This window comes from Pituophis catenifer, unplaced genomic scaffold (assembly GCF_029215685.1).
Source record: "Pituophis catenifer annectens isolate HBS135680 unplaced genomic scaffold, rPitCat1.0.hap2 SCAF_14, whole genome shotgun sequence".
NCBI lineage: Eukaryota > Metazoa > Chordata > Lepidosauria > Squamata > Colubridae > Pituophis > Pituophis catenifer.
The window spans coordinates 16,042,150-16,107,365 of NW_027256894.1; the positions used below are offsets into that span (position 1 = coordinate 16,042,150).

The following is a 65,216-nucleotide window of genomic DNA, read 5'->3' on the forward strand; positions in this document are numbered from 1 at the left end:
GGAGACTCATTTCTATCACATTTCATTGGGGAAAAAACCAGCAGACACTTGGCAAACGGTGCCTGCAGCTCCTAACTATTGGATTTCCACAGCTCCCTTCTTAAACTATGGCTACAGACCACAATTGCTTGATCCAGACAGCACATTAAAAATCAATCTCAAACCAATTACAGGTAGTCCTCAATTTATAACCAAGATTGAGGCCAGGATTTTTCTGTCGCAAATCCAAGATGGTTAAGTGACTCGCCCTTGATTTTACGAGGTTTTTTTTTTTTGGCCAGGGTTCAGCAAACTGCTGCAGTTATTAAGTGAATCAACTGGTTGTTAAACAAATCCAGCTTCACCCCCATTGACTTCACTTGTTGGGAGCCAACTGACAAGCTTGCAATGGTGATCACATGACCCTGGGAAAATGCTGCAACCGTTGTAAATACAGGCCAGTTGCCAAGCACTCAAATGACGTTTGAGGACCACTTGTAATTCACTTTTTTTCCCAGTGCTGTAACGACAGTCACTAAATGAAACATTGTAAACTGAGGACTACCCGTATAACAGATTAACAGAGTCAGAAGGGACCTTGTTAGGTCATCTAGATCTAATCCAACCCCATTTGCAATGCACAACCTGATATCAGGTTATAGCAGGGGTGAAATCCAGCAGGTTCTGACAGGTTCTGGAGAACCGGTAGCGGAAATTTTGAGCAGTTCGGAGAACCGGCAAATGCCACCTCTGGCTGGTCCCAGAGTGGGGTGGGAATGGAGATTTTGCAATGTCCTTCCCCCAGGAGTGGGGAGGGAATGGGGATTTTGCAGTATCCTTCCCCTGGAGTGGGGTGGGAATGGCGATTTTGCAATATCCTTCCCCTGAAATGGGGTGGGAATGGAGATTTTGCAATATCCTTCCCCTGGAGTGGGAAGGGAATGGAGATTTTGCAATATCCTTCCCCCAGGAGTGGGGAGGGAATTTATTTATTTTTATTTATTTTTATTTTTATTTGATTTGTATGCCGTCCTTCTCCGGAGACCGGTAGTAAGAAAAAAATTGGATTTCACCACTGGATTATAGGGGAGAGTCACCTCGAGCAAACTGCCATTCCGAACAATCAAAACGTTGTAACTTCAAACGGTCGCTAAATGAGAGATTGTAAACCGTATAACATTAACAGAGCTGGAAGGGGCCCTTGTTAGGTCATCTAGTCCAACCCCCATTTGCAGGGCACCACCTGATATCAAGGTTAACAGCCGGGGGAGAGTCACCACGAGCAAAGCTGCCATTCCCAATGATCCAAACCTAACGCGTCCATCAATTCAGCGCAAGCGGATAACCCACCCTCCCTCTTTACTCCCCCAGGGATTTTTTTTTTTAAAATCAATTTTTTTTTTTAATTTTGATTTATATGCCGCCCTTCTCCGGAGACTCAAGGCAGCTTACAATGCGCTAAGCAATAGCCTTCATCCTTTTTTGTATATTTATACAAAGTCAGCTTATTGCCCCCACAAACCGGGTCCTCAATTTACCCACCTTAGAAAGGATGGAAGGCTGAGTCAACCTTGAGCCTGGCGAGATTCGAACTTACAGTCATTGCAGACAGCTGGTGTTCATCACAATGCTTTTTTAGTCTGCTGAGCCACCAGGCCCAATTTTTGCATTGGGAAGCCACTCGTCATCCCCAATTCCCTTCCCCGCCTACAGCTCCCACCCTGCACCGCTTTCCACGCGCGGCCCCCTTAACCCTTTCGCCGCCTTGCCTGCAGCGCCTTCCGAGCTTTCCGAGAGAGGGGCTGGCGCGATGTCAGAGGATCGGCGCACGTGGGAAGGGGCGGAGGAGGGAAGAGGCGGCTCTCTTCCCCCTTGAAAACGCCGGACTTCGGGGGCGGGAGGTCTCTGCCTCCTCGCCAGCTGGCCCATCCCGGAGCCCGGCCTGATCCCTTTCCCCTTTTTCGGAAAGGGAGGAAAAAGCCTTCTGCCTTTTGCAAAGGAGAGGCATTTTTTGCAAATAAATAAATAAATGAAGACGAGGCTGCCAGGCTGGCATTAAAGCGCGGAGCCGACGAAGCAGCTGGATTTCTTTTTCCTTTTTCCTTTTTTTTTTTTTTTGGTTTTTTTCCTCCACTTCTTCCACCCGGGCCTCGCTTCGAAGCCTGTGTGTGTGTGTGTGTGTGTGTGCATACATGCATTGCATTGAATTGCATGCATGCATTGCATTGCATTGCATTGCATTGCATTGCATTGCATGCATGCATAGCGATCCACGCGTGCTTGGTGGGCAAGCACTTGAACCTTGCTTGGCTTGCCCCCGAAAGGCTGGCTAAGAATGGAGCGATCCTGCAAGCAAAACCCCGGCGGCCAAGGACCCGCGTGAATGAATAATATTCCGGCATGCCTCTTCTTCGCGAGCAGCAGCACCAGCAGCAGCAACCCACACCCTCCTCTCTGGCTAATCTCCGGGCAGCCTGGCTCTGCCCCAGCGCCACTCGTCGCTTCTCGGGCGCTGGAGGAAAAGCGCAGGAATTCCTGGCCCTGCGCTTCCCCGAGGAGGAGGAGATGGGCACGGAGCTCTTTTCCCCGCGGCGGGCGCCTCCTTGTCGGCTTGCAGGTAGAGAGGAAGGGCGACGGGCTCCCCGTTTCCCCAAACCCCGTTTCCACCCCGGGAGCCCGTCGAGGGGCGTTTTCTGGAGCTCCGTCCGCGCCCAGTTGACTTGTTCTTGGGCTGGGTTGACGGATGGGTGGGTGGGGGATTCATCCCACCTGCCTGGTTAGGATGCCCGGGGTTGAAAAACCCCCAAGGTGTGATACCTGCCCCGGGTTACCCCGACATCTACTGCTTGCCTGCCTTCCAACGGCAGCGGGACAGACCGCCGCCAGCCTTATTCTGCCGCCCCCCCCACCCACCTCCAGCCACCCCTGGGCAACATCTGGTCAAACGTCGTGGCCTCTTCATTGGTGGGGGACATCGCTCAGCCTTCCCAGGTCGGTCAAAAAAAAAACGGGGAGCCAGATTGTGGGGCTGACTTTGCAAACGGCTTAGAGAAGGCGGCTGCGAAGCGGTATATAAGTCTAATTGCTCTTTATTTATGATTTATTAGTCCGATTTGTATGCCGCCCTTCTCCGTAAGACTCAGGGCGGCTTACAATGCATTATAGCAATAGCCTGCATATTTTTTATGTTTGTTTGTTTGTTTGTTTATTTATTGAATTTGTATACCGCCCTTCTCCCAAAAGGGACTCAGGGCAGTATATACCTGCTTATTAGGGCTTTCGCCCCCCCCCCCCCCGCCCCTCCTAAGCGGTGTTATTCTATACAAAGCTGGCTTATTGCCCCCACAATCCGGGTCCTCAATTTACCTACCTCAATTTACCTACCTCGAAAGGATGGAAGGCTGAGTCAACCTTGAGCCTGGTGAGATTTGAATTCGCAGTAATTGCAGGCAGCTGGCAGCTAAGTGCTAGCACTTAACAGCACTTAGTCCTCCGCACCACCGAGGCTATTGCTTGCCTGGCTTGGGTTAAGGGCTACGGAGGTGTTTTAGAGCAAGGGTCCCCAACTTTTCGGACCTCAGGGACCACTCAATTCATAATTTTAAATCCTGCGGACCACTAATATGATTTTTTTTTAAAAAAAGATAAATAGTATTTAGTGCAATATATCTTGATTTTGATTTTGATTTGATTTCAAAAAAAAATCAAGAAATAATCCTAAAATATCGTTATATAATGAAAGATATAGAATACCGAAGTAACTTTCTTTTTTTCTTAAGGCTCAAGTTGCAAGACTTGATTTAAATGTATAGTTTGTTTATGTTGTGTATTGCATGTATGTATGTTTTTGTTTATCTACCTCTAATAAACAAAATGTTTAAAAAAGTGTTTAGTGCAATATAAAAAAAAATGCAAATAATTTTTCTGCGGACCACCAAAATTTTTTCGTGGACCGCCCGTTTGGTGACCGCTGTTTTAGAGGGCTGTGGTGGAGCTCTTTGCCAAGCTTTGCCCTTGAGAGATGTAGAGAAGTGAGCGTATGGAAACGCCAAAAATGCCTTATTTGGTTTTTTTTTTTTTTGATTATTTGTTTATTTATTGGAAAAATGTATTGGCTGCTCATCTTATCACAGGATAACTCTGGGTGGTTTAGGATCTTAAAAAAAAAAAGATAAAGCAAAACCTAAAAGGCTTTTAAATGAAATCCTGTAAAGATCCCATGACTTAAGTTCCCATTAAAAGATGGGGTGGGGGGGAGGGAGGGATGAGTGGGGGGGGAGGGAAAGTGGGATCTGTTGTATGGTAAAGGTGGGTAAAACGAGGACCCAGATTGTTAGGGGGGCAAGAGGCTGACTCTGTAAACCGCTTAGAGAAAGCTGGAAAGCATTGTGAAGCGGTATATAAGTCTTAAGTGCTATTGCTAATCTACCAGCCACACAGGTATTGACTTTTCTAGATTTTGTGATGTGTCCGATTGGGAAGGAACATCCTCGCCTCGGCTTGGTGGGGGGCTGAAACTTTTCATTTGACTTCCTAACTTGCCTCTCCTTGCCTTTCCCAGTTTTAATTCCTCAATGAAACTGCTCTGGTTGGACGCTTCTGCCTAGAAGAGAAACGGTGGCTGAACCTTGCCAAGGCATGCCAGAGTTATAATTCCACCCGAGGCAGAACAGCCTGCCTCTCGGTACCAGGGCGGGCATCCAGCTGTGTTTCTAAGAACTGACAGCCTGCAATGGCCGGCCCCAGCATCTGGAACAGCCTCAAGTCGGTCCTGAGGAAGAACAATGATTCCTTGTTTCTGAACGACTGCAGTGCCTTTGATTTTTCGGACGAGATTGGGGAGGAAGACTTTCCCCGATTCAAGAAACTTCAAGTGGTGGTTTCGGAGGATGCAGCCGACACTTCTGCCAACGGGGCCTATGTGGGACCTCACTCCGATGATGAGTCCTTGCTGGACAGGGACATAGCGTTGCGAAATGCGGCGGTGGTTGGACCCCCTACGGACCCTTGCAACAATTGTACCCAGCGAAGGGAACTGTCAAAGCAGAAGAAGGTGAAGAGGCGTCTAGCTTTAGCTGCAATTCTGTACCTTCTCTTTATGACCGGCGAGCTTGTAGGTAAGAGTGCCCTGCAGACACGGGACTGGGGGGGTGGGGAGTGGGGGGGGTGAGTGGGAAGAGGAGAGGTGGTTTCGTAAGGCGGGAGTGCCGTGGAATAGCTGTTTAATTATTTTCTCAGGCAGCAGGATAAGGGCCACTGTGAAACTTGGCAAGCTGGCATTGCAACAGGACAGTAGATTTAGAGAATGTCTTAAGTAAGCAAAAACTGCCCGCAGCAGAAGAGAGGAGCAACTGTGCCAATTGTTTGATCTGCCATTGTGTGGAATAATTCAGCTGAATAATGTGACTACCCACAGTTCATAGATCTATCCGGTATAGTCCAGTACGTAGCTTGGTCTTGACGGTTTCAGAGCTTAGATAGCAATCCTAAAGGTTGTGTTCTTCTTATCTTACATTAACTGCTGATTGGTTTTTCATTTACTAACTTAACCCCAGTCAGGTGGGGTTACACAACAGAGGTTCATAAAAAAAGGAAAAAAGAAAAAAAACCCGCTGAGCCAAGTAAGCCACATTTATGGTTTAGTTCAGTACAAGAGAAAGGCAGTTGCTAATATTATATATAGTCTTCAGATAACCTAATCCTGGATCCAGGTTTCTCCCGTCTGGCCTTTCAGTAGATGGAATTACAGCCCAAAAGAGGAAGAATCGGTTGGCGCCTTTTCTGATGAGCCCTTTTTAAAAATAAGCCTTAGAAAAACAGAAGCTTGTGCTTTTAATAAAACTTGTTGGTTGAAAAAGACGCTATCAGCTCATACTGATTTTTTTTTTTTTGCTATCGTAAACAAGCAGCTGTTCTCCTAACAAAAGGGATCCAAAAGGGATGGGCGAGACCTGGATAGACCGAATTTGATTTCATTCCATCCATTTTTTTTTAAATAGAAATCATTAATAAATAGACTTTCAGACAGGTATTTCCCTTTGCTATGAAAAATTGCTTCTTGAGGTTGTAGTCTTCGTCAGCTGTATGTCCTTTGACTGTATCCCTCCAGTCACGAAAGTTGTCCACAGCAACTAAAATAGTGAACTAAAATAGACTTTTAGGCTTCTTTGTATGTTCGGTGCAGTAAAAATGGTTCAGTGCAAGAAATCAAGGATGGATTAACTGGATGGACTTTCTGAGGCCCTGCTGAGAACCATTTCGGAGTGCTCCACAACCTCCACAACGGTGTCTCCCCTTGCTTTTTTCCAGTGGTGAAATCCAATTTTTTTTTTTACTACCGGTTCTGTAGGCGTGGGCTTGGTGGGCGTGGCAGGGGAAGGATACTGCAAAATCTCCATTCCCTCCCCACTCCTGGGGGAAGGATACTGCAAAATTCCCATTCCCTCCCCTCTCCTGGGGGAAAGATATTGCAAAATCTCCATTCCCACCAGTGGTGGGTTGCCCCCAGTTCGGACTGGTAGTAAAACCGGTGGGAGGCTCCACCCACCGACCCTGATGTCATCAGGAAGCTTCTGTGCATGCAAAGCGCACGCACGCGCGGCCCCATTGCAAATTGGTAGTAAAGTAGAACCCACCCCTGATTCCCACCCCACTCTGGGGCCAGCCAGAGGTGGTATTTGCCGGTTCTCTGAACTGCTCAAAATTTCTGCTACCGGTTCTCCAGAACCTGTCAGAACCTGCTGGATTTCACCCCTGATTCTCCCCCCCCCTCCAAATCCCTGTTTGTTTTCGCTCTCTGCCTCTCCTGAGCTTCTTCTGAAGGTCTGCCACCCACGAGATGGACTCCTGTCCTTCATGGTTCATTGAAGACAGCCATGAGGCATCAAACCCGTTATTGACGGTGTGTGTGTGTGTGGGGACATTCACAAACCTCTTTTGAGCTCTTTAAGAGTTGGAGAAGCAAAGAAGTATTGGACAAAAATAAAGATATGGTTGGAAAAGATGATAAAACAACGTATTGAGTTTAAACCAGAAATATTTTTGTTGGAGATTTTGCCTGAAACAAGATAACAAAGAAAATATATATTTAATTATTCAGCAGCTGGAATTGTATTTGCACACTATTGGAAAAATGAAGAGATTCCTACTGAAGAGAAGGTGATTAGGAAAATATTAGAATGTGCAGAAATGAATAGACTAACACTAGCAATTAAGGAGAAAGAACAAAGTGATTATTATATGATGTGGAAAGCATTTTACCAATGGTTAGAGAATAAAAAAGGAAATTGGAAATAAAGAAAGAAGACAGTGAGAAGAATAGAAAATACATTAAGATAGAGATAAGAATAAAATGGCAATCGATAACATGAGGATGATGAGAATAATCATGTTTAATGTTATTATTGTATTTTTATTAGAAGATATGTTATGAAGGAAGTGAAGAGTTACACAAGGCATAATTGTTCAATGTATATAATTTGTGGAAGAATGTGGCACAGAAATAATTGTGCTTAAAGAGAGATGAAATGTTTATATTTTTTTAAAATGGAAAATAAACAAAAATCTTTAAAAAAAAAAAACAGAAAGAGAGGCAGCAGTGAGGCAGGCCTTTCTACAAATCGAATCTCAGACCTGCCAGATGGTACGAGTTGTTGTTCTTAAAATCTCTACCGCTGCGGATCAGTGTGTTTCTCTGTGCCCCAAGAATGCAAAACGCACAGTTACTTCTGCTTCTCCTTTCCCAGTTTCAGGCCTTTAATCACAGAAAGAGGATATGCCTATTAATCCTACACACCTCATCGTCATTGCATGGCTGGTGTGAGAGGTTGAGCTCGGAGGAAAATAAACCATTAAATTTATCAAAGGTTCGCTCTGTTCCACCCAAGCTTGCTTTGCTTACTTTAGAGCAATTCTTAAAATATTAAAAGCCCTGTCTCCTAACCCCCATGTCTGCCAAGTTGAGGCGGTGTCTTAAAAAGTACTATTTTAAAAAAAAATATTTTTGTAAGTTGAAACAGAAAAAAAAAAAATGGGCAAAGTTTCTTCTAAATCCTTCCTGCAAATGAAATGAGCCCAGGAATTAAAACCTGTAGCTAGAGCCATTTAATTACAGGGTATAAATCTTCTGGAAATTGCTAGTTTAAAGACCAGTTCTGAATTCTCAAATGTTTAAAGAATTGAGTCCTTTGAAGAACATTGGTGCTTTTTCAGAAATAAGTTATGAAATAAATTGAGAGTATAGTGATGGTTACCTGTGGTGATTTCCTGCTGAGGATATTAAAACGTGGTTATAACAGCCAAAAATATATTTGACTGGAGCTATTGTGATTGTTGTCCCTTCCTCACTCTCCAGTGTTAAAATATAATCTTGTCAGTGTGGCAACGATTTGTTGCACAATAGATGTTTTGGAAGATGTGGAGAGACCTGCCCCATAGAATCGCCAAGAGGTGAACACAACTGAATGGCTAACATCATCACCCATCAGATGTTTTGGGAAGCTGTGATTTTTTTTTCTAGTTTAACATTTTATTGAGTTAGAAAACATTGTAAAATACAAAATACAAAAATAAATAGGAAAGCAGTGGGGAGGAAAAGGGGACGAGAAGGGAGGAAGGATAAGAAAACAAAGAAAAAGAAACAATGACTTCCAACTCTCTCTGTTGCAGTAAAACAGGGGTCTCCAAACTTGACAACTTTAAGACTTGTGTGTGAAATCAGTAAAATAGAAAAGAAACTGAAAAGAAAGTAAATATAAATAGAAAATTGGGACTGCTCGGATACCATTTTGGAAAATATTGAATTGAAAATGAATACAATAATGGAGAGAGAATGGAAGGAGGAGTACAGGGATAGATAGGAGGGGAGAAGAGAGGAAAGAGAGAGAGGAACAGAAGAAAGGGAAAAGGAAAGGAAGAAAGGGAGGGGGAATAAGAATAGGAGAGAAGGTTAGAAGGGAGGAAGAAGGGAGGAGTGGGGGAAAGGAAGTAGAGAAGGGTAAGGAGAGGAAGAAGGAAAAAAGTAGAAGAGGCTAGAAGAAGGGAGGGAAGGGAAAAAGTGGAGGAGAAGGATTGTTGTAAAATAAGGAAGATGGAATGGTAGAAGAGCAGCCCCGAATATACTTAAATTGTTTAACGAACTAATATGAAAGTCAAAAGAGAATATGTATGATCAACAATAGATAAGAGACTGTACATTTAAGACATGTTTATAAGAAATAAAAATGAAAAACTTTTTGAAAAAAAATAACTTTTAAGACTTGTGGCCTTCAACTCCCAGAATTCCCCAGCTAGTATGGCTTGCTGGGGATTTCAGGGAGTGGAAGTCCAAAAGTCTCAAAAGTTGCCAAGTTTGGAGACCCCTGCAGTAAAATAAGGCATTAACATCAAATCACACCTTTTTGGTTTTTCATCATAATATGAACCGGCCATTTCTGTAAAGATCTATCCATCTAACTCGGTAAAACCCAAAATCAAATTTTCATTCTTTTCCACTTCAAGCACGGAAGCTGATGCAACTCCTTGATGAATATATGTGGGGTTTTTTTGGAGGGGAGTAATATGTCAATATGTCTAACATTTCTCTCCCCCTTTTAAACTTCTGCATTAAGGTGGATATGTTGCCAACAGCCTGGCTGTGATGACGGATGCACTTCACATGTTGACAGATCTCAGCAGCATTATTTTGACTCTTCTCGCTTTGTGGCTCTCTGGAAAAGCACCCACGAAAAGATTCACCTTTGGATTCCATCGATTAGGTAGGAGGCTTTTTAAATCATTCCGCTACCACTGCCTGTGCCGGTTGACAGTGAAAGTTTCTTCGGTTTATTTTCTCCCAACTGGGTGTCCTCCATCTGTATCAAGCTGCAATTCCCAATTGCCCTGTGACTGTGCCAGAGCTGACAAAAATTATGATCTTAACAAGATGCCAGGGGTAAGACAGCTGCTTAGCCTGGTAGGAAAGTGGTATATGGATAGCAATAGCACTTAGACTTGTATACCACTTTACAGTGCTTTACAACCCCTTTCTTAAGCAGTTTACAGAGTCAGCCTCTTGCCCCCAACAATTTGGGTCCTCATTTTACCCACCTCGGAAGGATGGAAGGCTGAGTCAACCTTTGAGCTTGGTGAGATTCGAACTGCCAAATTGCAGGCAGACGGCAGTCAGCAGAAGTAGCCTGCAGTACTGCACTCTAACCACTGCGCCACCGAAGCTAACAATGTTATATCTCTATAAAAATGGTAATTTGCAAGATCCCTTTTGAGCTGTTAAGGATTCGGTACAGGCAGAGACAGCTGCGGGAAAACTCACCATATTCATCCACTCGGATTTCTGTACTTTTATGCCTGATCCGTGTACTCCCTCGTAACTCTTTAGCATAAGTAAACATCTTGGGTATATCTGTTTGCAGCCCAAAGAGATTTATTGTGACATCAGTTTCTATAGGCAGATCTTTCACCATGAGATATGATTCAGTGCTAGTAGCTACTACAGTTTGGTATTCGTTTACCCAAGAACCAGCCTTGCGAGAATCAAGAGAAGTGATGTTGAAACGTTGGAGATATGCAGTACATGTAGATCCTCATAATATTTAATGGTGTTTTAGATCCTGTGCTGTGGACCATATATATATATATACTTCATTTGAAAATCGCTTTTTTTCTCTCAGTTCAGACTATATGGTTTTAGATACAGAGAGTTTCTGCTGTTTATTTTTGATTGGCCTTCCAATTCAGATCCAAATTGCATCTGATTGAAAGGAAAAATAGCCCTATGTTTGAAATGTTGGCTAAGTAATTTGCATTTGCAGTGTGGAATCATATCATAGCAATAGCAACAGCACTTAGTGTGAGGCCTGGAAGCCATCTTGGGCATTGGATTTTCAGGCCTGCCACATTTAGTGCTGTGGGAAACTGGGAGGTGGGATTGTATGGAGCTGGGGAGATATATAGTCAAAATAACATTCCTTTCTCCGGGAGTCAAGGCCACTCTGCTCTTCACCTGGATGGGTGTGACTGGGAAGCATCTCCAGTTGGGACGGTGCTTTGATTGGTCCATGTGGGTGCTGGGGCAGGGACTTGGACTTTCTTTTGGGTGGGGAAAACCTGGAAGCTTTCAGATTCGGGTTTTCCCAGATGTGCCAATATGACATCTCTAATAAAATGGAATTTTGAGGAATGATTAGCCTCGGAGTCTTATTTCACTGGAGGTGTTACTTGGGACCCTGACATTAACCTGAATCTCCTTTAAAAACTTCAACCAGCTCCCTGAACTCTGGGGTGCTGTCCGGGGTCCTGAACCCTGAATGTTGACCCGATACCAGGCAGCGCGAAGACTCAGGGAAGATGGAGGAAGACAAGGCAGCCATGAAGGGACCCACAGGGGCTGGCTCGGAGATTTATGTTGAGACTATCTACTCCCTTTTCCAAGCCGTGGTGGAAGCGGAGATGGCTGCGGAAGTGGACTGCAACACTTAGAATTATATACTGCTTCACAGTGCTTTTACAGCCCTCTCTTAAGCGGTTTGCAGAGTCAGCATATTGACTGGGTCCTCATTTTATTGTCTCAGAAGGATGAAAGGCTGTGTCAACCTTGAGCTGGTCAGGATCGAACTGCTAAGCAGTAAGCAGAGTTAGCTTGCAATACTGCATTCTAACCACTGCACCACCAGGGCTCTTGTCATCATCCCTGTCTTGACAAAAGTTCTCCTGCCTCTGATCTAGCACAAAACTAGACATCTTTTGATAAGTTCGATGTGATTGAACTAGTCACTCTTCTCCTAACACCGTGCATCTGAGATACATGTGAGGCAATTGGGGGCAGAGATAGAGAAGGCTCAATCAAAATGGTGGTGAATAAAGGGACTGTTGGAATTGCAGCCCAATCTGTTCTTCCTGCCCCAGAGGATGAATGAACAAATGGAAAGTTCTTCGATTACAGTTCGCCTGTGAAAACCTCATCAAGTCTTCACAAGAAGTTTCTAAAAATATAGTTATATTAGCTCTCGGAAGGAGAAGTCGTGACGCCAGAGAGAAAGAAGAGAAATATTTTTTTCAATTAGATGTGCTGATTCAATTTTTCCCCTTCGTGCCTCTGCTCACGTGATTCAATCCACTGTTTATATGATTCTGTTTTCTAAAGCTGTAATTAGATTTTTCAGCATCCCTTCCACCCCACCCCCAGCCCCGTTCTTTAATGTCCTATAGGAGCTTCGGTGAAGAGGTTGTAAAAAAATGCTTTCAAAAGGCTCTGACGATCCCAGCTGAGTTGCCTGATCGGCAGAGGCTTTTTTTCTTTTAAATGCCTCTGACGATCAGGCAACTCAGCTTGGATCGTCAGAGGCTTTTAAAAGAAAAAATGCCTCTGCCGATCAGGCAACTCAGCTGGGATCGTCAGAGGCATTTGAAAGCATTTTTTCTACAACCTCTGAAGCCGTTGTAGAAAAAATGCTTTTAAAAGCCTTTGACGATCCCAGCTGAGCCACATGATCATCAGAGGCTTTTCTTTTTACTTTTTAAAACATTTTTTTCGGCCGAAGAGGTTGTAGAAAAAATGCTTTTAAAAATAAAAAAAAAAGCCTCTGATGATTGTGCGGCTCAGCTGGGCATGGGGGGGGGGGCGGGGATTTTTGCTACCGGTTCTCCGAACCACCTACCTCCATCGCTACCGGATCAGGTGATCCGGTCCGAACCAGGAGCGTTTCACCCCTGAGCTGTATAGTAAAAGTCAAGCTCTGGTGTGTGAATTCACATGCCTTTGAAAATTGCTTTTAGCTCCAGTGGCTTGTGTTTCAGTCATAAGGATATTCATTGAAGAAAATTAAGAACTCTTGAAAGAAAAGTTCCCCAGCTGCCAAACTGCTGTGCTGTTTGAGATCCGGGATGACTTGCTCTTTTACAGTAAAGTACAGTATGGCTTTAATACGTGAATTGATGGAGATGTTATCCTAGTGGAGGAAAATCCCTCCACCGTAGAGTTGAAAACTTGGCAGACCGAAGTTTTGTGAAATGCAACTCTCCTAAAAACAGACGTTGTACCTGTTCTCTTAACCTTCGTTTCGATGCTTTTACTCGCTATGAAAATTGAAATTATGCTGGTTTTTTTTTACAGAGTTCTTTGGGGTCCGTAGCTGGGGCAGAACAGTAGGATGTACTTGGACTTCCTTATTCAATTGTTGGTCTTTTGCTTCTTCTCTCCCAGAGGTTTTGTCCGCCATCTTCAGTGTACTCTTGATTTACATCCTGATGGTTTTCCTCTTATACGAGGCTGTTCAGCGAACGATCCACATGGACTATGAGATTAATGGAGATGTAATGCTTATCACTGCAGCTGTGGGAGTCGCAGTAAACCTCATGTAAGTTACCGGGTTTTTTTCCCCCCTTCTATTTAAGATTGATGGTCTGTTGATCTCGATCTGGCCAGCTCCATCTGGTTCTACCCTGAATTAAGGGATTACGGGATTGTTTTTAATAAAGGGATGTCTATTGATCGTGATGGCATCTCGTAGCCGTAGGGCTGGTTAGGGTTTCGTATCCTAAATTCTGATTACAGATGAACAGAGTTGGAAGGGATCTCGTAAGTCATCTAGTCCAATCCCTTGCCCAAGCAGGAGAGCCTACATCAGTAATGGCTAACTTTTTCCGGACCGAGTGCCCAAAGCACCTGCATGCGCCCGAACCCCCAAAATGCAATGCATATGCAGGCCCCCTGCATGTACCCCACCCCCACACATGCACATACCCCCCCACATGTGTACATGGGGCCCCTGCACATGCCTCGCACATGCGTGGCAGAGACCCGAAGACCAGCTGGCTGGTGGGAGGCTCATGCGCATGCGCGATGGAGCTCAACTGGGGTGACGGCTCGCGTGCCATCAGAGAGGGCGCTGAGTACCACTTCTGGCGCGCGTGGCATAGGTTCGCCATCATGGCCCTACACTATTTCTGACAAATGGCAGTCCAGTCTCTTCTTAAAAGCTTCCAGTAATGAAGCTCTCACAACTTCCGAAGGCAACTTCTGTTCCATGGGTTGATTGTTCTCACTGTCAGAAAGTTCCTCCTCATTTCTAGGTTGAATCTCTCCTTGTTCAGTTTCCATCCATTGTTCCTTGTCTGGCCTTCAGGTGCTTTGGAAAACAGCTTGGCCCCCTTCCTCCTCTCTGTAGCAGCCCCTCAAATATTGGAAGGCTGCTATCCTGTCTCCCCTGGTCTTTCTCTTCATTAGGGTTAGGGTTAGGATGTCCTGAAGGACTTGTCATTAATTAATTAATTAATTAATTAATTATATTTCTATACCGCCTTTCTCCCATAGGACTCAAGGCGGTGTACAGTCAAGAAAAATATAGACACACAAACATCATAAAATTGCTAATTAAAATTATTACTTAGTTTGGTCAATTAAATAAAACCCAGAATTAGATAACATTTAAAAAATCATTCACATGTTCGTATGTTTAGCCCCGCCTGTTGGAACATCAGGGTCTTGAGGGCACGGCGGAAAGCACGGAGATCAGGGATATTCCGTATCTCCGGGGGCAGTTCATTCCAAAGGGTTGGAGCCCCCACAGAGAAGGCCCTCCCCCTGGGAGTCGCCAGTTGACATAATTTGACTGACGGTACCCTGAGTAGTCCCTCCCTGTGAGAACGAACTGGTCGGTGGGAGGCTATTGGTGGCAAAAGACGGTCTCGTAGGTACCCAGGTCCTAAGCCATGGAGCGCTTTAAAGGTGATGACTAACACCTTGAATCGCACCCGGAAGACCACCGGGAGCCAGTGTAGCTCGCGTAGGAGAGGTGTTACATGGGCGTAACGAGCTGCGCCCATAATCATCATAATTGCTTGGTCACTGCTATGCCATAGTAGCATAGCAGAGGTGGAAGCAGTGAGGTGGAAAAACAATAGAGCCATGTTGCAAAGCAACAGAGTTGCTTCAGAGTTTTGACTTAGAGTTGGGTTTTTTTCTGGAAGACTGACATCAGGGTTCCAAGTAACACCCACAAACGAAAGAAGACTCTGAGGCTAGAAGTTTCTCAAAGTTCCATTTTATTAGAGATGTCATATAGGCACATCTGGGAAAACCCGAATCTGAAAGCTTCCGGGTTTTCCCCACCCACAGGAAAGTCAAAGTCCCTTCCCTCTGCACCGACATGTCCATCATCACATGGTCCAATCAATGCACCGTCTCAACAGGAGATGCCTCCCAGTCACGCCACTCCAGGTGCAGGGCAGAGTTGCCTTGACTCTTGGAGAAAGGAATGTTATTTTGACTATATATCTCCCCAGTTCCATACAGTCCCCCCCTCCCAGTTTCCCACAGCACTAAGTGTGGCAGCCCTGAAGATCCAAAGAAAAAGGTAGCCTCCAGGGCTGACAGGCCGACCTCCCTCAACTGATGATCGTGTCCTGCAACGAGAGGAACATAGGGGGTTAATTCGATATTCCCTAATCACCTAACCACAGCTGTCCAATTTTGGCAATGCTGGCTTGGGAATTCTGGGTGTTGAAGTCCACAGGTTGTCAAAGGGCTTTAGTTGCCCACCCTTTCTATTGACCCTAAAATGCTTCTCAGTCACAAAGCGAACTGCGAGTAGCTATAGACAAACATAGAATAGCCTAGGCTGAATTTGTACCAGCCATAGGTTAATTGTGTGATGATGATGATGATGATGATGATGATGATGATGATGATGATGATGATGGCTTGAGAGTTCAGTGCCAACACACCTGTGATTTCTCCCTCTCTCAAGAAAAGCAGAAAGAAAGGATTTGGGGGAGCAGAAGTTTTTACCCAATGAGAGGACAAAGTTTTTGTTTTTTCTTGCTGCTTGGTTTAGATCAAAGCATACTTGAATAATGGGGCATAAGGAAGATGAGGGGATTTCTGCCCCTCTATTCTTCTTGGCAAGCAGAGAGCTGGAGTGATTTTTCTCCTTGAAGATGGGCAGGAGGCCAGGCCCAGCAGATTAGCAGGAAGAGTGAAATACAATAGCGCAAAAGTAACTCTGGAGAAACGATGTTCAGATAGATAGGTTGTCTGGCCAAGCAGCTGATCTGTAAGCGTATATACATTTACAGTGGCTTTGAAGAACAACCTTAGAAAGCACTGCTGGCTCCCATTAGTTCCCGCGAACAAGTAACTGATTATTTTTCAGACTTCTGGGCTGGAAACTAGGATCCCTTTGGATCAAAAAAACTTTTTTTTGCTTCAGGGCCTTAAAAGGTAAAGGTTCCCCTGACACATATGTGCTAGTCGTTCCCAATTCTAGGGGGCTGAAGAGCCAGCACTGTCCGATGACGTCTCCATGGTCATGTGGTCGGCATGACTAAATGCCAAAGGCTCATGGAATGCTGTTACCTTCCCACCAAAGGTGGTCCCTATTTTTCTACTTGCATTTTTTACGTGCTTTCGAACTGCTAGGTTGGCAGAAGCTGGGACAAGTAACAGGAACTCACTCCATTACGCGGCACTAGGGATTCGAACCACTGAACTGCCGACTTTTCAATCGACAAGCTCAGCGTCTTAGCCACTAAGCCACCGCGTCCTTATAGGGGCAACAAATAAGAGCCTTATAGGGGCACAAATCTCACAGCTGTCAACAAATCCAGCTTGACTCTCCTGGGGTTCAAGGAACCACTGTAGAAAGAATGGTGCTGCGTTTGTGCCTCTGTGGTTTAGAAGCTGGAGTTGTTGACCGGAAGGTTGGCAGTTCAACACCCAACATCGCATGTCAGGGTGAGCTCCCCTTCCAGCCCCAACTCCTGTCAACCTAGCAGTTTGAAAGCATGCAAATGCAAGTAGATAAATAGGTACCACTTCGGTGGGCAAGTAATAGTGTTCCGTGCAACGTTGGTATATAGCCATGCTGGCCACATGACCACAGAAGCATCTTCGGACAACGCTGGCTCCCTCGGCTAACAAACGGAAATGAACAGCACCCTCTAGAGTCAGACCCGACTGAATAGTTATCTTATGTACCGGATAGATACCTTTTACGTATCAAAATACCCCTTTGGCTTCGATTGTGATGCTGTCAGAGTGTTTACAATGTGACTACTATTTTGTGACCACCCAGGAACAAAATACAGGACACAGAGGTTTGTCTTACAAACAGTGGTTTTTATACAAGACTTCTATATACAGATATATAAGTGGTAGGCACATACCAGGCAAGCAATCATTCTTCAACTCTACACAGAGAACTACGGTGCAGATACACGAGGAGAGAGAGAGAGAGAGAGACGCCCTCTCATGGCCTCCCTTATATAGACAGCTTGTTAAAGGGCAATAACTCTGCTGATTCATTCTCAGTCTTAAAGGGGCTGGTCAGCTTTAAATCTTCATTACCCTGACAGATGCACTGCATAGCCTTACTAAAAAAAAAATAATTCTATAACCAACTTTGTTTTCCCCCGTTGGCCTTTCCAAAGTAAAGTGGCCCTTTCCCTGTCTAAAGGACCTTTCTTCTCCTCTCTTTTTCATTTCAGAATGGGATTTCTGCTGAGCCAGTCTGGTCACCTCCACTCCCATTCGCACGCACCTTCATCAGTTCCTCCATCCGGCTCTTCCGTTACAGCCCCTGGGCACTCTCACAGCCATGGCAGCTTAGCCGTGAGAGCTGCCTTCATCCACGCCCTGGGAGACTTGGTCCAAAGTATTGGCGTGCTTGTCGCTGCGTACATCATTCGATTTAAGGTGGGCAGGGTTTCTTCGCTAGACTTGTGGGGCCTCTCTTAACTGGGGTTGTTTGGCCTTGGGATGTTGTAATGGGTTTATTCCAGGGGTCAAATCCAGCAGGTTCTGACAGGTTCTGGAGAACCGGTAGCGGAAATTTTGAGTAGTTCGGAGAACTGGCAAATACCAGTGGTGAAATCCAAATTTTTCTACTACCGGTTCTGTGGGCGTAGCTTGGTGGGCGTGGCAGGGGAAGGATACTGCAAAATCTCCATTTCCACCCCACTCCTGGGGGAAAGATACTGCAAAATCTCCATTTCCACCCCACTCCTGGGGGAAGATATTGCAAAATCTCCATCCCCACCCCACTCTGGGGCCAGCCAGAGGTGGTATTTGCCACTTCTCCAAACTGTTCAAAATTTCCGGTTCTCCAGAACCTGCTGGATTTCACTTCTGCACCACTGGCTGGCCCCAGGGTGGGGTGGGAATGGAGATTTTGCAGTATCCTTCCCCCAGGAGTGGGGAGGGCATGGGGATTTTGCAGTATCCTTCCCCCAGGAGTTGGGGTGGGAGGGGATTTTGCAGTATCCTTCCCCCAGGAGTGGGGTGGAAATAGAGATTTTTGTCAGAGTGCGCACAGTGTGACTGCTAGTTTGAGACAACCCAGGAGCAAAATACAGTACACAAGAGGTTTTTCAAACAGTGGTTTATCTACAAGTTATCTACAGTATATATACATACACGTGCTAAGCAAAGCCAGGCAATCAATCAATCGATCGTCCACTATAACAGGAAGCACACCTGGAGAGAAATACACAGAGAACTACAGTGCAGATACAGGCAACGAGGAGAGTGATACACAGGGAGAGAGAGAGATGCCCCCTAATGGCCTCCCTTATATAGGCAGCTTCTTAAAGGGCAATAACCCTGCTGACTCATCCTCAGTCTTAAAGGGGCTGGTCAGCTTTAAATCATTATTACCCTGACAATTCTGCAGTATCCTTCCCCTGCCACGCCCACCAAGCCACACCACGCCCATCAAGCCACGCTCACAGAACCGGTAGTAAAAAAAATTGAATTTTTTTTTTTTTTAATTTGATTTATATGCCGCCCTTCTCCGGAGACTCAGGGTGGCTTACAATGCGTTAAGCAATAGCCTTCCTACTTTTGTATATTTATACAAAGTCAGCTTATTGCCCCCACAAACTGGGTCCTCATTTCACTTACCTTAGAAAGGATGGAAGGCTGAGTCAACCTTGAGCCTTGGAGAGATTCAAACCAGCAGTAAATTGCAGGCAGCTGTGTTAATAACAGGGTGCGTAGACCACTGTACTACCAAGGAATTCCACCATGGGTTTATTATTCATGTAAAGATATCCTACCCATAGAGAAGAATGTAGCTCGGGGTTGAAATGAGGGGTCCTTAGTGCTGTCTGAGCTTGGTTGTTTTTTTTTCCAGACGTTTCATTGCCATGCTAGATAACATCATCAGGGCTAATAGGCAGGGGCCACGACTAGAATACAAAACGAGAGCAAACCCCACTCCCTACTAGCCCTGATGATATTATCTACTTCGGCAACAGAACGTCTGCAAGAAAACAACCAAGGACTCCACATCTTACCCAGAACTTCCATTTCCCCCACCCCACCCCAAAGGTTTTGGCCTATTTAAAAAGAAATTGCACTTTTTTTAAAAAAAAAATTCTGTTGCTACTTTTTAACACTTTGCAAACCCTACTCAAACTTTACACAAAGGTTGTGTGCAGCTGCTTGAATTAACAGATTATTTTCTGAATCACCTGTAGTGGTAGTGATGGTGGGGTGGGGGAGCATGTGGGAAAAAAAAAGCGCCATACAGAGTTACCCTGTGGTTAGATGGGCGGCCAATAAAATTTTAAAATCAATCAATACAGGGCGTGGAGTTGTGCCCTTGGGCCATTTTACACCATCTATACTGAGCTTTCAAGGACTAAGGAAAACTCTTCGAAAGGCCTCCTTGTAGATAGTACTTGGTGTACAGATGTTGGAACTGAAACCTGGGTGTTACTGTGTAGTAAGACCGTACTGTGCTACTTGGCCCATTTGTAAAAACATTGAGTACAGTACAAAGGTTAACTGTATTTCAAACTGCCTATCAGTCGAAGCACTGCAGTCAAGGACGATTAATTAAGGTAGTTAAATAAATCAGTATTTTTTTGTTTAACTGAAAAGTTCAGTCCTCCTCTGTGGCTGATTCCTGTTCCCCCACAAAGGCATTTAATATCCTGCATACAAAACAGCCTTTGTTCTACAGTTGCATGTTCCTTTTCTTATCGGTCGTGGTCCAAATTATAGTTGCAATGAAGTTGCGTTAAAGAACATTATTCATGGGAAAGTTTGGGAAGACTCGGTCCTGTTGTACAATTGTAAACAAATGGAGTTGGCCGGCATCTTCTTAACAAGGAAAGTGTTAGTTATCTGTGGGAAAAAGGACATACAGATTAGCCTTCTTGCACAAAACTGGCACTTGTAAGTATAGCTCGGAAGTCAGCAACCCACAGCTCTGGAGCTGCATGTGGCTCCTTCATCCCTCTGCTGCGGCTCCTTGTCGCTCAAAATATGTGTCACAACCACCGATGTGTGACACCTGCCGGCATGCAATTTATTGAGCTTTTCGACCTCCAGTAGGCCAACAATGGATAAATAAGTTTTTTTTCATACATAACATAAAGGTAAAAAACGATATATGCAGTGCTATCTTCATTTTAGATGTCAAAAGGTTTTTGTGGCTCCCGGTGTTTTCTTGTCTGTGGGAAACAGGTCCAAATGGCTCTTTGAGTGTTTTAAGGTTGCTGACCCCTGGTATAGTTTATTGACAGAAGCGATGCTGTGCATATTATATATTGTATATTCCAGGAGTGAAATGCTACCGGTTCACCCCGGTTCGGGCAAACCGGTAGTTGGTTCATTCGAACTGGTATTTCCGACGATCAGCTGTGCCGCGTGGTTTATATTTATATTATAAATCGCGCGGAACAGCTTTTCCCCCCTCATGCTGTTCTACTTACCTAGTGAAGCCTTATTTTTCCATGCGAAGCACACGTTTGGTGCGTGCACAGCATGCTTTTGGTGTGTGCTTTGCATGTGTGCGCACAGCACGCATTTGGCACACAGCACGTATGCACAGCCAACGAACCGGTAGCAAACCGGTTCAGATTTTACCACTGGTATATTCCCCAAATATTGTATATTCCCCAAATTTACCCCCGAAATAACTGTGGGTGTTTCAACTGTTGTAAAAAACAACAACAGAGACACTCGATTTAGTGAAAACTTGAATGGACAGGGTAGGGAACGAATAACTATGGCAGTCATATTGATTTGACACCCGATTCTTACATCCATCCTTAAAATATTGACTGATGGAGTTCTTCCCACACCTCCATTTCTAAGCCTTCAAAACAGGGGTGAAATGCTCCCGGTTCGGACTGGATTGCCTGATCCGGTAGCGATGGAGGTGGGTGGTTCGGAGAACCGGTAGCAAAAATCCCAGCCCCCTCCCCCCCCATGCCCAACTGAGTCACGCAATCATCAGAGGCTTTTTTTTTTATTTTTAAAAGCATTTTTTCTACAACCTCTTTGGCTGAAAAAATGCTTTTAAAAGTAAAAAAAAAGCCTCTGATGATCGTGCAGCTCAGCTGGGCTCGTCAAAGGCTTTTAAAAGCATTTTTTCTACAACCTCTTCAGAGGGTTGTAGGGTTAGGGTTAGGGTTAGAGGTTGTAGAAAAAATGCTTTTAAAAGGCTCTGACGATCCAAGCTGAGTTGCCTAATCGGCAGAGGCTTTTTTTCTTTTAAATGCCTCTGACGATCCAAGCTTTTTAAAAGAAAAAAAGGCTCTGCCAATCAGGCAACTCAGCTGGGATCGTCAGAGCCTTTTGAAAGCATTCGCCGAAGAGGTTGTAGAAAAAAAATGGTTTTAAAAGTAAAAAAAAATAAAAATGGCCATGCCCACATTATCCCACCACCACCAATCCACGCCCACAGAACTGGTAGTAACAAATTTTAGATTTCACCACTGCTTCAAAATATTTATAACCAGGGACTTCAGTTACAAGGCTTTTTAATCTTTTTCGTTTCAGCCAGAATACAAGATTGCTGATCCTATATGTACCTACGTATTTTCAGTTCTTGTGGCTTTTACAACCTTTCGGATCATACGGGACACCGGAATAATTGTACTTGAAGGTAAGAGATGTTTAAAACGGCCGACGACTGGGAAGAGTTAGAATTGAGAGGGCTTTTAAAAAATGATACACACACACACTTAATAATTTTCATCATTAACTTTTGATGGGTTAGAAGGACACTTGCTACCAACTGGATATAGGGAATCCTCAATTGATGAACCACAGTTGAGTTCCAAATTTCTGTCGCTAAGCGAGACACTTGCTAAGTAAGCTTTGCCCTATTTTACGACCTTTCTTGCCACAGTCTGTGAGAACTTAATACTCTGAAACTGTGATCATGGCTGGCACTCAACCTAACTTTATTCGGCATCAGCAGCTTCCAGAACAAGCCTTGATGATGATGTCAGAATAACAATGCCCATCTTATGATATCATCATGCGAATGACTTGATTAGACAGCTGCGTTGTGACATTTGATACAAATATTTTAGTTTAGAATCAGAATCAGAATCGAGCTGGAAGGGACCTTGGAGGACTTCTAGTTCAGCCCCCTACCTAAGCAGGAGACCCTATATCCGTGATGGCGAACGCAGAGCCTTAATCTGTGGGCATGTAAGGGTTGCTCTAGCTCAGCTCCAGCACACATGCACGTTCCGGCCAGCTGATTTTCGGGCCTTGCAGGCCCACCGGAAGTCAGGAAACGGGCCGTTTCTGGCCTCGAGAGGGCCTCCGGGGGTTCGTGGGGAAGGCTGTTTTTGCCCTCCCCAGGCTCCAAGAAAGCCTCTCGAGCCTGGGGAGGGTGAAAAAACGGGCCTACTGGGCCCACCATGCCATCATGTGCCAAAAGCGGGGAGAGCATGGGGGGGGTCGCACGTGCATGACCCCCGCGGTCCCACCCCCTTTTGACACACGACGGCAAAAAGTTTAGCCCTCACTGCCCTATATCATTTCAGATAGATGGCTGCCCAGTCTTTTCTTAAACACCTCCAGTGATGAAGCACCTACAACTTTTGAAGGGAAGCTGTTCCACTGGCTAATTGATCTCACTGTTAGGAAGTTGTTTCTTGTCCTGCCCTCTGGTGCAGTTGTTTTTTTTTTATGTTGGACTATCAACATAGGAAAGATATTTTGATTTGTTTCATATAACATATGAAACTGGCAGTCCTTGGTGTACGATTACAATTGAGACCGTGATTTCCATTATTAAGCAAGGCTGAAACGAGTCTTTACTCCAAAACTTCGCTGTTTTGAGCAAATACTCAAAAACCACTATTGTTTTATGTTTTTATCGTTTTACAGATTGTTCATGCATGGCATATATTTTTCAATCTAAACAGAAAAAAAAAAAAATCTGTTCCTGGTTCTTTGTTTTGTTTGTAGGAGTTCCAAGACATTTAAATGTGGACCTTATTAAAGAAGAGTTGATGAAAATCGAAGACGTATTTTCAGTGGAAAACCTGTATGTCTGGTCTCTAACGTCAGGAAAAACAATTGCCATTGTCCACCTACAATTAGGTAAAATATGTTGATCCGTTGCTTCTAAAATACTTGCTTCAGGTGGTACCTAGTTATCAGATCTTATCTGTAAAGTAAAATAAGGGATATAAAGGCTTTAATCGAAAGCTCGCGATCAAAAATCACAAAACAGGCAAGGAATGGGAAGAAATAAATGAATTGATCATCCCAGGTCAAAAATTAATTTTTAAAGAAACATTTAGATTGAATTGTAGTTTTTTTGGGGGGGGCTGGGGTTTTGAGATGTAGATTTAGCAATTCATGGGTCAGAGTGACACTCATGGAGAAGATGATGTTTGCTTGTGTAGGAGGTTGTCCTGTCAATTGATCATTGATTGACAGTGATTGGGCTCTGCAGTTCTTGGTCGCTTGATGGAACTGACAGGTTGAAACGAAGTCCTCTTCTGGTAAGAAAGCAGAGCTAAAAGGAGCTTCCTTGTGAACGATCCTTCAGTTTTTGGCTTTGTGAAACTTCTTCAAGCTACTAGTTGCTACTAGATCACAACCAGCCCCATAGAGAATGCATCTATGGGAGAAATGTTTCAAGAATATTTCCATTTTTTCCCCCATCGTTCTCAAGAACAGGAGAGAGCAATTGGAGAGTAATTCTGAACTTGCAAAGCTCTTCAACTGGTTCATTAAATAGAGGAAATTTCAAGGTAGAAACTCTAAAATCAACTGCTGAGACAATCCTAGTGGACAAATCAATAAGCCGTTGGAAACTTGTTTGTGTAGTCCCAACAGATCAGCCCAGCCGGGGACTCCTCAGCTTTGCTTATAACAACAATCAATTCCCATTTAAGCTGCTTCCCCTAGTCTCTTTGTCAAGATAATGGCAGAGCTATTAAGGCATATGAGGCATGCATACATACATACCGTATTTATCGGAGTATAAGATGCTCCGGACTATAAGACACACCTACCTTTTTTGGTGAGGAAAACAAGAAAAAGAAATCTGCCTCTGCCTTTGCCTCCCAGCAATTTTGCCTAGTTGCAGCAAACAGCAAACAGCCTGCTTTACTTTCATTTTCATTTTCAGCATAGCTCGATTAGCACAAGAAAAAAAAAATCTGCTCCCAGCAATTTGCCTCCTTGCAGCAAGCAGCAGAGGCCCGCGTAGCAATAGGCAATGGCAATTCCTGCAGCCTGAAATAGCTGAGAGTCAGGAAGGCCAATGCAACAAGGACAATCAACTTGTGCTAATTAGGCTGTGCTGAAGCTGAAATGGTCTGTTTCTTCTTCCTGCTTGCTACAAGGAGGTAAATTGCTGGGAGGCAGAGGCCAAAGGGTGGGGGCCAGTGGGTGGGCAGGGCTACATTCGGTGTATAAGACGCACCCAAATTTTCACCCCCCCCTTATAAGGTGCGTCTTATACTCCAAAAAATATGGTGTGTGTGTGTGTATATATATATATATATGTATGTGTATGTATATATATATATATGTTTTCTCAGGTTTTCGCGGGTGTTTGTATGTAGGTCTTTGGTTATTCGGGTCTTCTCCCACGTAAAATTGGAAGTGTCTTGGCGACGTTTCGACGAAGTCTCATTCGTCATCTTCAGGCTGGTGTTCTCGGCTTCGTGCTTCCAGGAGCACGAAGCACTTGAAGCACGAAGCCGAGAACACCAGCCTGAAGATGACAAATGAGACTTCGTCGAAACGTCGCCAAGACACTTCCAATTTTACGTGGGAGAAGACCCGAATAACCAAAGACCTACATATATATATACCTAAATGATCTACTAATTAGATCTCCAACTAGGATCAGGACTGCATCCAGATCGTAACTCACAATACATTGCTTGTAGGGCTGGGAGTTTCTGGTTTACTGCCTTCAACAGATGCTTCTTTGGGGGTCCTGATCAGCTTAGAGAAGAAGTCATTCTTCTTGGTCATCCTTGGGGAAGCATCCTTTAAGCACGCATCGGTGCTTAAAGTCAAAATCTAGCTTTTAAAAAATAAATATGGTTGTTCATCGGGAGAGCTGCCTTCCATAGAGGCGTCGCAAGAAATTGACAAACAGTTGTCGTTATTTTGTTTTGTGGCTTTCTTGTCTTTCAGTTCCTGGCAGCTCACCCAAGTGGGAGGAGGTCCAATCCAAGGCCAGACAATTGCTGATGGCTACGTTTGGCGTCTATCAGTGCTCCATCCAGCTCCAAAGCTACAGGCGTGAGGCGAACAAGCCCTGTGCGAATTGTCAGAGTGCCTAATTTTTTTCCAACCTTCGGGAAGACTTCGCTGCCTTATCCTTTTTAATCTTGCAGCCAAAGCAATAAGCGTTAAGATAGAAACAGAACGGAGTGCTTTGACCTCCGACCTGTAACATCTGCATTAAGTGCAGTATTGGCGCGTGGGAGCTGTCGGGGTCAGCTTTGCCACGGCTCTTTTCATGAAGACAAACTTCTGATTCTTTCTATCACCGTTCATTTCTGCTCGGGTTTTTCTCGCCGATATATTTCCAAGAAGTTGTTTACACGTCCCTCGATGGTTGGGCAGGTTCCTCGCTGAGCGCAGCTTCCACATTGCCGTTTTCTTAACTGTCCTGACTTGACTCTCCGGAAGGAGCATCAGGAAATTTATCTACTTGAGTTTTCAACAGAATTTAAAAAGAAAAAAGAAAAAAAAGAAAAAAAAAAACCACAATCATGTTCAAAATTTGTAAAGTTAATGACCCCTGAATTGGTTACCTTAAGTATTTCCTCCTCCCGTTCCCCTTTTCCAGGTTTTTAATTCCTTATCTTAAAAAAAAAAAAATGCTGCAGGGATAACAGAACTTTTTTTAAAAAATAAGTTGTCTCTTAATACAAACTTGAATTGGTATTGGCTTTTATGTGTAACCAGTTTTTGGACATTTAGCTTTAAGTAGTACTTTCCGTGGTAGGAGGATTTTATCCAGGATGAATCACCACTTGTTTAACTGAAGACTTTGGGGCAGGACCCACTTGTGTTTGAAAAAAAAAAAATTGATCGACTTTCATATGCTTTGATATAGGTCCTGTATTGTAGAAGTGTATTATTTAATTTCTTCGAGTCTAAGGTGACTGATTTTGAAAGCTTTCCTACCGGTCGTCCTGAGTATCTCAAGTAACGTGTCGCCTGCTTCAACAGGCTATTTGATTAACCTGAATCTTAATTCTACTAAATAAATGTGTTGTAGAAACTTCTTTTGTGATTGATTTGCTTTGCTTGAAAGAGAAAGGGCTTTTAGAAAACTCCGGAAAACCGAAAATCAAATCAATACCGTGTTTCCCCAAAAATAAGACATCCCCTGATAATAAGCCCAATCAGGCTTTTGAGCGCATGCGCTAAAATAAGCCCTCCCCAAAAATAAGCTCTCCCTGAAAATAAGCCCTCTCTGAAAATATTTAATCACATGCGCAGCTGGTCCCCGCCATTCCCTCTGGTTAGGGTTAGGGAGACAGAGCTGGAAATCAGGTAAGATGGCAAGAGGAGCCCCGTCTTGTTCCACGCACCCCAAAATAATAAGACCTCCCCGAAAATAAGGCCAATTTTGGCCTTATTTTGGGGTTCAAAAAATATAACACAGGGTCTTATTTTCGGGGAAACATGGTAGATATAAGGGTAAATATTGATGTGAAAAAGTAAATGATTTGCAATTGGCGGGAATCTGATTTCGGTTTCATCTTGATGTATCTTTCTGATAAATGTATGGCTTTTTCTCAATGTCCCCATTTGTGCTTATAAAAGATACAATCCAACGGGAGTTTTGTTGTTGGTATAAAACCAGCCTTTGTCATCTCTGCTGCATCATTGGTACAAAACTTGTGGATGAGATGTTCTGAATCATGAGCATGAAGAAAGGAAAACTAGAATTAAGGAGAAGCTAACAATACGTGAGATCTTGTGGTCAGTTCCTAGACATATAAAACTTGGATTAAGTGTAGGACAGAGATAGACAACTTTGTTTCCCTTGTGTCTGAACACCTCATAATTTTTTTTGCAAGATCCAATCTGGTTCGGTCACTGGGACCAGAGGTTTAGTCTTCTGAGCTTTTGGACTCTTGCTGGAGCCCATCTTCAATTTGGTGAGAGAGAAGTGCCTTGAGGATGGGCTCCAGCACAAGTCCAAAAGTTCAGAAGACAAAAGCTCTGGTCCCTGTGACCAACCCAGATTGGATCCTGTAATATTAACCTGGAACCTGTATGTTTCCCTTCATTCATAAATTTCTTGTCGATGGCAGTTGGGACTGATATAATATGAAATTGAAAACATCTGGAAGGCACCTATCTTTGATGTGGGTAAATGTCATCACAAAAGATATTAAAAAGATAGATTTAAGTCACAATTTCTTTGCCTTTGTATCTCTTTATTTCTTCTAAAGAACTAGAAACTAAATTTAATATTTTGATGTTGCATAGCAAAGTCTATGGTTGAGATGGGATATTTTGGATTTTGGCTTTGAAATCTGAGGCAACCAGCCATAAAAATATGCATTTTTTTAATAGTTTGCTGGAAATGAAAAATTGAAAAAGAGGGTCTCAGTTTGAGCGTGATTGAAATAAGAATTCTGCCAGCAATTTTTTTTTTTTAATTTGATTTATATGCCGCCCTTCTCCGGAGACTCAGGGTGGCTTACAATGCGCTAATTTGAATGGATGAATTGAAATGTGGCATATCAATTGTGTAAAATCAATTGTTAAGCGACCTAGTAGTTTTTATGAACAATGTTTATCTTCTGATGAACAAAGTTCCTTTTTAGTGGACAGTTTCATAAAATTTGATAATTTTTTTTAGAATATATAACTGGAGAATAAATCATATGTTTCAGGCAAAGAGTATAATCATTTTAAGAGCATCTGGCTGATGAATTACCTACATGAAGTTGGTGTTGTACCTTGATTCAACTATCTTAAAAGTTCTCTTTTTTTGGCTTTCGGACATTGCATGAAATTGGAACTTACAATATGTCTACCCACCCCAAGACAAACTCTGTGTGTATGAAAATTACGCATCTAAACACAAATCATACATACATACATATGTGCAAAAACAAAAAGATCCTGCAGTAGCAAATGTTACGTCTAACCCAGAAACCAATGATAGAAACCTGGGTTGCTACATTGTGATGTAACACAAAGCCATATCAAACTTTCCTTTTAAACTAGTATATCTGTCTATAAAACCTTTCTGAAAGTCAGATCTTTCTACACACCCAAAGTATTTATAGTGGCATATTTCCATTAAGCTTTGGTTTACAGTGCCAATTTGTTAGAAACGGGGTTTTTGTTAGATCTGTATTGTAATTTAGAGTTTTTATACAAAAAAAAAAGCTGTAATTATATAATATACATTTGTTTAAATGAAACCAATCTGTTAACATTTCTGTGGATTTATTACGTTGGTTATTAAACTGTCCACATCCATCTCCTTCTACTATTCTTTTCTGGCATGAAAATCCTTGGCATTTGGATTTTTGACTTTCATCTGAGCTTGCTGTGGACTTTAACTGAATAGAGATAAGTACTGTATGGTGCATATAATCTGCTTAGCCAAGCTTATGTCAGCACGTACCACATTTCAGAGATAAGCAAAAAATTAAGCAATCCGGTGCCATCTCGGTGTAATTACAGAAGCTGCAGTAACCGAGTTTAGTTAATTTCTCTCCCATTTTAAAGGAAGGGGATATGCTACATTCAAAATTGCCATTTCTCTATTCCAGGGGTCTGCAACCTTAAACACTCAAAGAGCCATTTGGACCCGTTTCCCACAGAAAAGAAAACACCGGGAGCCACAAAAACCCTTCCCGTGCCTGACTATTTCCTGAGCGGCCACAAAACTAGCATATGTAGTTGAATCAAACATTCTGTTTTCTTCTGAAACTTTTCTTTTCTTGGATTTATCCATGGTTGGCCTACCGGGAGTCGAAAAGCTCAATAAATTGTGTGCCAGCGGGTGTTGCACATTGGCGGTTGTGATGCATATTTTGAGCGATGGAGCTGTAGCAGAGGGATGAAAGAGCCACATGTGGCTCCAGAGCCACGGGTTGCTGACCCCTGCGTCTATTCTGTTAGCTGATAATTTATGAGACCCAGTAGAAGGGAATAATTTTAATTTAACAGGTTAAGGTGCTGGTTTGATACGCTGTGGGAACACATGTAATTATGGTTTATTTAATAAAGGTTAACATCTGAATGCTGTGAGTGCATACAGGTGAGCCTCGACTTACAACCATTTCTTTAGTCATCCTTTGAAGTTCTAGTGGCCCTGAAAAACGTGACTTACGGCCATTTTTCACACGACTGTTTCGGCATCCCCTGCATAGTCACCTGATCAAAATTGGCAACTGACTCGTATTTATGACAGGTTGCCCTGTCCCAGGATTATGTGACCTTCTAGGCAAGCAAAGTCGACGGGGAAACCAGATTCACTTAACAACCGCGTTACTAAGTTAACAACTGCAGTGATTCACTTAACAGCAGCAAGGAAAGTCATAAAATGTTGCTCAGAGAAAAAGCAGTGACCTATATTTGCATACCCTGTTTTCCCCAAAATAAGACATCCCCTGATAATAAGCCCAATCAGGCTTTTGAGCACATGGCAATAAGGCCAAGCGCTTATTTCAGGGTTCAAAAAAAATATGAGACAGGGTCTTATTTTCGGGGAAACACGATACCTACTTGCAAAACTCACTGAGCGACTTGTCTTGCTTAGCAATGAAAATGGCTGTAAGTCGAGGACCATCTGCACAGACGTAGGAAAGAGCGTAATAATGATGAAGCTGCAATAACGGAGAGGTAAAAAACCCAACCTCTACCTGTGCCTGTTGTGGTAGGAGCTTATTTAATGGAACTGCTGATGGCAGCAAAGCAGACGTGTTTTCAAGTTAATCCTTATTGTTCGGGGAAGCTGTTTTTTTCCGTGACAGATGGGTGGCCTGCCAGGTGTATGCATGCAAATACAGGTGATTGCTTTAATTTGAGCAACAGCAATAGATTAGCAGCAGCTTCTCGATACGATTGGAGTTCCTGCATGGGCAGGAAAACAAAAGCCATCGGCCGGGCTTTTGTTTTTTCTTGAGTTTCCAAGGTGTAGCATTGAACCTTAAACCTTTGCAGGTGCTAAAGATAGAAAACATGCATAAAGGTAAAGGTTCCCCAGCACATGCGTGCTAGTCGTTTCCGGTTCTAGGGGGTAGTGCTCATCTCCGTTTCAAAGCCGAAGAGCCAGCGCTGTCCAAAGATGTCTCCGTGGTCATGTGGCCGGCATGACTAAACACGAAAGGCGCACGGAACGCTGTTCCCTTCCCACCAAAGGTGGTCCCTATTTTTCTACTTGCATTTTTTACGTGCTTTCGAACTGCTAGGTTGGCAGAAGCTGGGACAAGGAACGGGAGCTCACCCCGTTACGCGGCACTAGGGATTCGAACCGCTGAACTGCCGACCTTCTGATTGACAAGCTCAGCCACTGAGCCACCACGTCCCTAGAAAACGTAGCTTACCTGAAATGTAGAATTGCATGCGGATTCTGTGGAGAGCATAGTTTGGCAAGCCACGCTCTTCTGAACAAGCCACAATGAGTGGGGTTTAGGCATGGTGCCCAGGCATCATCTGAGTGGTGTGTTGAGTTTATTTCAAGGTGAATGTAGTAATACTGAAAGGTGTTCTTCAACAATTGACCAATGGACTTTCATGCAATAACTTGAGCTGTAATTGATGCTGGGTGCGGGATTCTGGGAGTTGACGTCCACACAGCTTAAAGTTCTCAAGGTTGAGAATCACTCTTCTAGACCAAAAACCAAACCAACCATATTATAGTTTAATGCTTCATCAAGGGTGAATGCTGGATATGGGAAGGAAGAGAGATGACTTGGACCTTTGGCCATCCAACATCCTTGGTGGCACCTTCGGGTTCCTGTAGCTTCCTTTTATGTATCTGAACATGATCCTCTCTCTTAAATTTTCTTTTCTTCAAACTAAATACCCCACATTATTTCTGCCTATCTTCATAGAACAGATGCTCATGTACTTGCAATTTTAGCAAAGTAGTGGTAGATGGAGGAACACAACATACTGAAGGCAATGATTGTTTATTGTCTGAAGCGGTGTAGGGTTTCCTGCCTAAGTAGGGAGTTGGACTAGAAGAACTCCAAGGTCCCTTCCAACTATTCTATTCTATTCTATTCTATTCTATTCTATTCTATTCTATTCTATTCTATTCTATACTATTCTATTCTATTCTATTCTATTCTATTCTATTCCTTTCCTCTTCTCTTCTCTTCTCTTCTCTTCTCTTCTCTTCTCTTCTCTTCTCTTCTCTTCTCTTCTCTTCTCTTCTCTTCTCTTCCATTCTTTCTGTTCTTTATTCTATTCTATTCTATTCTATTCTATTCTATTCTATTCTATTCTATTCTATTCTATTCTATTCTATTCTATTCTATTCTATTCTATTCCATTCCATTCCATTCTTTCTGTTCTCTCTTCTCTTCTCTTCTCTTCTCTTCTCTTCTCTTCTCTTCTCTTCTCTTCTCTTCTCTTCTCTTCTCTTCTATTTTATTCTATTCTATTCTATTCTTTGTATACATACAATAAAGACGCCTCTTTTTCCTTCAGCCTGTCCTTTGGGAGCTGATTGGGAGATCTCTAATGAATCTATTCCAATTTAGTCTTCTTTAGGAGGTTTAACTCATTAATTGGGTTTGTTATGCTAAGCCAGGATTTGTTTAAACTATAATTTATTATACTATAGTGGTTAGGTGTATAAGTAACCATGAGCTGAACTGGCTGGGTTCATATATTGTATTAATAAAAACAAATAATGTATTTTATGGCCCATAAATTTATTTATATTTGTGCAGGAGTTGGCATAAGAATGTCAAATGACTGATGTATTAAAAGACGAAATCTTAAAAAAAACTAAAACCAGAAATGTTTCCAGTGTTAGCCGCTAGATGTCCCACTAACCATTAGTATTAAAAAAAAAAAACCACAATGCTCTTCCAACAAAAAAATTCTTGCTCTTCCATTTTCAGTTCCAAGTTGATAAAAGTTCAGTTCAGGTTGAATCATATCGCATCCTGTTAGAAGGCAAGCTTCTCAACCCTGCCTTGCATGCAATAAAGATTATTCATGGACAATTGAAATAGGACTGCATTCTTAATTAAAACTTTGTGTAAAGCGTTATACAATATACACTAAGCTTTTGTATGTATTAATTATTTTGTTATCTCTTTCCCTTTCCTTTGCTATTTTTCTTTGCAAGAACGGGAAATAATACATGGCGACAGCACGATAAGCATGTTTTCAGTTAGAATAGTATCTACGCTCTGCTTTTTCTTCTAAAAGTGAACAAATAAATGTGCCATTTAAAAGAGAATAGAGATTAGGGGCTTCACGTTGGCAGCTCCTGTACGCTACAGAGATGTTCCTTGTGCCGTATTTGCAAAATCTTAAGCAAATAATAGAGTTATTATAAAATACTAATATTTCCCTTGCTTTATGTCCTTTCCATTTGCTTCAAAGAAATACAATACTCTCCAAAGTGCATTAGTGGACTAGGTAAAGAGGCTGAAAGGGGAATGAAGAGCTATACCCAGGAGTCTATTTATGAACACTTATTTAAACATATATATTTTTTTCTATCTCGCCTCCTCCTTTCCTGTGTACTCTTCTACCAGTTCATGTCGTACATCCATCTTTCTGCTACATTTGCTACCAGGTTTAATTGGATTTTTTTTTTTGTGTTGATTGACACGGGGGAAAGATCCTCTTTTTAAGAAGTCGTCTTCTAATCCAGTCAGTGGTTCTAGACAGGTTTCTAAACTGGGAAAATTATTTTGATTGTTCCGGAGTAAAAAAACTTGCACTTCTTTCTTGAAACGGATGTTTGACAACATGCTTGAGGTTTCCTTTAGCTTCCCTCCAGTATTTCCCCAATGAACACTTGCAAAAGATTGTTACCACTCTGCTAGTTCAGAAAATCCATGCATGACCTATATTTTCTCGAAATAACCTAAAGCACAACCTTTTTAAAGGAGGGAAACTTCATGGGCCATTGCCTTGCTCCGAAGTATATTTTAACATTGGAAATGATCAAGTAGATCAATATTTTTTAATCCGGGCAAGAGAACTAATCATTTAAGCAAGAGATACTTCTGTATTATGCATTTCCCTACCTACTTCTGGTTTTTGAGCAATAGAGAGAAAAAAAAAACCCCATCAAGCAAGAGAGGAAAAAAATACTGCATTGATATAGGATGCATGCAGAAGTGAAATCCAAAATTTTTCCCTACCGGTTCTGTGGGCGTGGCTTGGTGGGCGTGACAGGGGAAGGATACTGCAAAATCTCCATTCCCACCCCTCCTGGGGAAAGGATATTGCAAAATCTCCATTCCCTCCCCACTCTGGGGCCAGCCAGAGGTGGTATTTGCTGATTCTCCGAACTACTCATAATTTCTGCTACCGGTTCGCCAGAACCTGTTAGAACCTGCTGGATTTCACCCCTGGATGCATGACAAAAAACTATGCACAGGAAGGAGGGTTCCAATTCCAGAATCTTGAAAAGGCTTGATCCAGTAGATCTTAGACATTCCTTTCATTAGGTTTATTCTAAGCCTGGCTCGAGTTGGATCCATGCCCCGGTTGGCAGCCAATTTAATTCACTGTTATATCTTGACTCCAGCGGGTCTAAATTAAGTGCCGATCCACAACATTTCAAATGCGGCTGATCTGATTCCTTGGTGATCATTACCACATTAATAGATATTTTTATTTCGATCCAAAATGTAAAAGAAAGCATTACAGGCAACACAATGCCTAGGGAAACTTTAAAAGATAAAATGATGATGATTTAAGTGATTCAAAAGATAAAAAGGATGAGCAACTTTGGTCTAGTGGTTTAAGCTAGAAAGTGGGAGGCTGTGTGTTTAAGGCCTGCCTTAGCTGCAAAAGCCAATTGGGTGATTTTGAGCCAATCACCAGGAGATACTGAGGTTCTACTCCAGGGGTGGGTTCTACTTACCTTTACTACCGGTTCGCAATGGGATCGCGTGCGCAGATGGTCTATGACGACATCTGGGTGGATGGGCGGAGCCTGCCCCTGGTTTTACTACCGGTTCGCAAGAACCGGACAGAACCGGGGGCAACCCACCACTGTTCTACTCCCTCTTTAGCCATGAAAGCTAATTGGGTGACCTTGGGCCAATCAACCAAGAGATGGCGAGTTCTAGTTCTGCCAGTCATTCTCTCTCAGCCCAAGCCACCTTACAGGTGGTTGTTGTGGGGAAAATAGGAAGAAGAAAGAATATTAGAGATGTTCATTGCCTTGAGTTATTTGTGAAAACAATCAAGACAAGATATACCCAATAAATCTTGTTGTTGTTATTAGTTGCAAAGTCGTGTCTGACCCATCACGACCCATGGACAACGTTCCTCCAGGCCTTCCTGTCCTCTACCATCCCCCGGAGACCATTTCAGCTCACGCCGACTGCTTCAGTGACTCCATCCAGCCACCTCGTTCTCTGTTGTCCCTTTCTTCTTTTGCCCTCAGTCTTTCCCAGCATTAGGCTCTTATTCAGGGAGTCCTTCCTTCTCATGAGCCGAGGTGGCGCAGTGGTTAGAGTGCAGTATTGCAGCTACTTCAGCTGACTGCTAGTTCAGCAAATCAGCGGATCAAATCTCACCAGCTCAAGGTTGACTCAGCCTTCCATCCTTCCGAGGTGGGTAAAATGAGGACCCAGATTGTTGGGGGCAATATGCTATTTAGTATACTGTTTGGTGTAAGCCGCCCAGAGTCCTCGGAGAGTGGGCGGGATAGAAATATAACTAATAAAATAAATAAAGTAGGTGGCCAAAGTATTTGAGTTTCATCTTCAGAATCTGGCCTTCTAAAGATCAGTCAGTCAGGGTTGATCTCCTCTAGGACTGACCAGTTGGATTGCCTTGCATTCCAAGAGACTCGCAGGAGTCTTCTCCAGCACCAGAGTTCAAAGGCCTCAGTTCTTTGGCGCTCAGCCTTTCTTATGGTCCAACTTTCACAGCCATATTATTATTATTATATTATGATATGATATGATATGATATGATATGATATTATAACATTACATTACTATACTATACTATACTATACTATACTATACTATACTATACTATACTATACTATACTATACTATACTATACTATACTATACTATACTATACTATACGTGGAATTGGGATCGTAGAAACACCCAGGAGCATAGAAGTGTTCAGAGGCAGATGCATAAATAAATGTCTTAAACGTATTTATTCATATAATAAATCATATTAACTATGTACAACAAAGATCAAGTCTCATGAGGAACAAACATGAAAAGAGAGAGTTGGAGAGAGCAAGGTGGAAAAGGTTGGAGGGGGTTTTATACTCAGGGTAAGCCCCTCCTTTCCACATAAGTGTGGAGACACTCTCTGCCTCCACTGGTGTCTATATGACACGTGCCAATGGCTTGCAAATACTTGACACTATACTATGCTATGCTATGCTATGCTATGCTATGCTATGCTATGCTATGCTATGCTATGCTATGCTATGCTATGCTATGCTATGCTATGCTATGCTATACTATACTATACTATACTATACTATACTATACATAAATAAATCATATTAAATTTAAAAAATTGAGAAGTATGAGTTCATCCTTTGCAAGGGCTGAATGCTCCTTGAAGGAGGACGGGTACAGACATTTGCACAAACAAACACACACAAATGTTCTTATTTTTAAACACCGCACAAATGCAAGAACCGTAGCTTCCTTCCTGAAAGCTCTCAGCTCATTTCCTTGCTTCAAGGTCAAGAAGTTAAGCAACCTCGAGTTTTACCATCCTGTAAAGGCCCAAGGCGGTTACAAGAACTGCGTACCTTATATAGGCAAACTGAATTGCCCAATCTGCGTAAAGGGGGTTGGCTGTTGAGAGAAAGGGACGGATGGAGAGATTTTTTTCCCTTTGCCCTGGGTGGACCAAGTATTTTGTGGACATTTATGAATGATGTTGACTCGATGAACAGCTCTAGCTGGGTGTGGATCATATTCCCATATTGTCACCGTCTTATGTAATAACCAGGTTTCAGGAAGCAGGGAGAAGCCTGGGATTTTCAGAAAGAAAGCTTTGTTGTTGTTTTTGTATTCAAACGCTATGCAAAACAGTGTCATGGTGATGCAATTTCTTGTGGCTTTATGAGTAATTTCTCCTTTAGTTCCTTTTACAACTTGTTTAGCCGTTTACTTTTTAGAATTACCTCCCTTACATTTGAAATTGGTTTTTTTTTCTCTCTGTGTGTTCCCCCTCTCCCACCCCCATTGGGACGGTTCTCTCCTCCATTCGTTGCTTAAACGCAGATCATGAAACCCCTGAGCTGGGATTCTGAGACCAGAATTCTGCGATGGCCCAGCCATTCCTCATCTGGATAGCCGCCGAGAGCACCTGTCCTAGCGTTCGGCTGCAAACTTTGGTTAAACGGCTTTCAGAGGCCGCGATTTGGCAGGTTGCCCATTACCTTGCCGCTCTTATCTGTTGGAGGAAGGAGCCTGCGATAAAAGATATTTATCCTTTAGCACGTTATTTGCTCTGATCATGTGACTCGAGAATGAAATGCGGGCTGCGTGTCTCACAGAGGATGGTAGTTAAATGTTTATTTGTTCCTTTGAATTCATGGCCTAAAGAGAAAGATTGACGTGTGGATGGGTGGGGGTGCTTGATTGCACCTATTTAGGTATGGGTTTATATCTGATGACACTGTTGATGGGCCTTTGTACACTTTTGACTCAAAGGAGATTTTATGAGGTTTCTAATTTCCCTGCGTTTACAACAGGCGTGCCTTTTGCACTTGTTGATGTGATGTCTTCCATTCGTTTAGACTCCACTTCTGTAGATGTTTATGGGTTGTCAAATTACTTATCAGCAGTACATAGAGGACAACAGTGCTATAAAGTGAACTCTATTGGAAACAAGGGAGAAACAAGGCTACAGTGCTCAGGATGTTGAATAACAGTTGAGGAAAATTAGGTTCGAACCCATCTTCAGCCATGATGGCTGGCTGGAAGATTATGGGAAAATCTCAAGGTTTCGGCCCAATCTGTCTCATGAGTTTGTTGGGAAGAATGCCATATTTGTCCAGGGGTAGGCTTCAAAAATTTTAGCAAGGGGTTCTCTGCCCGGTTGCTGGGTACTGCTGCACTTACCTGCATCCAAAACGGGCCATGTGGGGACTCCTGGAAGGGGAGGGGTGATGGGTGGGGCCAGCCAGGAGTGGGATTTGGGGGTTCTCTGAACTGCACAGAATCTTAGCTAGAGGTTCTCCCAAACCCCTGTGAACCCCCAGTAGCCCAGCCCTGTATTTGCCACCTTGGACTCCTTGAAAGGATGTCAAACCAACAGTTTAAAAAGTCAAAAAGCTACCAAGTTCTTAGCATGTGGGCAGCACCTGGTTGATCTTTTGTAGAGTCAGAAGCAAAGCAGGCCTGGTGAAGGCTTGAAGAAGAGATTTTCAGAATGTGTCAGACAGTTGTCTAGACTCTGGCCAACCAAGAAAAAAACCTTGTGACGAAAGTTAAGGGCAAACCACTTCCATGGTGCTGATCCAGATATGACATGTGTGTATACCAATGAAGTCACCCATAGCGATGCTTGACTTGAAGGAACCTTATCAAACCAACTCCTCAAAGTTGGTGGGGAAAAAATAGCAAGCAGGAGCCTTTGCTTATCTTCTGAATTGCAGAAAGGAGCTAGCATTCCTTATCTCTAGAGGGAATAACATTTCATAAACAGGGTGCCCTTTTTGAAAAAATAAAAACACACCATCAGAGCTATGCTTTTTTAGGAAAATGGAGTGCAACCAATTTTGGTTAGAGATGATCTTTCCAAGGGTAAAAGTTCGGTGACTGTCTATCTCACCAGGGATAAATCTCCACAGTTTAAACTCTCAATTTTCCAGAGGGCTGCAGGAAGGTATTCAGAGATATGGATGTGGTAACATCATAGCAAAAGTATGTCTGAACTTGCCCAGTTGTTGTTTTGGGGGTGGGTGGGTGGGGGAGAGATTTACAGATGAGAATGTGGGGCCAATACTTTCATAACTACTCTTAAGTCTCCCCAGAATTTCTTATACTGCTGAAATTAAGTGGCAGTTTGGTAGTACACCTTCCTGTCAGCTTCACTTGGTAGACTAGACCGGTCCACAGAAAGTCTAAAACTACTTTTGTTGAGATTGGCTGTAATAACAGAATCGTGAAAGTCTGATTGTGCTACACCTGTTTGTAAGCCGCCTAGAGTTGCCTTGGGTGAGATAAGCAGGATACAAGAGAGAAAGAGAGAGAGAGAGAGAGAGAGAGAGAGAGAGAGAGAGAGAGAGAGAGAGAGAGAGAGAGAGAGAGAGAGAGAAGGAAGGAGAGAGAGAAAGAGATATATGATAGATAGACAGACAGATAGACAGACAGACAGACAGACAGACAGACGGATGGATGGATGATAGAGGGATGGATAGATAAAAATGATAGATAGGCAGACAGGCAGTCAGTCAGATAGATAGATATAGATACCTCCTTTCTCATCTTAAACTCTAGTAGGCATCTTCCAAACATTATCTTGTTGTCCCGGACTTAAAATATGTTGCAATCTCTTTTGCTCAGATAACAGTTCTTGTGTATCTCCATCAAGGTCACCTTCCTTACTCTCACACCTTCCCACCCCCTTATTCCCATGGGACTCAGGATTGGTAAGTGGCTTTATCTTACACAACATGGTGCTAAGTCAGACCAGCTTTTGGTTTGCAAAATCCTCAGCCTCTTAGGCTCAATACGAAATCAATGATCCTGAAGATGAGAGACCTCTCGTGAATTTCTAAACCTTCAATAGACTATGAAGTTCTCTATGCAGTTCAGAGTTCGTTCCCTTTGTGTAAAATGTGTAGAAAGATTGTGCTGTATTCTGCTGGTGACTTCTATGCCTGATGCAGATGACAAAAGCTGCAGGGGAAGCCTCCCCTGGGATATTTAAATCAAACTGATAGCAGCAAGGCAAGAGGGAAGCGATGTTCATTTCATGTGAAAGCTTTACTGGGCTTCCTCCAAGAGCTGATCCCTGCCAGAATCAATGAATTATTTTTATCACTGTTGTTAGCACTCTCCAGCTTGACCTGGAGCAACGAATGGGAACTGAAGAGACCCCGTCATGTAGGAATGGTTCCCAGATCAGACAGAACTGTTATGTCAGGTCTGAGCAGACACCTTACAAGGACGTGACAAGATAGCCAGATCTCTCAAAAGGCCAGGAGGAAAAGGTCTAGTGTTTAATGCCTGGAAGAGAGATGTTTACATAGATTTGGATTTCTGTAGACGGATTTTTGCAGGTACAGTAGTTCATTTAGAAGTTCAATGACTTATTTCTTATTGTCTGTGTAATGGTATATGTGGGAATGACACAGTAAGGTTTGCGTGCGCAAAAGGGCATGTTTATTTGGCTTGAAATGAGCATGGTCATCAGCAGGAAAGAAAGAGCTGATCTAATAATATAGACCTTCTCGTGGCCTGTGCCTGTCTAATACTTGGATTTATCACATCAGATGTCTCAGCTGGACATGAATTCCAGAAAGTTCTAGAAGAGGGATGACAAAGAACAAGGCAGATCTTCTTTGTTGGTTACTCCCAGATCATTTTAACTGGAGAGAGCAAAAATCTGGAGACTTCTTACATATTTTTTCTCACTGACCTGTGCTCTCAAAGAAATAAAATGGAGAAAGTTGAAGCCATAATGGAAAAGAGAATTGGAGTGGATGATACAAGGGACATCAGTGTCCTTCCTTGAAGCTTCTCCACCACCCTCAGCTTAAAATAGCTAGTCAACTGGTGGACATTATTGCCTCAAAATTAATCACAGCATATTATTTCAGTGGTAGGAAGCCAAGTCTATTATTAGGGCCTCTCTGATCCATAGTCTATCCCATAGTTAATGGGGTTGGGCTGCCATGATGATTTTCTTTTTAAAGTGCTTCTGATGGAAAAGTACAAAGGCATTTATGGCTTGCGTTAAAGACCCTCAAAAGAAGATGCATCAGAAGCTCTTAGATGTTTGCAAGGAAAGAAATCCTTGACACTTCTAAAAATGGCTCACTCTTAACTATTTGGGGAATGCAACACTTAAAAATCTGGGCACAGGTTATTGTGGCTCTCGTGAGGCCCTTCTTCTTGTCTACAAATCAACCAGGGCTTGTCTAGGAGTGGACAGTTAACTAGAAGCCCTTTAAGACTTGATTGCTGCTATAGTCAACCTTTGGGCCCAACCCACATAGCTGCCCAGAGACATAGGCAAAAATATGAAAACTAGTGTACTGTGAATTGTAAGTTGTCCATCGTGGTGTCCAAGCAACCAAATTTCAAGGAAATAGAAACACCGTAGAGTGTGGGGTTTACTCATTGTTAAACATATTCTTATGGCTACTTCCTCCTGTTCCTCTGCAGCACGTACGCATATGAGTCAGCTATGTGATAGACACATCACTCCTTTCACCACCCAAAGAAGGAAATGAAATCTTGGTTTCTTGCTACCTTTTCAAACCTAAACAGCAAGAAGATACCTTCTGTACAATACATGAAATACCAGCTGTATTATAGTTGCAGATCCCAAAGCAGGAATGGCTGTAAAACTCTTCAGGAGGGAAACAAAACTTGATCTATGTATTAAATGCAACAGCATCCATATTCCCCCGCCCTCACCTCCACCCCATGGGTTCTTGCTCCTATATACGTCCTAAAAGCAGGGGTGGGCTGCTAGGGGTTCTTTGCAGGGGTTCGGGAGAACCTCTAGCTAAGATTCTGTGCAGTTTGGAGAACCCCTGGCTGGCCCTGCCCACCCGACCCTGCCCCTCCCTCCCAGGAGACCCCACACGGCCCGTTTTGGATGCAAGTAAGGGCAAGGCGTCAGAGGTGTCTAAAGATATTGTGGCTTATTGATAAATTAGCAAACCAGTTTAGGATGTTGGATAAACAGAGTGAGACAACGAGGAGTCGGCAACCTAGATCCTTCCTTGAAGACGATGCAACAATATTCTTTTTAATGCTCCCAAATAAGTGAGAATCGCAATCAGTCTGAGACCTGATAAATGACTTGATAAATTCCAACTTTATTGAAAACATAAACGACAACGTATCTTTTTTCCCCAACAACAACAACCCAACTCTTTTTTTAAAGCTCACACATGGAGAAATGTTGGTCTGCCTTCCTAGAAGACACAGGGCAGGGTTCAAAACAAATTACAACAAGCCAGCCTTTGTAACACGTTTTTTTTTTTCTTTTTCCCGCAACAGAGTTCTAGGCCGGGCGGTCAGTAAATCTCCTCCAGAATCCAAAACATAATGGAGAGAGACTCAAAAAATGTAGCAGAAGCATTTCCGCACACTGGTTTCGATCCTCTAGTTTGTGCAGAAATGATTCCACTAGATTCAGAGAGTGCCGTTTGGAAGGGCTGGGGGATCTCACCCCTTGAAAACTTTTCGGATCTCCTCCAGTTCTTGGATGGGCTCCCATTTCTGATGGATGGAAAACAGCTGCCGTATAAGACAAAAGATTAAAAAAGACAAAAGATTAACAAGCTTGCTGGTATTAGGGATTCATCCTCTCCCCCCTTCCCCCCAAATATCACTCATATTAGCGTTTCGCATTATAGAAGAGGCTATGTAAAATAAGATTTTTTTTTTATTCCTTGCCGAGATGGCAAAATGGACTACTTTGATTCGAGATAACACTTTGACTGCTTTTCATTTGACATGGGCACCAATTTGGGGCTTTCTGTTTGATAAAAATGAAGCTTTGAGTTGATGGCCTAAGAATTTGATGATTGGGGATGTTTTCACTGTAGAAATATGCAGTGGTGAAATTCAATTTTTTTTACTATCGGTTCTCTGGGCGTGGCTTGATGGGCATGGCAGGGGAAGGAGAAGGATATTGCAAAATTCCCATTCTCTCCCCACTCCTGGGAGAAGGATATTGCAAAATCTCCATTCCCACCCCACTCTGGGGCCAGACAGAGGTGGTATTTGCCGGTTGTCCGAACTACTCAAAATTTCCACTACCGGTTCTCCAGAACCTGTCAGAACCTGCTGGATTTCACCCCTGGAAATATGGCGTATTGTTGGAGTTTAATAAATATACACTTTGTTTTAGGTCCTTGTATGTTTTGATGTATTGGTTGTGATGTGGATTTGTGGAATTTGAATTCGTTTACTGGTTATTTGTTTTATTTAGACTATGGTAGTATATATTGTTATTATTTTTTTGATTGTTTGAGGTACAGTATATATCTTTTATATTTTAATTTTGTTGAATTTTTTTGTTAAACTAAAGCAAGACTGTTTTACGTATTTTAATTCTATTCATGTTGAAGAGAATTGGAACTCCCTTTTTCTTTTCTTTTTTTATATTATTGTTGGTTTTTCTTAGTGCCACTTTTTAAAATTCCGCACTGCCCTTCCTCCCCCAACAGCAACAATTTTGGTTGTAATTTTTGCTCCAACTTTCAATCGTTGAAATTTAATACAATTCTGTATTAAATTCTATCTGTCTTCTATGACTTTTATTCTGTGAGCTTTGACACCATTATGGATGTATACCTGTTTCCTTTGGATGGGGATAAATGAAGTTCAGTCTTGCAATAAGCTTTTTGTATTGAATTCAATCGGAATATTTTAATAAAGCCGATCACAACTTAATGACAACCTACAATTCTATTTATCTATTAGCCAGTATATTTAGCATTAAATATGAATAGCACTACCATTAATTTAGTTAGCTATTATGTATTTGTAGGTTTCTCTAGATTCTTAATAATACAATCCAGGACTTGTTAACCTATCAAGTTCATTACCTTTTGAGGTTCAGTGGGATCTACTTTTTCCCAAGGTTCAGGATTGTTCCACCTATCAATACTAAAAGCAAAAGGCAGCATTTATTATGGATGAGATAAAAATAACCTTTGGCTAAACGGCAGCTTAATAAAACCGTATTTCAGCTATTTAAAAAAAAAGACTCAATAGCACCACTCGATTTATTCTGAAGTTAGCATCACAGACTTCCACTGACCTTACTTTGGCTGAATAATTTAAAACTCTGGATTAAATGCTAATTCAGAAAACAATTCCTTTAGAGAGTAATATGGACGATCTGCTTAAATACTGCTAAGATACAGATAAACAATTTTCTTTAATACATAAAGAGAATTTCTATTGTAATCTGCTTCTTCCTTAGTTGCATAATGAAAAAGTTCAGCATCCAAGTACAGAGAAAGCATTTTTAAACCTTGTGGGTTTTAAAACCTAAACTCGGTTCTTGCTGAGCTTTATTCCTAATGCTCCATTAAAAAAAAAAAATAAACATACCCACACAAACACACCCCAATTGAAATAGAAAACGTGTTTTAAATTAGAAGGAATTCTTTCGATGTCTGCATTAGAGGCTTTTTGAACTTTGCCTGAAAAAAGACTCCTGTCAAAATGCCACTTCCTCCTTGAGAAATAAAACAAAAAAACAAAGAGGGAGAAACAGTTCTTATTCCCAGCCCTGTCTGATTTTATTCCTTGTTGCACAATTTTGTTCTTGTGTTAGTCTGACTAGGTGGCTCAGTGGCTAAGATACGGAGCTTGTCGATCAGAAAGGTCGGCAGTTCGGCGGTTCGAATCTCTAGTACAAGTCTCCTGCGTGAGCAGAGGGTTGGACTAGATAACCTCCAAGGTCCCATCCAACTCTGCTACTGTTAACTTGTAGTCCTGGGCGGGTGGTGGTGGTGGTGGAAACATGCTATTCCTTTGCCTGTTGTCCTTCATACCCTAATTGTCTTAAATTAAAACAACAACAAAGGAAAGAACCTGATCTGACGTAAAGCGAAGAACATTCTTTAGGGTGAGGATAAAGAAACAGGTGCTGCTTACATTATATCTGATCTTCTCAGGGCTCTGATGCCCGTGTACACCATCCCACTCAGCGTGGTAGTCATAATCATAGCCAGAGGAATCAGCTGAAAGATACAAAGCCCTCCCTTACCAAAGGGGATGCATCAAACCATCGTTCTATTTCGGGAGAAAACAGGACTTGTGAAGGACATTTCCTCCCAAACGTCTTTCCCCAATATTTCCTTGTCCCTGGAGGGTTGACAGCGATAGCAACTTCCCATCCAAGGATGCTTCTTACCTTTGCTGTACGCAGGTAGGACAATTTGATACCCTAACTCTGATTTGTCTAATACCAAAGACCCAAAACTTACCTCTCTATGCTTGTTAAAATACCGGAAGAATGACATCGTGTAAGCAGGTGCAACTCTGAGAGAAGGAAAAAAGAAAAAAGTTCCAAAGTTATCTTCGGGAAGCATCCTTTGGGTACCACGTTCCCATCTCCCTTCCAATTTATCATCCCTCTCTTGACTACATTAAAGAGCCCTCTTTCCTCCCTCATCACAACAACCTGGTTAAGTAGATCAGCAGAAAATTTCAGTGATACGCACTTCTGCCTTTATATACCGTTAACGCCCAAGGGTGCTGGATGTGTCCCAAGTCACGTAGTAGCTCCGATGGGCAATTTCAGCCACCTACAGATACTATAGGAGCATTGCACAGGATTAGGGTGCTCCCTGCTGGATGTGTGAAGCAATGGTAAGTGTCTTGGGTTAGTAGATAAAGTGAGAGTGTGATAATGGGGTCTGGCTGTGAGTACCACTTTACTGTAGTGATTAAGGCAACAGGTTAATAAAAAATAGTAGTAGTAAGCCCCAAAATACAAAGACCTGCAAATAGAAGTAGAATGACTATGGCAGAAGAAAGCAAAGATAGTACCAATAGTAATAGTAATAGTAATAGTAAAGGAGAAGAGAAGAGAAGAGAAGAGAAGAGAAGAGAGGAGAGGAGAGGAGAGGAGAGGAGAGGAGAGGAGAGGAGAAGAGAAGAGAAGAGAAGAGAAGAGAAGAGAAGAGAAGAGAAGAGAAGAGAAGAAAAGCAGAGTCCCTTGGGAGTTGGGCGGCATAGAAATGTGATAAATTAAATTAAATTAAATTAAATTAAATTAAATTAAATTAAATTAAATTAAATTAAATTAAATTAAATGAAGAGGAGAGGAGAGGAGAGGAGAGGAGAGGAGAGGAGAGGAGAAGAGAAGAGAAGAGAAGAGAAGAGAAGAGAAGAGAAGAGAAGAGAAGATTCTTTATTGGCCAAGTGTGATTGGATACATAAGGAATTTGTCTCTGGTGCATAAGCTCTCAGTGTACATACAAGCAACAGTGATAAATCATAAATCATAAGATACAAACAAGTGATAAATCACAAGGTCTCAATAGGAGAATGGGAAAGATGAGGAGGATAATAGCAATACAGCAATCCCAAAGCATCTGGAGCAACACTTGAACACCATTGGCATTGACAAATTCACCATCAGTCAATTGCAAAAGGCAGCTTGACTCACAACTGCTTGCAGCCCACAATGGTACCTTTTACGCCCTCAAACAACAATATCTGCCTATCCCAGGTCAGGATGAAGTATTCAATAGGTAGATGAATATGCCAAACCCAATCTAAACATCTGGCTGACTGGGTGACCAACCCTATTTACACAATTTACACAAACACAAGCAATTTATTAGATTTGTACTGCAAGAAGAGTTGATTTTTTTGGGAGATCCACGCTCACCTTGGAGAAGGTGAGTATTAGATGAGCTACGGAAAGATTGTGGCTGTTAGGAAGTACTTATTAGTAGGTTTATTTTCAAATCCTACCTCAGAAATATCTATTGCTAGAACCCTTCCTTTGCCAATTGCACCCAAAAGTTGCTAGATCTAAGTTAGTACCCCTGAGCCTATATGGAACATGGGCAGCTACATGAATCTAAATGAGTAAATAGAGGTAGGAAAGGCCTTTCTGATCCACAAAGGAAGTAATTGCAAGGAATTGCTTCAATATACAACCTCCACTATCCTAGCCTCACACTATGTTAAGAAAACGTAGAGCCAATTTTGGGGACGGTATTATAATTTGTGAGCTGCCTAGAGTCACCTCGTAGGGGATATGGACAACATAAAAATTTAATAAATAAACGAACAAATAGAAAAGGAAGGAGCAGACAGTGAAAACGAGTTAAATTGAGACCCCTTGTAAAATTGACAGAACGTTGACAGAAAACCTCCTGCATTTTCAGATGTTCAAAAAAGGCTCCCAAAATTGGTTGTTAGAAAGGGTTGCATTGCTTGAGAGAGGGATGATAGCAAATCTGGGTTAGCTCTGGTTGTACAAATGCAATCATAGGGCACCATTTTGGACCCGGCCTTTGGCAGCGGAGAAAATGAGGTTTGCCCAAGGTGCTCAAACCACAGTTGGCTGAATGGTGGTTTATTGCATGAAACATAACCTATCCCTTTCCAGCACTTGGCAAACAGCAAAATGCAAACCATTTGCAAGGCCGCAACAAAGCTAAGCTGCATCCTAGGCAGGGCCTGTGGGTCTCTGGGCTGCAATACGGAGCATTGCAAGGAGGCCCCCTCTCCACTGGAGACCCCTCAGTTGTGGACCAGGAAAATCGATACCGCAAGGCGGGGAGGAGGTCCCCTCTCTCACCTGTTGCCTGGTTGCAAAGGGAAGCCCGCAAGGCCTGGAACAAGTGAAAGAAATGCACCTCTCACCCTGCCCCACATTTGGGTTCATCCTGTTTCAATTGCATTTCCACATTCTGTTCACACAACACCCTTCTCTAGGTCACCTGAAATCTGGTGGCTGCATTCATAGTACGCGCTAAGTTTAAACCTTTCCTTTCCTTTCCTTTCCTTTCTCCTTCCCTTTCCCTTCCTTTCCTTTTTCCTTTTCTTTCTCCTTCCCTTTCCCCTTTTCCTTTCCCTTTCTTTCCTTTCCTTTCCTTTCCCTTTTCTTCCCTTCCCATCTCTTCCCTTTTTCCTTTCCTTCCTTTCTCCTTCCCTTCCCTTCCCTTTCCCTTCCTTCTTTCCTTTCCTTCCCTTCTCTTCCCTTTTTCCTTTCCTTACTTTCTCCTTCCCTTCCCTTCCCTTTCCTTTCTCCTTTTCCTTTCCCTTCCTTCTTTCCTTTTTTTCCCTTTCCTTCCCTTCTCTTCCCTTTTTCCTTTCCTTCCTCCTTCCCTTCCCTTCCCTTCCCTTCCCTTCCCTTCCCTTCCCTTCCCTTCCCTTCCCTTCCCTTCCCTTCCTCCTTTTCCTTTCCCTTCCTTCTTTCCTTTCCTTTCCCTTTCCTTCCCTTCTCTTCCCTTTTTCCTTTCCTTCCTTTCCCCTTCCCTTCCCTTCCCTTCCCTTCCCTTCCCTTCCCTTCCCTTCCCTTCCCTTGACAGCCACTTGTCAGAAATGGTACAAAGTCTCCTGCCTGAGCAGCAGGTTGTCAGACCTGGAAGCCATCTTTTACTTTTGAGCCTTCAGGCCTGCCACAAATTCTACTGTGGGAAATTGGGAGGGGTGGACTATATGATCTACAAGGTCCCTTCCAACTCTGTTATTATTCTGTTCTATTCTTTCCTCCTTCCTCCTTTCCTTTCTTTCACCAGGTGCTTTTCTTTGCCCGGCCAGTGTGAACCTGGTGGGTCACACTGCTTCCTTGGCCCGCTCGGCTCCATTTTGTTGCCCACCCAGCTGGCCAAGCCCCCTTCTCACCCTGTTTCCGTTACTGTTCAGGCCTTTCTTGGTGTTGCCTGTGAGATGGAGGACAAGAGGGGTGACCTCTCCCTTGTCTTGTTAGTTTCTAGTGAAGGGATGCCTCTTCTTCCCTCGTCAAGTCCTAGAATATGACAGGAAGAAGGCCGCAGTCTGAGCACAAAGGAAAATGTCAGTTGGAAGCAGTTGGTTCTCCCTTCCTTCCTTCCAGCCTTCCATCCATCCATCCATCCATCCATCCATCCATCCATTGCAGTTTCCCCAAAGTCTGGCTTGAGAATATAGGGCCTACTCAATGGGGGAGTTTTATTTTTAAATTAGCGCTAGCACATCATAGTAAGTAGGTGACAGCAACAAAGAACTGAAATTCAATGGCTGTGAATCCTTTCTGAGATTCACCACCTTTTCTCAAAACTCCGTTTTTTTGTTCATGCTATTATAATGTGAGGGACGTGGTGGCTCAGTGGCTAAGATGCTGAGCTTGTTGGTCAAAAGGTCGGCAGTTCAGCGGTTTGAATCCCTAGTGCCGCGTAATGGGGTTAGCTCCCGTTCCTTGTCCCAGCTTCTGCCAACCTAGCAGTTCGAAAGCACGTAAAAAATGCAAGTAGAAAAATAGGGACACCTTTGGGTGGGAAGGTAACAGCGTTCCGTGCGCCTTTGGCGTTGAGTCATGCCGGCCACATGACCCCGGAGACGTCTTCGGACAGGGCTGGCTCTTCGGCTTTGAAACAGAGATGAGCACCGCCCCCTAGAGTCGGGAACAACTAGCACATATGTGCGAGGGGAACCTTTACCTTTACCTTATTATAACTGTGTACTATTAAGTTGTTGCTGGTTTCTTAGTGACTGTATTGGTTTTCTCCATGATGATCGGTTGCAAATTTGGTCTTTCAATGGTGCACCGATCGCCATGGAAACGGAATCTCCCCAACCTTCTTGCTGGTCATCCTCTTCTTCACTTTCCTTCCACATTTCACAGTAACAGTCGACTATAAACAAAGCATTTCACCTGGCTAATCAATTGCATCTGAATAGCAAAATTGATGAACGAGCCAAGAATCTCCCAAAAAGATTATGACAAGGCCTTTCATTGAGTAACTTCTTTTATTGAATCACAGAACTCAGTCATATGAAGTTACAAAAATACTGAAATAAAGTCAATTTCTTGAATTTACAGATTAGATACAGATTAAAAGAGTTGGCAGGGACCTTGTAGGTCATCTAGTCCAACCCCCCGCCCAAGCAGACCCTACACCATTTCTGACAGATGGCAGTCCAGACTCTTCTTGAAAGCTTCCAGTGATGAAGCTCCCGCAACTTCCAAAGGCAACTTCTGTTCCATGGGTTGATTGTTCTCACTGTCAGAAAATTTCTCCTCATTTCCAAGTTGAATCTCTCCTTGTTCAGTTTCCATCCATTATTCCTTGTCTGGCCTTCAGGTGCTTTGGAAAAGAGGTTGACCCTCTCCTCTCTGTGGCAGCCCCTCAAATACTGGAAGACTGCTATCGTGTCTCCCCTGGTCCTTCTCTTCACTAGACTAGCCATGCTCAGTTCCTGCAACCGTTCTTCATATGTTTTAGCCTCCAGTCCCCTAAACATCCTGATTGCTCTTCTCTGCACTCTTTCTATGACGGGACTTATCCATCACACTAAATAAGAATATGGTTTATTTTGTTTGAACTGCAGTGGTGCATACATTGAACAATTCTGGAAAGCCGAATAAAATACGTTGGCTTGGTAGTACAGTGGTTTAATGCACCCTGTTATTAACACAGCTGCCTGCAATTTCTGCAGGTTCGAATCTTACCAGGCTCAAGGTTGACTCAGCCTTCCATCCTTTCTAAGGTAGGTTAAATGAGGACGCAGTTTGTGGGGGCAATAAGCTGACTTTATATAAATATACAAAAGTATGAAGGCTATTGCTTAACGCATTGTAAGCCGCCTTGAGTCTCCGGAGAAGGGCGGCATATAAATCAAATTAAAAAAAAAAAATGCATCCTGCCATTTACGCTACTCTCCTTTCATTATTCCATCCCCCTTTTTTTACAAATCTTTCAATTTATTGTTGAAGGTGAAAATATTTGTATATGTTGGTATGTACTCGCTTTGCCGATTATATTATTGAATTCTAAACAATTTTTCATAAAATTGCAATTCTTTGTGAGTTACCGATGGCTTTACAGTCTCCAGGGATTTTTCAAAATGTTTATATTTCACAGCTGTGGCTTCCACTTTGTTTTCTTGCAATGCTAGCAAAGCAGCCTAAAAGTAAATAAAATAAAATAAAAAATAAAATAGGAAAAACACACATTATAAATGAAATAAAAATAATCTTCATAAACGTATATACATATATAGGTCGTCCTCAACTTATGACCACAATCGTCCCCCAACATTTCTGGGGTTAAGCGAGACATTTGTTAAGTGATTTTTTGCTCCATTTTACGACCTTTCTCGCCCCCCCCATTGTTAAATGAATCACTGCAGATGTTTGTGGTACAGTTGTTAAGCGAATCTGGCTTCCCTGTTGTCTTTGCTTGTCAGAAGGTCGCAAAAGGGGATCACATGACCCTGGGACACTGCAACCGTCATAAATATGAGTCAGTTGCCAAGTGTCCGAATTTTGGTCACATGACCTCAGCGATTCTACGACGATTGTAAAACGATCATAAGCCACCTTTTTTCAATGCCGTTGTAACTTTTAACGGTCACTAAATGAACTGCTGTTAAGTCAAGGACTACCTGTACACACACACTGTCAGGATTCCAAGTAACAAAGTTCCATTTTATTAGAGATGTCATATTGGCACATCTGGGAAAACCCGAATCTGAAAGCTTCCAGGTTTTCCCCACCCAAAAGAAAGTCCAAGTCCCTGCCCAGCACCCACATGTCCATCACATGGTCCAATCAATGCACTGTCCCAACTGGAGATGCCTTCAGCCACACCCCTCCAGGTGCAGGGCAAGATGTCCTTGACTCTCTGAGAAAGGGATGTTATTATGACTACATATCACCCCTGCTCCATACAATCCCCCCTCCCAGTTTCCTGCAGTAGTAAACATGGCAGGCCTGAAGGCCCAATGCAAAAGATGGCTTCTAGGCCACACACACACACACACACACAAAATTGTTTACTAGTCTTCCCCCCCATTTCCTTTAAATCCTGACACTGAGGCATTACAAATTAAAAATGACTTACCTCTTTACAGAGATTCTCAAGATCAGCTCCAGAGAACATATTGGTTTGACTTGCTATATCTGCTAAGGAGACCTCAGAATCTATCGGAATTCTTTCTGTGCAGATTTTCAGAACCGAAAGCCTTCCCTATTTTAAAACACCACGAAAGAGGCAGAGAGTTATTTGACTGGTTTTAGAGGCTATGATCTACACACTCTTAAAAGCAAAGACACCCTCCTCCAAATGAGTTTTAAAAAACTGCAATGCATGCAGTGTCGGTCAAACATATGGTTGTATGGATTAGACGTCGATGACACTGCACAAAACTATTTTTTTTTCTTAATGATGGTCTGTTGAAAGGATGAGAGGGTCACACTTCTCAGTATGCCCGATGCATTTGTTTTGTTGTGGCTTAGTGTGTTATGTGGCTTTAGTCACTATATTCTATAAAGTAGTGTTTATCACAGCCTATTATGTCAATCTAGCCAGTATTGAAGGGACGCGGTGGCTCAGTGGCCAAGACGCTGAGCTTGTCAATCAAAAGGTCAGCAGTTCAGCAGTTCGAATCCCTAGGGCCACGTAACAGGGTGAGCTCCTGTTATTTGTCCCAGCTTCTGCCAAACTAGCAGTTCAAAAGCACGTAAAAAACTGCAAGTAGAAAAATAGGGACCACTTTTGGTGGGAAGGTAACAGCGTTCCGTGCACCTTTGGTGTTTAGTAATACTGGCCACATGACCACGGAGACGTCTTCGGACAGCGCTGGCTCTTCAGTTTTGAAATGGAGATGAGCACCGCCCCGTAGAGTCGGGAACGACTAGCACATATATGCGAGGGGAACCTTTACCTTTAGCCAGTGTTGAGCCATGGTGGCGCAGTGGTTAGAGTGCAGTACTGCAGGCTACTTCTGCTGACTGCTGGCTGCCTGAAATTTGGCAGTTCAAATCTCATCAGGCTCAAGATTGACTCAGCCTTCCATCTTTCTGAGGTGGGTAAAATGAGGACCCAGATTGTTGGGACTAATAGGCTGACTCTGTAAACCGCTTAGAGAGGGTTGGAAAGCACTGTAAAGCGGCATATAAGTCTAAGGGCTATTGCTATTGACTTCAATAAGTAAAGTTAAATAAATCACAGTTTACGATGATGTACAAGCCCAGCCAATATCTTTCAAAGTAAAGATGTATATATTCAGAAGAGAGCATGAAGGGACCTTGGAGGTCGTCTAGTCCAGCCTCCTGCTCAAGCAGGAGAACCTATACCATTTTAGATAAGTGACCGTCTAGTCTCTTCTTAAAAACCTCCAGTGATGGTGTGCCCAACGATTTCTGGAGGCAAAGTTGCTCCATTGGTTAATTGTCCTCACTGTTAGGAAGTTTCTCCTTAATTCCAGGTTGCTTCTCTCTTGCATTAGTTTCCAACCATTGTTTCTTGTCCTGCCCTCTGGTGCGTTGGAGAATAATTTGACCCCCTCTTCTTTTTGGCAGCCCCTCAAATACTGGATGTCTGAAATGAGCAGCACTGCTCCAATATGTCATGTCTCACCCAAAACAGAATATTTAGACATAATGAACTTTTTGATTTCAAAAATCATCTACAGTTTTACGCCATACCTGCTCATCTGGCGGTGGGACATAGATGATCTTATCTAAGCGTCCCGGACGTAACAAAGCATCATCCAACCGGTCTGGTCTATTTGTTGCAGCGACGACTATGACATCTTTGTTAAAAACTTCTTGAAGTTCTAACTAGCAAGTTGATAGAAATGAGGAACTGTTAGCCATTTAACTATTTCAACCATCCCGGTTTTTCCTTGGCTTTAGATCGGTGGTGAAATCTGAACCAGTTTGCTACTGGTTCGCTCGCCGTGCACCAAGTGTGCGCTGTGTGCGCATGTGCAGTGTGCACCAAATGAGTGCTGTGTGAGCATGCGCAGTGCGCGCCAAAAGGAGGCTTAGGAAGGTAAGTAGAACAGCAAGAGGGGGAATCAGTTGTGCCGCGCGATTTAGCTTAGCTAGAAAGCAGGATTTCCTGCTTTCTAGCAAAGCTAAACCCTCCAGCACAGCTGATCATTGGAAATACCAGTTTGGAGGAACCGGTAGCTTTTTTTTAACTACCAGTTCAACTGAACCAGTAGTTTTTATCACTACCGATTTGCCCGAACTGGTACGAACTGGTAGGATTTCACCCAAGGGTGAAATGCTCCCGGTTCGGACCGGATCGCCTGATCCGGTAGCGATGGAGGCAGGTGGTTCGGAGAACTGGTAGCAAAAATCCCTCCCTCCCCCCACATTGCCCAGCTGAGCCGCGCAATCATCAGAGGCTTTTTTTTTTATTTTTAAAAGCATTTTTTCTACAACCTTTTCAGCCGAAAAAATGCTTTTAAAAGTAAAAAAAAAAGGCTCTGATGATTGCACGGCTTAGCTGGGATCACCAGAGACTTTTAAAAGCATTTTTTCTACAACCTCTTCAGCCGAAGAGGTTATAGAAAAAATGTTTTTAAAGGGAAAAAAAGCCTCTGCCAATCAGGCAAGTCAGCTGGGATCATCAGAGGCTTTTAAAAGCATTTTTTAACAACCTCTTTGGCTGAAGAGGTTGTAGAAAAAATGGTTTTAAAAGTAAAAAAAAAACAAAAAACAGTTGGCCATGCCCACTCAGTCATATTACACCACCACCACCACCAAGCCACGCCCACAGAACCGGTAGTAACAAATTTTACATTTCACCACTGCTGTAAAAGCACTATGAAGCGGTATATAAGTCTAAGTGCTATTGCTAATATGTCTATCTATATACCTCTTTATCACTTTCAGCTGGTTCTTGACTCTCATTTTCCATCTCTGCTTTATTTCCTCTTCGCTCAGTTAACTTGACTCCGATGCCATCCAACTCATTGAGAAGGACGGAAAGAACTCTCTCCTGGACGCCACACCCAGTTTTAGTTCCCGATCGGGATCCCAGGATCGCATCAATTTCATCCAGGAAAACTATTGCTGGAGTATTTGCTCTTGCTTGACGAAATACCTTGGAGGGGAAAAAAGAAAAACAGAAGAGAACCAAATAGCTAAGCCTATTAATATCAGTGGAGTGGTGCGGTGGCCTAAAGGTGGAGCTCTCGCCTCACAATCAGGAGGCTGGGAGTTCGATTCTAGGTAGAAGCAGATATTTCTCTCTCTGGGCACAATGAGAATATATCTGCTGAACAAAACTCCGCACTGGCGACAGGAAAGGCATCCGGCCAGTAAATATTCAGCTCCATTCAGTTGCCCAGACTCCACCCCGCAAGGGATTATGGGGTCATTAAAAGATGATGAATTCTATCAGCTGTGAAATAAATGACAGTAGTTCTCGACTTACAACAGTTCATTTAGTGACCTTTCAAAGTTACAACAGCAGTTGAACAAGTGACGTATGACCGTTTTTCACACTTCCTAACTTAGTAGCATCCCCACGATCATGCGATCAAAACGCAGGTGCTTGACAACTGACACATACTTATGACCACTGCCGTGTCCCAAGGTCATGTGATTCCTTTTGTGACCTTTTGATGAGCAAAATCAATGGGGAAGCCAGATTCACTTAACAGCCATGTTACTAATTTATCAACTGCGGTGACTCACTTAACGACTGTGGCAAGAAAGATCGTAAAAGGGGGGCAAAACTCACTTAATTCAAACATCTCACTTAACAGAAACAGACATTTTGGGCCCAATTGTGGTCGTAAGTCGAGGACTACCTGTGCTTCCAGTCCCCATTGGAACCAAAACCTCGCACCTGAGACAAAATCTTCTCTGACTCTCCGACCAAAGGTGAGAAGAGATCAGCACCGTTCACAGCCAGAAAGGAACAATGAGAACAGGAGGAGGCGGCTTTCACAAGCATCGTTTTGGCACAACCAGACGGTCCATAGAGAAGGATGCCCTTTGGGCGGGCCAGCCCCATCCGGATAAAGGCTTCTGGGAATTTTATGGGCCATTCGATGCTCTGCAAATCATGAAAAGAACAGAACCTTACGTGAATTTCTCAGACTAATAACCCTACAAGGCAATTCACCTTCCAACCAGTCTTATGAGCAAGCCACAATTGCCTGGAGTCACGGATCATGATCAATCATAGGTAAAGGTAAAGGTTCCCCTCGCACATATGTGATAGTCGTTCCCGACTCTAGGGGGCAGTGCTCATCTCCGTTTCAAAGCCAAAGAGCCAGCGCTGTCCGAAGACGTCTCCGTGGTCATGTGGCTGGCATGACTAAACGTTAAAGGCACATGGAACGCTGTTAACTTCCCACCAAAGGCGGTCCCTATTTTTCTACTTGCATTTTTTATGTGCTTTCAAACTGCTAGGTTGGCAGAAGCTGGGACAAGTAATGGGAGCTCACCCCATTACGCGGCACTAGGGATTCGAACCGCTGAACTGCTGACCTTTCGATTGACAAGCTCAGCGTCTTATCCCTTGAGCCACCGCGTCCCTTGATAAATATGATAAATCATAAACCGTGGCTTTTTAGGACTGGGCTTGCACGCATTCTGTGCCCCAGCAAGATACGTTGAACGTTTTCTCATTCTGATTTTTAGTCTGCTTTGTGAGGAGAGCAACAACTTTTCTTTTTAAAATAAAGCGATTTAACAACCGAACACCTGCTGCAGCTTCCCTAAGGTCACAGGAGCAAAATTTGGGCATTTGGCAACCAACAGTTGCAGCATCTGATCATGTGATCACTATGACCTTCCGACAAAAAAAATCAATGGGGGAAGATGAATTCACTTAACGATCGTTTGAATTACTTAATTGCAGCGATTCACTTATCAGCCATGGCCAAACAGGTTGTAAAATCAGGTGCGACTCACTCAATAAACACCTTGCTTAGCATGGAAATTATTTTCCCAATTGTGGTGGTGAAGTTGAAGACTATTTGAATGCAGGTTGGGTTTATCCAAATGTATTAAGTACGGAAATCTGGTTGACCTCTTTGGAGACCAACCAGAATATTCTTCATTTCAGACTCTGCTCTGTAAGTCTTACCTGTTTTAATTTTAATTTCACGTCTTCAAGGCCACCAATCTGATCCCATGAGACGGGCTTGAAATCTGTTAACCCAATTCCGCTTCGGAAAGATGATGGCTGGATCTTTTTCAGGGCCTCGAGGAAGTCTGACATCTCAACCGGGCAAATTGAATCCTGAAAACAAATGCGAACAGAAATAGAAAACATTGATTCCCTTTTGAGCGACAGAATAAAGCTTCTGACTTGTCGACGATCCCATTAATCTAGAATTCGTTGATCATCTGGGGGAAATCCCACAATTACATCTGCTTCTCTAGAAAAACAAAATTTCATTCCATTGGTGTAACGGAAGCTCGTGACAACATAAGAGACTGCCTTGCTAACATCACTGGGCAAATTTCTGTTACAGGTAGTCCTCAAGTTACGACCACAACTGAGCCCAAAATTGTATGTTGCTAAGTGAAGCAACTGTTAAGTGAGTTTGTCCCATGTTACGACTTTTCTTGGCACAGCTGTTAAGTGAGCTGTTATTGCATTTGTTAAGTGAGTAACATGGTTGTTAAGTGAAATTGGTTTCCCCCATTGACTTTGCTTGTCAGAAGGTCCCAAAAGCTGATCACATGACCCCGGGACCAGGGGTGGAATGTAAAATTTATTACTACCGGTTCTGTGGGCGTGGCTTGGTGGTGATGATGGTAATGTGATTGGGTGGGCATGGCCAACTTTTTTTTTTAAAAAAAATTTTTTTTTCTAATGCTTTGAAAAGCCTCTCTGCCGATCAGGCAACACAGCTGGGATCGTCAGAGACTTTTCAAAGCATTTTTTTTTACCACCTCTTTGGCCAAGAGGTTGCTTTGAAAAGCCTCTGACGATCCCAGCTGAGCCATACAATCATCAGAGGCTTTTTTTTTTTACTTTTAAAAGCATTTTTTCGTTGGAAAAGGTTGTAGAAAAAATGCTTTTAAAAGTAAAAAAAAAAAAAAAGCCTCTGATGATCGTGTGGCTCAGCTGGGCATGGTGGGGGGCGGGGGCAGGGATTTTTGCTATCAGTTCTCCGAACCATCGGGTGATCCGGTCCAAACCAGAAGCATTTCACCCCTGCCCTGGACCCTGCAACTGTCATAAATAGGAACCGGTTGCCAAGCATCTGAATTCTGATCATGTGACCATGGGGAAGCTGCAACGGTCGCAAGTGTAAAAAACGATCATGGGTCACTTTTTTCAGTGCCGTTGTAGCTTTGCTCATTAAATGAGCTGTTGTACGTCAAAGACTCTATTTACAACAATATAATAAGAAGAAGGAAGGATGGTGGAGCTGAAAAGCAAAGAAACCAGACTGGAGACTGTATGGAACAAGTCCAAATAGGCTGCATTCCCACAGTATGCTATGCCATAGAACGGGGGTATCAAACTGGATTTCTTTGAGGGGTGGATTGGCACTGTAGTTTTTCTCTGCGGGCCGGCGGAGAGCAGGACAAATGGCTCCTGCAGCACTTTACCGGCCAAAACGGGGCACAGGGGGGCAGCACGCGGCCCCCCTGTGCCTTATTTTTGCCCTCCCTGGCCGCCAGCATCATTCTGCCAGCCAAAAATGGGCCGTGTGCAGGCCTCCACAGGGCCTGTTTTTGGCTGGCAGAGCGCTGCAGGAGGCCAGGAAGGCCGAAAACGGGTCACGGGGCCCCCTCACGTGAGCCGTTGTGGTCTGCAAATGCACTGTGGGCCGGTCCTTTGATATTTCCAGGCTGGCTCCGCGGGCTGGATTTAAGCATCCCTGCCATAGAACATGGTTTACAAACCATGGTTATGGGATCCACCCATTAAACCAAAACCAAATAATGCCTTTATGCAATGTACGAACACATCCTCGGTTTAAACAGTTGGGATTGGCCTTCTGAGCCTCAGCTGAAGTAACCGAGGGAATGTCAGGCATTCCAGTATCCGATAGAAGAGACCAGCTGTGTGCCGGACAGAGAGACAGAGAGACTGAAATCCAACACATCTGTAGAAATGCGAAAGAGCTTCTTACTGTGCAGTTACGAAACAGGGCTTGCATGGCGGCTTCTCTGCAGAGCGAGGTGAGGTCGGCCCCAACAAAACCCGGTGTTATTTCTGCCAGTTCTAGCAAATCAACGTTGTCTGACACAGGCATGCCAGCGGTAATCAGCTGCAGAATAGACTTCCTTTGCGTCAAGGTTGGGCTCCCAATGACAATCTAAAGCACGGATGGAAAACACGGGCATTTTGTTAACCGTTAAGACTCACAAAGGCTCCCTGAACCCAGGGCAAGTAGAGCTTACTTTGAACCAGATCTCAAAAGGCCCGGGTCAGGGGTCTGCAACCTTAAACACTGAAAGAGCCATTTGAACCCGTTTCCCACAGAAAGCAAAACACCGGGAGCCACAAAACCTGGGTGGGCGTGGCCAACTTGACATCACTCACTTTCACCAGTCACATGACCCCCCCTAGCCACACCTACCCAGTCAGTCATTAGGACAGAGAACCGGTTGTTAAAAAACACCGGGAACCACAAAACTCTTTTGACATCTCTCTCTCTCCCTCACCCTCTCTCTGTATCTCTCTCTGTCTCCCTCTCCCCCTGTGACTGGAAGGCACAACTATGAGTTACGTACCTCCTGATCAAATCTGCCTGGTCTCCTCAATGCAGGGTCCAGGGAATCTGGCCTGTTTGTTGCCCCTACAATGACCAGCCCATGTCCTTGGCTAAATCCATCCATAAGAGTTAGCAATTGAGCCACCAAGCGATGCTCAGGGACATGACCGGAAGCTCCCCGCTTGGGACACAACGAATCGATCTCGTCAATGAAGAGGACGGTGGGCCCTTCGATGGAGAGTTCTCTCGCTTGCTCAAAGACCCGTCGCAAGTTCTCCTCGCTTTCACCAGGCCGCGAACCATAGACCACAGGGCCACTGAGGCCTACCAGACAGGCCTCGACTTCTCCAGTCACTGCCTTGACCAGTAGCGTCTTGCCAACTCCCGGCGGCCCCACCAAAAGAACTCCCTTTGGGACTGAGAGGCCTAATGTTTTGAAGCTGTTCGGGAAACGCAGAGGCAGTTCAATCATTTCTTTCAAAGCCTGGCTGACTTCATCCAAGCCGGCCACCCGGATTTTCGAACCGTCCCCCATCAGGCGACCGTATCTCTCCAACGTGATTGTCTCTTTAATGTGGACGTTGGTTTGGGGGGTAATCAAGCCAGCTTCTTCCGGGCTGAACAGTCCAATGGACAATATTTCAAGGCACTCAACAGGATTGCCCAGAATTGGGGGGAAAGTCACGACGTGATGGCGCGCCACGCAGGTCTTTCTCAAAAGCTCTCGCACCACTTCCGGAAGCGTCGTTTCGGGAAGAGCTGTTTTTGAGGCCTGGTTTTTAAAGACGACTCGGACCGTCACATGTCTTAACTTGGGGCAGGCCGCTACTCTCAGCTGGTCCATGCTCACGGTCTTCCTTCGCAGCTGGCTTTCTCTTAATCCCCAAGTCCTGCATTTGAGGTCGAGCTGCAGGTAGCCATCGGCTGAATCGTGCCTTGGCCAGGCCGTGCACAGGCAAGAGCCACTGGGCAAGGTGATCTTGATCAAAGAGCCCAGCTTAGCGCCTAGCAAGGCGAATGCAGCAGGACCCAGCCTGCACCGCTGGCTGCCCTCATCTTCTGGATCCGGTGGAAGCAGCTTTAATAGAGCCATCTTCTGGGACAGGCATGGATCGGGCAGCAGGGCAGGTTCCTGAATCATTTAAAACAAAAACAGTGTAAGAAGTAAAACGATACTCCAGTCAAGAAGCTTATCAACTCAGACAAACAAGCCAACCGTAAACAACAGCCTAAAGAAGGAACCACCAAGAACCCTCCCAGCAACACTGACAGGGCAAACCATATATAAAAATAATACATGTATATCAATAAATATTATTATAAATAATATGCATATAAAAATAAAGGAAACCCGACTTCCTTTTTTATCACTGATGATGTTACCCAGTTGGGCCATTGAAACGTCTGCCAAGAAATTGTGATTATGTATTAAACTGATATGTTGCTGACTCCCAACAACCTTAGTTTAGGGCTGTAGTCTAGATTGGAACGATGAAAGCACATTTTGAGGAAGGCAGAGGCCAACCACATCCGTGTTAATTGTGTGTGTGTGTGTGTGTGTGTTTGGCAAGAAAATATGTTCCAGGTATTGCCCCAGGACTGGTGTCAGCAACCAGCGGCTCCAGAGCCACATGTGGCTCTTTGACCCCTCTCCTGCGGCTCCCTGCCGACTTGATCGCGCAACCTACTCTCCGCCCCGAGACACTGGCTCAATCCAGCCGTGGCCGACGCCAATCTCATTAACACGAGGGCTGGCGGGGTGGGAATGGGATCTGGGAGGAGGGTACGATGGAAAGGGGAACAGGCCCACAGCTGAGGAGCGAGAGGAAAGAGAGAGAGAGAAACAAATGAGAAAGAGAAGGGGAGGGAGAGAGAAATAAGAGAGCTGGAGGGAGAGAATGAGAGAAGGAAAAGAGAGGGAAACAAATGAGAGAGAGGAAGGAGAGAAAAAAAGAGAGAGAGAGGGAGAGGAAAAAGAGAGAAAAACAGAAATGAGAGGGTGGGTGGGTGGGAGAGAGAGACCCATTTCCCAAAGAAAACACCGGGAGCCACAAAACCTGAGTAGGCGTGGCTGGGGGTGGTGGTGTCATGTGACTGGGTGGGAGTAACATTGAGTTAGCCACACCCACCCAGGTTTTGCGGCTCCCGGTGTTTTCTTTTCTGTGGGAAACGGGTCCAAATTGTTCTTTGATAAGGTGACCAATCATCCTCCTTTAGGGAGGACAGTCCTTCTTTTGTAAGTTCTGTCCTCTCCCTCCTACATGTCCTCCTTTTCGATATTTGAAGACTAATCTGTAAATCTCCATATTCAATCGATGCCGATCCGATCCGATCCGATCCGTTGCGTGCGATGTGATGTATTTGTATTTCACATGACGATTTGTCAAGGCTCGGTACAGTGCGGTGAGACGCAATCATGAGACGCACGTGCTCCGCACAGGAGAATTGTTTCAAGAGAGTATTCCGCGCGCAAGAGTGCGCCGCGCGCAAGTAGCTTTGCTTACTTCTTACCAAAACACGACACGGCACACACGCACGTGTCCTCCTTCTCATTGTAAAAAAGTTGGTCACCTTTTCTTTTGAGTGTTTAAGGTTGCGGACCCCTGCCCCAGGAATAAGGCTTGGTTAGAAGGATGTAAGAAGAAATATCCTTCTGGGTTCAGCTCCAAGTGGGAAAAAGACACTGGAAATATGGAGACTGCTTGGAAAGATGGTTTAATGGTGGACAGGATCACATGGTTTGAGTTCCTGAACAGAAAAGGGGCGAGATGCAGTGAGTCCCCGGATTTTATGCCCTTTCTGGGGCCCCAGAAGAGTATCCTGATTGGTTGTCAGACTCCCAGTGGGTGGGGTCTTAGCTAGCCTTGCTGGCTGATGTAATCTTCCCAGGTGCCATGTGGTGAGTTTCTGTTGCTAGATGGGTCCTATTGTGTTAGTTTCTATTGCTAGATGGGTCCTATTGTGTTGCAGATGATGGTCCATTGACAAAGATTGAGTTTCTGCCTCTGACAAAGGGAGGGAGCAGGAAGATGGGAGCTGCTTCGTCTTTAAAACATGCTTCTCCATTTCTCATCCAGGGAAACATAATATTCTGCCTTTTTAATATTTCCTAAAATATTTCATTCTTCTAGGAAAGGGGTGAGTGCTAACTTCCTACAAGAGCCAAGAACATGAGTCAGGATAGAGCAGCTTTGGGACCTTCAGCAGCAAAGTCTGCATCCCTACAACAGACTGAACTCCATCATATGCTAGAACGTGTGAATGCAGAAAACCGTCTTAAGGGGGTTAACCACGCTGGCTCAGATTATCAAGGAAGTGCTGTTCTGCAAAGCCTCAATGCACACCACCCATCGTGCAGTTCATCACAAAGCCTTCCAACAAGGACACAAACATAAATAAACCGCGTGCAACGCACACGCACATGGCTCTATCAATCTAATGAGCCTTCTGGTGCACTGGAAACTACAATTCCCAGAGTTCCTAGCTCACATCATAAGGAAAGCTAACGCAAAAGAAGCAATCTAAATACTGACCTCATCAAAGCTGGAGTAGGCTAAAGGTGGGTGGGGGTGGAACCGCCTTCCGTCTTTGCAGACAGGATGGAAAGAAGGAAAGAAAAAAAGAAAGAAAAATAGATAAAAAAAGAAATAAAAAGAAAGATAAAACGTGTTGCTGCAAAAGGACTGCTTGGAGTTAAGGAAGTAACGTAATTGGCTAGTCGCCCTGCCCATCAATGCGAACGCAAATGCTTGGATCGGTTGAGTGGCTGTTCTCTCGGTCCAATAGGAAAAGGGCTCTGAAACGCTCTCACCCGAAAAGGGAGGAGTCGGGCCGGGCAGGAGAAGAAGGCTGGAGATTGGATGATGCCCTCGAATGGGCGGTGCAGAATTGGGGGAAAAAAAATAGGGGGCGGGGCGGCTGGGTGCGTTTTAATAATGGAATGCAGGTGGGGCTCTGTGAGTGACGTCATTGAGGAGCAGAAATTGGCGGGGATTTTTTTTGTTGTTGTTGATGCTAAACGTTAAAAGGATTTCCGAGATGGATTAAGCGTGTGTTTGTTTTTGAGGAAAAAAAAGCTACTTATTTACTGTCTGGGTAGAGGATGAATAATAACGGAAACTTTACCTTGTCTTTGGAAAAAAGTAACAATTTGGCCAGAGCCTGGGATTGAGCTCCTAATTCAGGGTGTTTTTATTATTTTTGCTTAAAAGACGTGCCTGTGAGGGGAAAAAAAATGCAATATGAATAAAATGAATTTCAAATAACAAAAACATAGAAATATGGAAAGCTAAGGGCAGGGGGGAAAAATGGTCCATGGACTCTGCCCTTTGAGTTTATATGTTTTTGGTTTTCTTTTAATTTATTATTTTTAATTATATATTTTTTATTTTTAATGACTTTTAGAAAAATAGAGTAAGATGGTGCATTTGTGTTTCCTATCCAATAAAAATATTATAATAAATAAAATAAAGGTTAGTTCCATGAATTAAAGTAGAGAGGGAGGAAATCTATAATTAGGACCCCTAAAATCTCCCCAATATGCAAAAAAAGTAGGAAAAAAAGAGTAAGAAAATAGGATTTTCTGTGGCTGGATGTAGAGAGCTAGAAATTGTGGCATATAATCAAGTGAGTTGAAATTTTCCAGTTAGAAAGTTCCATATTTCTATACTGCTGGCCTAAAGAGATGATTTTAAAATGCTAATTAATATTAAAAGTGTGCTTATTTTTCTGCAAGAGGATTTGATATTTTTACGTGTGCGAGGGAAAAAGAAATCTCTCATCCAAATTAGTCTCTGGGATGAATATATCTTTATGTAGAAATTAAGAAATTCTTGATGTCTTGAGCTATATGAGAGTTTTTTCCTGGAAGAGTGCCTAATAAACCTTAAAAATTGATTTGCATGACAATATTACTTTTATTAACAAGATATTTTAACGCATGGTCCACAAGTACAGATCCCTGATCATATCTTGTTACAGAGCTCAGTAATACTAAATACCAATCAGTTAGATTGTGTAGTCCTAAATGTTTATTAAGCACATTTATTGTTTATTAAATACACTTTTCCCTCATAAACAGCACCCTGTACCTGTAAAGCTATAAGCCTCATTGCATTAAAGTAAATTTCTAGCTTTCTGCTATTTGCCTTACTTGAATGTACAGGAGAGCCAAGGAAAATCTGTGATTTGATTCCTGATTCTTGAAAATTGTTTCCCTTGTTGTTAGAATCATAAATAGTAATAATTTTGTTATATTGTCAGTTTTAAGTCAGCAGATAATATGATTAAATTAGATCATTGGCATTACTCCTTTAAAAAGTATTCAGATCTGCACTGATTATATATAATATATATATATATATATATATATATATATATATATATATATATATATATATATATATATATAAGTTAACCAACTACATTTGGTTACATCATCCTATTTAAGTGTGTGTCTGTAATATTCATCCGTCTATCTATCTATCTATCTATCTATCTATCTATCTATCTAGTCCCAATCAAGAGGGACTGAAACTTTCCTTCATACCCACTAGATGGCAGCTGAGTACCAGTAATGACGATTTATTTTCAGAGTTAGTAAGGGTTTAAGAGAATAAATTTAATTGGAGAAGCAGGTTTAAATCCAACATTGCTACAGACTCTACAGAGAGAGATTACAGTACAGACAGGGAAGGCAATAACTTTGTGCAATTCTTGTGCAATTCTCTAAAGATGGCTTCAGCTTTTATTTTATTCCGAAGTGGATAGTCTGAAACTCCAGGGCCACACAAAGCCTGAAAATCTATCCAAAAGATATTGTTGCCCAGTTGTAAATTCTAAGATGATACAAAAGGAACGTTATTAAATAAATACAAATATTCCTAATGACATTACCATGTTCATGAAGGGGTGGTCCCCAACTAAAAAGATTTTCAGAAGGAAAGGTTATCAAGGAATGAAGCTAGGTGGGCTTCTGAATCCTGAGCATTAGGTTTCTCCAGATTTTACCTTGATCTGAGTGACTTCTTCCCAGGAGCTGCTGAGCACATCTTTACTAGCTTGGTCAACTCTTTCGTAGGGAAGGGTACAGCAGCCCTGCCAGAAAAGAAGGTGATAGCCTTAACAGTTGCTGTTCTTGTTTTGTTTGGGGGTTTCATTTTTGTAGTTCTTTATACGCAGAGCCAGACACATGGTTTCCATGAAACACTACTGTAAAAACAGAGGGGGTGGTCCTATTTACTTAAACGAGAAGATTGAGCATGCATGGTTAGCATCATAATAATCAAGACAATGTGGAAAATCTCCCTATATATATCCAGACTGGATTATGTTTACTATTCGTGTAGGTGTTTTGCTTGGGTTCAAGAGAGTGTGGGAAAAACGTGTGCCATCCTGGCTTTGTAAATTTATGAACAGAAATAAATACTAAATGTGGTCAAAAACAAGGTACCTTCTATCATACATGGTGGTTGT

The 65,216-nt window shown here is 43.2% G+C and overlaps 3 protein-coding genes across 3 annotated transcripts; 1 reads left to right on the top strand and 2 right to left on the bottom strand.

Annotated features, from left to right (window-relative positions):
* Nucleotides 1–2,248: 2,248 nt before the first annotated feature.
* Nucleotides 2,249–28,714, top strand: SLC30A4 (solute carrier family 30 member 4). The gene is made up of 8 exons (XM_070953401.1): nt 2,249–2,596; nt 4,541–5,096; nt 9,588–9,734; nt 13,178–13,331; nt 17,461–17,668; nt 21,767–21,872; nt 23,195–23,329; nt 25,391–28,714. Exons 2-8 carry the CDS (start codon nt 4,712–4,714, stop codon nt 25,537–25,539), a joined length of 1,284 nt encoding a protein of 427 aa, XP_070809502.1. The 5' UTR covers nt 2,249–2,596; nt 4,541–4,711; the 3' UTR covers nt 25,540–28,714.
* A 12,706-nt stretch (nt 28,715–41,420) lies between these two features.
* On the bottom strand, nt 41,421–44,756 carry CUNH15orf48 (chromosome unknown C15orf48 homolog). The gene is made up of 4 exons (XM_070953751.1): nt 44,573–44,756; nt 44,241–44,326; nt 43,181–43,241; nt 41,421–41,864 (listed from the first exon to the last, which is right to left on the bottom strand). The coding sequence occupies exons 1-4, from the start codon at nt 44,675–44,677 to the stop codon at nt 41,793–41,795; spliced, it is 324 nt and encodes a 107-aa protein (XP_070809852.1). The 5' UTR covers nt 44,678–44,756; the 3' UTR covers nt 41,421–41,792.
* Nucleotides 44,757–49,958: 5,202 nt separating this feature from the next.
* Nucleotides 49,959–59,853, bottom strand: AFG2B (AFG2 AAA ATPase homolog B). The gene is made up of 8 exons (XM_070953456.1): nt 58,762–59,853; nt 58,158–58,343; nt 56,150–56,305; nt 54,902–55,111; nt 53,924–54,151; nt 52,741–52,875; nt 51,155–51,280; nt 49,959–50,216 (listed from the first exon to the last, which is right to left on the bottom strand). The coding sequence occupies exons 1-8, from the start codon at nt 59,833–59,835 to the stop codon at nt 50,073–50,075; spliced, it is 2,259 nt and encodes a 752-aa protein (XP_070809557.1). The 5' UTR covers nt 59,836–59,853; the 3' UTR covers nt 49,959–50,072.
* Between the last annotated feature and the right edge of the window lie 5,363 nt (nt 59,854–65,216).

Excerpts from the sequence above, each read along its gene's own strand:
- SLC30A4 (XM_070953401.1), top strand. The coding sequence starts at position 4,712 with ATGGCCGGCCCCAGCATCTGGAACAGCCTCAAGTCGGTCCTGAGGAAG. Across the intron at positions 17,669-21,766 it reads CGTACATCATTCGATTTAAG|CCAGAATACAAGATTGCTGA; the intron begins GTGGGCAGGGTT and ends TTTTCGTTTCAG. Across the intron at positions 23,330-25,390 it reads CATTGTCCACCTACAATTAG|TTCCTGGCAGCTCACCCAAG; the intron begins GTAAAATATGTT and ends CTTGTCTTTCAG.
- CUNH15orf48 (XM_070953751.1), bottom strand. The coding sequence starts at position 44,677 with ATGCTTCCCGAAGATAACTTTGGAACTTTTTTCTTTTTTCCTTCTCTC. Across the intron at positions 44,327-44,572 it reads ATTTTAACAAGCATAGAGAG|CTGATTCCTCTGGCTATGAT; the intron begins GTAAGTTTTGGG and ends TGTATCTTTCAG. Across the intron at positions 43,242-44,240 it reads CTGAGAAGATCAGATATAAT|TATTGATAGGTGGAACAATC; the intron begins GTAAGCAGCACC and ends TTTTGCTTTTAG.
- AFG2B (XM_070953456.1), bottom strand. The coding sequence starts at position 59,835 with ATGGCTCTATTAAAGCTGCTTCCACCGGATCCAGAAGATGAGGGCAGC. Across the intron at positions 56,306-58,157 it reads CCCTGTTTCGTAACTGCACA|GATTCAATTTGCCCGGTTGA; the intron begins GTAAGAAGCTCT and ends ATTTGTTTTCAG. Across the intron at positions 50,217-51,154 it reads TTGAGAATCTCTGTAAAGAG|GCTGCTTTGCTAGCATTGCA; the intron begins GTAAGTCATTTT and ends ATTTACTTTTAG.